Below are 72089 nucleotides of genomic sequence, written 5' to 3' on the forward strand. Positions count from 1 at the left end.
TAGGGTTTGAATCGTGCGCTCAGACTGTCCATCCGTCTGAGGGTGATATGCTGTGCTCATGTCTAGTCGAGAGCCAAAAGATTTGTGCATTACTTGCCACAGTTCTAAAGTAAATCGTGCATCACGATCCGAAATAATAGAGGTGGGCACCCCGTGCCTCGAGACCACTTCCTTCAAGTAGATGTCTGCTAATGTGGAGAACTTGTCCGTTTCTTTGATTGCCAAGAAATGAGCAGACTTTGTGAGTCGATCCACGATCACCCAAATAGTATCGTTCCCACGCTGGGATCTAGGCAGGCCAGTAACGAAGTCCATGGAAATTTCCTCCCATTTCCATTGTGGTATCTTGGGTTGCTGAAGTAGGCCTGATGGTTTCTGGTATTCCGCCTTGACTCTCGCACAAGTCAAGCACTTGCTAACGTAGGTTGCTATGTGGGCCTTCATGCTAGGCCACCAGTATGTAGTTCTGAGATCGTGGTACATTTTATCCGAACCTGGATGTACTGAGTAGCGAGACTTATGTGCTTCATCCATCACAAGCTCTCGTAAACCGCCATATAGTGGGACCCAAATACGCCCCGTTACATAGTAGACACCGTCTTCCTTCTGTTCTAATTGTTGCCTTGAGCTACGTAAGGCTTCAGCCCTTACGTTTTCTGGTTTCAATGCTTCTACCTGAGCATCGCGTATCTGTGCAGGAAGACCAAACTGAATAGTAAGCTGTAGTGCTCGCACGCGTCTAGGTAGAGTGTCCTTTCGACTGAGAGCGTCAGCCACAACGTTGGCTTTGCCTGGATGGTACTTGATGGCACATTCATAATCGTTAAGTAGTTCAACCCATCGACGTTGGCGCATGTTCAATTCCTTCTGCTTGAAGATATGCTCGAGACTCCTGTGATCGGTGTAGATGGTGCACTTGGTACCGTACAGGTAGTGTCGCCATATCTTAAGTGCAAAAACAACAGCTCCTAGCTCTAAATCATGCATCGTGTAGTTCCGTTCGTGAACCTTGAGTTGGCGCGAAGCGTATGCAATAACTTTATCCCGTTGCATCAATACACAACCAAGCCCCTGTATCGATGCGTCACAATAGACCACAAAATCGTCCGTGCCCTCTGGCAATGAGAGAATAGGTGCGCTGCAGAGCCTATCCTTTAGGTGTTGGAAAGCTGTTTCCTGAGTATTGCCCCAACGGTAGGTGACACCCTTCTGCGTCAGTAGCGTAAGCGGCTGTGCAATCTTTGAGAAATCTTTAATGAATCGTCTGTAATAACCTGCCAAACCCAAGAATTGGCGTATTTCCGTTGGTGTACGTGGTGCAGGCCAGTTCCTGATCGAATCTACTTTGGATGGATCAACATGGATCCCATCCTTGTTTACCAGATGGCCTAGAAAGTGGACTTCACGAAGCCAGAAGTCACATTTTGAAAACTTGGTGTACAGTTGTTCCTTTCGAAGGAGTTCCAAGATAAGTCGTAGATGCTGCTCGTGTTCCTCCTGACTCTTGGAGTAGATCAGGATATCGTCAATGAAAACAATCACATCAGGTAGGGTTTGCACACCCTGTTCATAAGATCCATAAAGACTGCCGGTGCGTTTGTCAACCCGAATGGCATGACAAGAAACTCGTAGTGGCCGTAACGGGTTCTGAAAGCTGTTTTGGAGACGTCCTCATCCCGGACTCTCAGCTGATGATAACCTGACCTCAGGTCTATCTTGGAGTAGTAGCTCGACCCTTGCAACTGGTCAAATAAATCATCGATACATGGAAGAGGGTAGCGGTTCTTCACTGTCACCTTGTTCAGTTCACGGTAATCAATGCACATCTTGAAGGTACCGTCCTTCTTTTTCACAAATAATACTAGAGCTCCCCAGGGCGAAGAGCTAGGTCGAATAAATCCCTTATCCAAGAGTTCTTGTAGCTGTCTCGATAGTTCTTCCAATTCTGATGGAGCTAAGCGATACGGTGCACGTGCTATTGGTGCTGCTCCTGGTGCTAGCTCGATTTGAAACTCGACCTAGCGATGAGGCGGTAGACCAGGTAAATCTTCAGGGAACACCTGAGGGAAGTCGCGTACATTGGAATATCTTCCAATTTCTTTTCTTTTGCTGATGCATCGGTAACAAATGCCAGAATGGCAGTGTGGCCCATACGCAAACACTTCAGGGCCTTTAGAAAGGAGATGATGCCAACCACTGCACCACTCTTGTCGCCTTGAACTTCGAGGGGTTCTTTACCAGAACGGGGAATACGAACTATCTTCTCCTTACATAGGATCTCCGCGTGCTGTTGGGATAACCAGTCCATTCCAATGACGATGTCGAAACTACCCAAATCTACGGGAATGAGATCGATCGAGAAGGTCTGACCAGCGTGGATAAGATTACAACCTTGAACTATGTGTGTGGCCTCTAGACTTTTACCGTTAGCTAACTCTACGACATGCTTGGTGTTTAAGGGAGTTGGTGCACGTTTTAACATTTGGCTAACTTTCAGTGACATATAACTTGTATCCGCACCCAAATCAAACAAAACAGTAACATAAAAGTCGTCAAGAAGAAACTTACCCATAACTACGTTGGGATCATTCCTGGCATCACCCTGCCCTAGCACAAATGCACGGCCCCTAGCGTCGTTGCCAATGTTGTTTCCACCATTGTGGTTACCATTGCCCTGATTGTTGTTGTTGTTGCGATTCTGGTTTAACTGGGGGCAATCCCGCTTGAAATGGCCTTCAGCACCACACTGAAAGCATCCCCTGTTGCCTCGTTGTTGCTGCTGCTGGTGGTTTTGAGGAGCTGGTGGTTGTTGTTGGTACTGATTCGCAGGTCATGGGCTCCTACAATCCTTGGCCTCATGACCCATCTTGAGACACCTCTGACAGCGTCCCTTATTGCACTGGCCGTTGTGGTGTCTGTTGCAATTGTTGCACCTTGGGTGATTTCCTTGATACCTTCTCTGCCCGCGACTACCAGAAGACTGCTGACTGGGACTCTGGTAGTGGTCAGTCTTTTGCTGCTGAACCTGAGACTGAACTGAAGCTGAACCTTTGCTGGAATCCCCATCCCATTTCCGCTTGTTGTCACTAGGAGTAGCAGGAGTAGTAGAAGTGGTAGCGGTAGTAGTTGCACTGATACGTTTTTGCAGTTTGTTCTGTTCCACTGCCTGATCTGTGAGGCAATGAGCAAGATGCTGAATGTCTTGGATATTGTCAAGGTTAGCCGATGTCACATGGCTCTGAATCTCTGATGCTAAACCCTTGAGGTACAACTCAATGCGCTTGATTGGAGGGTCCACCATGGTTGGACACAAGATGGCCAGTTCGTTTGACCGTTTCGTATAAGCTTCGATTTCCAACCCCGTCATTTTCAGATGATAAAGCTCCATCTCCAACTTGTGGATGTCATCACGCGTGCAGTATTCTCGCTTGATTAGTTCCTTAAAATCGTTCCAAGGGGTGGCGTTAGCAGCTGCCAGCCCTAGAATCTGAACTTGCGCGTTCCACCAAGTTAGCGCAATTCCTTCCAAAGTACCAGTGGCGTATTTCACCCTGCGAGCCTCAGGGCATTCACACATCTCAAATACTGACTCGAGCTTCTCAAACCAATGGAGGAGTCCCACTGCTCCTTCAGTGCCACTAAACGTGCTTGGACGACAGTCCATGAAGTTCTTGAAAGTGCAAACAGGTTGCTGTACAGGTTGACCTATTGTATACGAATAGGACAAAGTTAAACACAAGAGCTGGTTTAGGAGTGTAGGATCTAAAGATCCTAGTGTGAGTTATGACTACAGGATACACCTCCTGCTTGTGCGGCTGCAAGTGCCGCAGCAACTTGTTCGTTAGTGAGAGCCGTCAACTGTGCTTGCGTCATGTTAATACGTCCAGACATGATCTTCATAGCAAAAGTAACATAAGTGAGAGAGAGGTTCGCGAAAAGTGCGATGACAGAGGGGAGTAAGCACAAAAGGTTCTCAAGCAATAATGTTATGTGTATCTAAGCATACCCTAAGCAAAGTTCTATGTGATCTAGCAAGCAGGCAATATAAACATAAACCATATTACCTAGAATGTTGAGTCTTGCACGTGGAGCGAGGCGTCGTTGTGGATCGTTGAGCACTGTTCTGGTTATAGTCCGGTTTTAATAAAAACATTTTCCCCTTATTAAAACCAAGTTCTCTATAACCAATGGCTCTGATACCAATCTGTCACACCCCCAAAATCCACCCGCGGAGTACCACCGCCTGGAGGCGTGACATGACCAGGATCAAGCCACCAATCATATCGAACATAATAAGTAATAATAAACATAAGTGTATATCAACCCACAATATGAAAGGTGTTCAAGTGACATAGTTTAAGTAGTGGAAGCATAGCATAAAATCCAATGTAATTATTAAGTTTTCAACTGTCATAAGTGTTTAACAAAACATCCATGATCCTTGTCCACAATGACTGTGCCTCCCGTGCAAGCTCCATGTATACCTAAGGTCCTGCAAGGCATGTAACAGAGAGTCAACAACTAGTTGAGCGAGTTCACAGTAAGTAAGTTCGTAATAGTAAGTCCGTTGCATCACCATGTGTTATTAACTAAGTCAATTGTATGTTCATTTAGTGGGGGCTTCCCATGTATGCATGTACTACTAGTGGGGGCTTCCCATGCTTATTTTTACTAGACTATTTGTAACCATTAGTGTTCTTCTTAACCTGAGAACAGGGGTACGTACGAAGTTTACGTAGGCTTTACGTATGTGCCCTTCTTTACCCGAGGACAGTGGTACGCGTGGGGTTTACGTAGGTTTTACGTAAGTGTCCTTCCTAACCCAGAAGACAGTAGCATATGTGAGTTTACGTAGGTTTTATGTAAGTGCCCTTTCGTAACTTGAGGACAGTGGTAAGTACTTGTTTACGTAGGGTTTACGTAAGTGCCCTGCTTATCCCGAGGACGATGGTAGATAGTCTAGTAGCCGTGTAAGTACGAGTAACTGTTCAATCCCATTATTCAACCCATTCCCAACCCACCGGGAATCCCATGCCTTGGTAAGAGTGTGAACTCACCTTGGTTTGCTCGGCAGATACACAGAAAGGTCAAGTTTAGCTGCTAGTGGTCAACCACGTCCGATTGAAGGAGAGAGGGCAAGAATTGATCCGAACACCACAAACTTCGATGGAGAGGATGTTTGGCTGCCGTCGGGTTCGTGAGAGAGAGAGAGCACTAGGGTTTGTGTGTATGAAGTGTATTGGTAAAGTGTGAGATGGTTACTAACACCCTAGGTGTTATGCGTATATGGTGAGTGGGCCGAACCCTCACTTGGGCTGCCCTTGATACGTGTACAAGGAGTAAGGCCCGAATGGGCTTGTGCGATCGGGTTTATGTTGTGCGGTTGGGTTCGAATACATAATAACACATAACATAGCATACATTCATTAATCGTAATAGTTCACATAATCACATAGCGTTACACAAAGACAGGTTCGAAATACGAGTTGTCACATTAACGATATCTAAGCCTTCCGTGGCCCATATTGAGTATTCCCAAGCATGTGTTTAAATATTCTGACGCTCCTGTTCGCTTAAATGGTCACCCAAAGGCGTAGATTTAAAAGTTGACGCTTTTGGTCCCTCTAACACGCAAACTTGCGCGTATTATCATTTTATTGCGTCAAAGCCCTAGGTGGCCCATAATAGGCATTCTCAAGAGTATGATTGCACTTCATAATACTTCGGGTTCGTTAAAAGGTCATTCAGAGGTATAATTAAATATATTGACGCTTTTAACCCCTTTAACTTGCAAAGTTGCGTGTAACGTCACTTATTGGCATAAAAGCCTTAGACGGCCAATATTGCGCATTCCCGTGAGTATAATCACACATCATGAAGCTCTCGGTTTGTTAAAAGGTCACTCAGAGGTAAGAATTAACATGTTGACGCTTTTGACCCTTCGACGCGCAAACTTTCAAATAATTATGCAAACGGCTCCTCTCGACCAACAAGTGGCTCATTTGTAAATACGAATTCCGTGTAATGTCATTCAGAGGCTTAGTTTAAGCATGTTGACACTTTTAGTCATTTCGCATTCAAAGTTTTTGATTTTTCGCAAATTAGTCCCTCATAGTCAACGTTTGACTTTACTAGGGTTTAGTACACGTGTCAACACATCATTGGACGTGATTTTTACAAGGTGTTACAGTTTTGGAGTCTTATGAAGGTCTGATCGCCGGAAAGATAGGTAATCCAAACATGACAAAGGAAGACTACGATTAGGTCGACCCAGAGAGATAGAACTTATAGATATTCGCTGGTGCATGGCGAGTGTCATCAGGAGAGCACAACGGTTTATGGAGATTACATGTAGAAAATGTCTGGAAGGTCACGATATGAAGCTGGGATTTGATAAATTAAAAGTTACTTGTTTCAAGTGCAAGCAAAAGGGACACTTCAAGAGAGAATGCTCCAACCGTCAAGCATATGATAGTGTGAATCCTTTTCACGGTGACTACTACAAAAAGGCTATCTATCATTGCAATAACGAGCAACCGTCAAGAAAGCAGATTGAGGAAGGATCATCTAAAGAGAAGAAACAACAACAAGCAATGTTAACAATTCATGATGAGAGTAGTGGACTCAGTATGTTTCAAGATGAAAACAAATGGAAAATTCAAGAAGTTGAAGGTTTCAATTGGAACAATTATATTAAAGATGAGAGAAAAGAGAAATGGTCGTTGGTTGCTGAGATCAAAAGAAGCCGAGAGGAAGAAGAGGCACATTGTTATTTGAGTTATGTATATGATGCTTACAAAGAAGCAAGACAGGCAAATAGATGGGATGTTGATTTAGAGTGTTAAGTGGATCCTAGAGGAAACTCGACAGTTGATCCTGATGAGGTAGATTTTGACGCATTAGTTGCTGCAATTCCAACTATTGGGGTTTGATGTCGAGGGCTTAGAGAAATTCCACGTTATAGAGAAAAAGTCGAGGAACGAATAAACAAGGTGATCCATGCGAGCTTAGAGAAGAAGAAGAAGAAGAAGAAGAAGAAGAAGAAGACAGTGGAGGAAATTGTTGTTGAGAGTCAGAAATTGGTGAAGGAGGTAAAGAAAGAAAAAGTGGTTGATGAAAAGCTGGGGAAGCAGGTTGATGAAGCTGTTGTAGAGAAACAGCAAGTGATGGTAGATCAAGAAAAGACGGCAAAAGAAGCCAAGGTGCCAAACACTGAGGTAAAAACTCAATCTAAATCTTCTGAAACATTAAATCAATCTGATCATAAAACTGATGAACAGTGCAAGAAATGCATGGAAACGTGCAAGGCTTGTACTGAAAAGGATAACAATCTAAGATCCAGAGATATTGAATTTACTAAAATTTAAAAGATTTTCAAAGAAAAATGTAACGAAATGTTAGAAAATGAAAGGTTTTTGAAAGAAAAAGAAAAAGAGCTAACACAGAAATGTGAAAATCTTCAAAAGGGAAACGAAGTTTTAAAACAAAAGTGTTTAGCTGAGTGCAACGAATGTATTACAAAAGATAAAACTATTCAAGAGTTGCAAAAAAATATGATGGAATGAAATTGTCATATCATACAGTAAAGGAAGCTTATGAAATTTTGAAAAGTAAAGTCACAAGTCTGGATAATAGATTGTCAGCATGTCAAGAAACAACTAAGTTTCTTGAAGCCAGATATGAAGGAAAGCAAAAGGTTTTAAATAACTATATTGAGGAAGTGGCTAAACTTAAACAAGAACTGGCTGAAAAAGAAAAATTGGTTAACAAACTTCAAAATTATCATGCTTCTTCAAATATTCTGGAACGTATTTTCAACATCACACCGGATGGTAAAGAGTCTGAAAAGAACAAAAAGGGAATTGGGTCAGAATACCATCAGGTTTCACCACCGTTGGAGGATAATTACACATTCTATGGTGGCGAAAAGGTGGAAAAAGCTATAAACATGGTTGACCAATTACCTGACAACATCGATGTGACTTACACTAAATCTGATGATCTCAGTGATTCAGAGGTGGTAGGTAAGGTTGTTGAAAGCGTATTGTCAGAGGAGTCTACGAAACAGATAAGTCTGAGTCACATGATGAAAATGAGGGTAGTTTTCATGAAAGTTATCTTAAAAATTCAAAATCCGACAAAAATGCGAATGATGATCCGATAGGATTGGCTTATACCATGATTAGATCGGACAAGTTATTCTCAGATGTTGAAGTCCCGATCCAGATTGTGATTTCAGAAAAGATTGATAAAGTGTTTAAATTGGTAGAAATTGAAAAATCTGAAATTTCAAAATTTGTTGGAAAGAGCAATAAATCTTTTTATAACAAACCTAGTTACAAGAAAAAGAACATGAAGGCTGGGTTGGGTTATAAGAAGAAACATAATCAGAACATTTTGAAAAGAAAAATTATCAGAAAAAGACGAACTTTGTTCATGGAACAAGTTCTGTAGAAGAGAAAGAACTCCAATTTAGACGACAGTCTAATGAAGAGTTCTATGCTCAAAAGAAACAACAACAACAACAACAGGTCAAAGATGTTTCCAAGAGAACATGTTTTAAATGTGATCAAATTGGACATCTTAGTCGTAAGTGTCCAAATCTTAAACCTGTTGGTATTGAGAAAAAGAAGTCTGATAGTGTGAATCAGAAATCAACCAATTTTGAATCAAAACAAACTTGGAAGCCGAAAATATCAAAGACTAAATCACAGTAAACTTGGAAACAAGTGACACCCAGATTTAGAATAACACAAAGTTGGAAAACAACGGTTGATGCAACAAAACCAAACCAGTTTTGGAAACCAAAAGTTGTTCAAAATCAAAACAGTAAAATGAATCAAGATTTTATAAAAGGATTGTTTCAAAAGGTCAAATCTGGGTGGTCAAACAACAAAAAATTTCTGATGATGAAAAGATTAAAGAGAATGTTCTTGAGAACAATGAACGAAACTATCCAGTTCTACCTAGAAAGATTTATATCCAGTTACCTGAGTCCAAACAGACTTGGGTTGCCTTGTTCAAATGATCGAATTATTTGAATGTGCAGGTGCTTCCGAAGATGGATGAATGTCGGAATGAACATAGGAGCAGCCTGGCACGAGAGGAGGTTGCAGGTCCCTGCATCTGAAATCAGGGAGTTTGTTTGTTTCTGTACATAAATAAACCATATTAAAACCCCTAAAAATTTGAAAAATTTAAAAACCAACAATATGTTTTTATTTTGTCAAAATTTGAAAAATGAAAAAAAAAATATGTTTGTTTTTAAATTTCGTCAAAAATCCAAAATTTTACAAAAATATGTTGATTGAATATGCCAAAACCCTCACGGCTGAACAAACATGATTATTTCACAGTTGAAAATGGTTGTAACATTGTTAAAAATTAATGTTTTGTAAATCATGGGGGTACTCTCTGCTTTACATGTTATATGTAACATTTGTGCTTGTAATCATTATGAACAGTTCTATTATCAATAAAACAATGTTATTTGATCCCAATGTTTGTTTGGTTGTGTTTTACATTTTTTATGTTTTGACTTTTGTTCAATTTCAAACTCTACATCACTTTCTGGAGAATTATACGCAAACTGGTGCGTAAACGTACTCAGTTTAATGCGACAAATACTCCGGAACATCAACATATACTCAACATACCTTAAATAACCTTTACATAACTTAGAAATAAGTTTTGAAGGCTTTGGTATGGCAAAAACAAGTTAATTCGCTTACAGGGACTAAACTTGACAAACTGCGAAAGTATGTCAATTTGAACTATAACAAACATTCCGGAACATGTCCATAAGTTAAACATACCATAAATATCCTTTACATAGCTTAGAAATAGGCTTTGAGGGGTTTGGTATGCTAAAACAAACTTTTGGATCATTCAGGGGCTAAAAGTGTCAAAAAGTGCACAAGTTTGCACTTTCGCGCATAACTTACGTTCTGAATACATCCGGACATCCAAAAATTTATGTAAGCATCCTAATATTATGCCTTAGTGTTTGGCATGAGAAAAATCAATTCGTCGCGCAATTTGGATCATTTTTCGCGCTTATGCGCATTCCGTCGTAATTAACCGAACATCGCAATCGTACGGCCAACAAACCAGCATCTGACATATTTTTGAGCATGTTTCATGTCCACAATGTTTAGGCATCATTTTAGGGCCTTAAAATTGGCTTTACGGGCCTTAGAAGTGTCAGAAATGGCTTAAACATGCAACAGGGACCAAAACTGCCAATTCTGAAAGTTGGTGCAGATCAGACATAACCAGGCGGCCCGCCTGAGTTTTGTCTGATCCTGATGCGGGCCGCATGGCCCCTACAGTTGCAGAAACTTTGTTTTTCTTGCAAAACTTGGCCTTTCAAACACTCCAAAAGGCAATGCCCTTTCACAATCTATAGAGATAAGGTCACATTAAGCCACCACAACATCTTGACAAGTGTACGCTTAAGATCGTGGCACGATATTCAAGAAACGATCCTAACGGCTTTACTTTTCCTATAAATACCCCCCCCCCTTTTGGTTAAAACCCACAAAAATCTGATCTAAAGCTCTAAGTTGGAACCTTTGTTTCATACCTGAGCCATTTTGATCTAGATTAGCATTCGGGGACCCTTCGTAAGTGTTCTTTCGTTCTTTTAATCGTTTTCTAGTGCTAAAGTCAAATTTTGTTTGACTTTCTGCGTTGGCCAGCTTATGGTCAACACGAAGTTCATTGGAACTTCATAACGTGAGCGTGATCACGATGGTTATAGTCCATGGCGACTATACCTACTGATTACCACGTTAACTAGGCTCAGTGACGAGTCGTAGTTTCGGCCAAAATGCGCATTCTTGCGTATTTTGTAACCAAACTACTCGTGAGCATCAAAGCCGTTTGTTTTGATGCCAACCCTGTTTTCTAAACTTAGTTAAGCATGTCCTAACATGCTTAGCTCGTCACTTTTAGTTTAGTGCATATATAGGGTCGTAAGGTAAGCGATCTAAACAATCGCTTATACTTTCGAACCCGACCCATTTGGTCGATCATTAGGATCCAACCAAACACATTAGGTGACCATAGCTATAACCTTCCGAGGTTATACCTTGTGGTCACGATGTTAGGCGTTCCAAACGCGTTCTACGTGAACGACGCGTTAAGGTAGCATAAGCTATCTAAACGGGTCGTAATGGATCGTAAGCACTTAGGTTAGGTTTCATTTTAGTATGTAGGCTTTGTTAAACCATATTTCACGAGTCTCCATACTCGTTTGGTTTACGAACCCGCATACTATCCGATCCTTCCGATTTTGGTCCGGTATATTAACATAGCTACCTATTAGGTGCTGTTTGATATTCCGTGATCTCTAGCATTGTGTGTTTATTACACAAGAACTTCAAAGCAATCTCAGGTGAGTACATAGAACCCCATCTTTTACATGTTTTCGAGGAGTCAATGTGAGTACATTGAACCCCTCTTTTACTGTTTACCAAACTGTTTTGGGGTGAAACACATGTGCCTACTTGTTACTTTCATGTTTTCCATGTTTTCACATCATATACCGGCTATGTTCGTTAGTACATTATAGTACATGATTTCATTACATTTCATGGCCCATTGTGTGCGTACTTAGTACATTGCTTTTCATTACATTTCATGCTATGTATGCCCATTGTGTGCGTACTTAGTACATTGCTTTACATTACATTTCATGCTATGTATGCCCATTGTGTGTGTACTTAGTACATTGCTTTACATTACATTTCATGCTATGTATGCCCATTGTGTGCGTACTTAGTACATTGCTTTACATTACATTTCATGCTATGTATGCCCATTGTGTGCGTACTTAGTACATTGCTTTACATTACATTTCATGCTATGTATGCCCATTGTGTGCGTACTTAGTACATTGTTTCACATTGCATTTCATGCTATTTATGCCCATTGTGTGCATACTTAGCACAATTATTCATCACATGCCTACATTTTGGTATGACATTTGGTTTGTTTAACATGGAACAATACATTCATTAACATTGATTACGCCATTCGTTAGTAGGTAGTGGTACCATAGGAATTGACAACTCCCGTTCCTGAAATCCTGGGTTTGTTTGGATTGGAAGGAATGACCGAATTCGATATACATAACTTAGATAAACCTTTAATTTGTTTAAGGGTTTCTCGCCACAGTCTCAAGGCTTGGATGTATGCATTTTCACAATACCACATAAATGTTTATATCAGTAGAGCATGCATTGTTCCACAAAACATAACGTTGATTTAAACCATGTTTTACTTCAACACCTTGTTTTGTGCATTTTACATATGGTTTAGTTGATACATTTCACTTACCATACATGATATATTTTGGGTACACATTACATGATCTACGTTAAACAAAACATTTTGACATTGTTATACACATTTGGTGGTTTACATTGAACATAGACATTTTGATGTGGTTTACACAATGACACTTGACAATTAATTTATACATGAACAAATTACATGGTGGTTGGTTTGGGTAAATGGTTTGAGTAACGTGGCGTATGTAATATGATACAAACATGGTGGATACGCCGTTGGTACTTCCTATATATAAATGCTTGTATAATATTACATATCGTAGCGTTATCTAAATCATTTCAGTTTAGACATACTACGTTTTATACAAATAACATACTTTTTACAACACATTGCTCTACAAACAACTTATCTTATTCAACTCATTTTACTTGGTTACTCGTTTAACCTTACACTTATCTATACATATCATCTGATATTATCGTTTTTCAAATTGTTTACAAAGCAAGACAAATTACAAGGTTCATGACTGACTGTTATTAAACATTTCTTTAAACTCAAGTCATGAATCCCATTTTCACAAAACCTATGTATCTCACAGGCATTTTTATGCTGACGTACCTACTTTCACATGTGTTTTCTGGAGCTGTTCCATAGGATGATGATCATGACACTAGGGCGGACCTGTGCCTTAGAGACTAAAAAATGAAGATAGACTAGTTTAATTTTGTCGCGAACTCTTTGTTTTCCTGTTTAAGACAATGTATTACGCTTGTTAAATAAATAAAATGTGACTTTGGTTTCCATGGTTATGAAACAATTAATTCTGTCCCAACACTCCCCGGTGTTTCCGCCGCGGTTGCATGTTATACGCGGCCGGGGTGTGACATTATATGCTTTAACAGAGCATCAGATGCAGAAAATGGATGGCGAGACAAAGTTATCTACATCGGTTATCAAATTTTCTTAAATTTTTGAATTTTAGGGGGAGTAAGAATTTTGAAAATATAAAAACATTTGAAAATTTGAAAAAGATAAAAACATGAGAAAATTAAAAAAAATGAGTTTTTGTGTAAAAGGAGGAAATGATAGTACATCAGTAGACAATCACAGTACGCTAAAGAAATGGAAAGTCAAAATGTGATAAACGGTCTCACTGATGATATGCCAGTAGGTTTTTACACATTTAGTATATTGATTTCGAGATATAAACCTAAATATCAATAGCTTACTTATCTCGTGGGGAACATCTCTCAGATATATGGGTAACCCCTGAAATCTTGTTTGAGAGATTGCCTGATTCTGAGATACTAGGTTTTTATACTGTTTGATATCTGGGGTACTATACCCGGTCTTCTGATTTTGCGTCAACAATGGCCTAGACCTCGTATAATACTTTATGCGCTTTAAAAAGCTTTCCCTCTGCACAAAAAATATCGAAAGATATATATCAACTGCAGTTGTAAAGAAGATCCTAAGTGGGTCACACCTCAAAGTCGAGCCTCCAACTCTTTGATTGAACTGTAGTTCATACCTGAGCTCTCAAGGTCTCGCACTAACCCAAAGAACAGATATCAATATAGTATATTCACCTGTAAGACTGAATCTAGGGAATCTTGATACGGGAGTATATTCTGAGGTGGAACACACGAATAAGTTAGTTCTTAAGACACTAAATTTCGTATCTTGAATCAGTTGAACTTTGTGTGAAAATTTAAGTGGATCAGTATACTGACAATGTAAGTGAATCGTTTAGAACTTAAAGTGTTTAAAGTTCAACGGTGCCAGTGATTTGTCATAAACTGATATGATCCTCTGACACGAACTCAAACAAAAATATTGTCTGTAAATATTTCTTTACTGCTTGATATTTAAAAAAAAATTGGTTCTACTTTATTTTCAACAACTGATGTCTGAGAGCTGAGTTTCAAAGTCTAAGTATGCTGAACGTGTTTCTGAAAATAAACAAGTTCATTAATTTGAGACTTGAGTTTTTATTTGAAAATTTTCAAAAACAGTTTGTGAAGATCTCCCAGGTCATTAAGTTGGACTTTGATGACAAATTGTAAGGTTTTGGGTGCTTAAAATGTCAAATTTTTAAAGTCATTTGATAGGGGGAATAGAGTCGGGCAATTCTGGATAAATACATATTGTTACATTTGTGCAATAGAGCCAGGTTCTTAATCCTAGGATATATTGAACTTCAAATGTCATAATTTGACATTTTGAGCCAGGTCATTGATTCTAGAAAACCAAAATGCTTTCTCTGTTAAATATAAACTCCAGATTTCTGTGAACAAACGATGTCCTGTGCAATTACATATTTGAAATGCTCCAGCTTAAACTGTCAAATATCTTACAAATGGTTTGACATTTTTCAGTTGAAAGAGCCAGACTACGATCCTGATAGCTGAAGTTAAGGGGGGAGTCTGAAGATGAGCTCAAAGCAAGGGGGTGCTTGCATTCAAAGAGCCAGGTAACGATTCTAGAGGAGCTTGTAGAACCAGGTGTCGATCCTAAAGCACGGAAGCTTAATGAAAGGGGGAGCCTGAAGAAAGAATCAAACGATAGGAAGAGCTGACGTTGAAGTTATAAGCAGATCTAATGGGAGCCTGTTAGAGTTTGGGGAGTCTGTGGTTGCTGACAATGTTAACATTTCTAAAAGACTCAGAGAGAGATAAAAATCTATGAGAATGACTACAGCAATATCCAAGGGGGAGTCTGTGGGTGCATATGTCTATCGCTTACGACAATCGCGTATCGTAGCTGAAACAAATGAGACAAGAATGGTGTTGAATTGAAGAGTGCTTGAAATGAAGCTAAGGTAGCTTCGTACGAAGCCAACAGCTTCGTACGAAGGCACCACATCAGGCTTCGTAGGAAGCCATTTGCCTATATATAGTAGAGAGGTCTTGGTCATTTGTAACCTTTGGAGCAACTTTGAGGCGAAGCTCTGCTCGTTTGTTTTCGTGTTATTGTACAGTCAAATCAGTAATAGAAAACATATTATAATTACGTCTTCGTGTTTCAACCACACACGTGATTGGATTCTGCACATTTCAAGTGTTCGTACGCATTCAACGGAGAAGGAATCAATCAAGATCCTGAATTCACAGCCCCGGTGAAGTTTCGACGCAGGAGACGCAAATCAGTGAGTTCATGTCCCCACTTTTAAACATTTTCTTGTTTTCTAAACTTGGGGAAAATACATGTACTGTTATGTAGAACCAAAACTAAGGAATGACGTATAGATCATGTGACGAATAGGGTGAGACTTAAGCACCATTAATCAACTATATACCTAAACCGCGGAACAAAAGGTTAAATCTAATCGGTTTCAGGCAGCCACACTCTTGGCCACGTTTTACCTAGAGTGCTTTTGTGTCTCGAGTCGTAAATCGACGAAAAAATGCTTATGGTTTGGATGCTTCCTATGTCGTGACAAATGTTAATGTCCTCGCGAAACAGTTTGGTTAGATCTGTCAATGGCAGCTTGGTTTTCGTCGTTAAACAGTTTGGTTTTGGTCATTAAACAGTTTGGTTTTGGTCACTAAACAGTTTGGTTTTGGTTATTACCCACTGCTGCAAATGGGTCATTACAAACCACTGCTGCACATGAGTTTGGTTACCCACTGCTGCAAATGGGTCAATACAAACCACCATTGTACATGGGTCAACACAACAACTGTCAATGGCAAAAAACATGCTCAACACAAACAATTGTCAATGGCACACTGTCAATGCAACAATGGAATTCTGGTTTTCAATTGTAAGTTCAATATCATACAACCAAATTAAATCACTACTTCAACATGTACATCCATATGGCAATGACAAAAAAACATAGTAAACACAAATGGTTGCTTGGCAATGACAAAAAAAACATAGTAAACACAAATGGTTGCTTCCACATAGACTTTTTACCACAAATTTGTCTTTTCAGTCTTGTTCTCTTCTAGTAACAACTTGTTTTGCAATTGCAAATTCTCATTCTTCAACTCTTCGTAACTTTCTGGACTTGAACTACAGTTTGAATGAGCTTCGAAAAATTTGTCGAAATCTTGTTTCAACATAAAGAACTTGCAATGGGATAACTACAAACCAATATTCCCACTTCGGTTTCAAAAAGAAATTAAGTTCAATACATAATTAAACAACTTACAGGCCATTGAGGGCAACCATAAAATTGATCACCATGTCGAACACTTTTTGGACCAGCCATGCGAAGAACAGCCACAATTTCATGATAACAATACAAGTTTCCATCCAAATCGGCCTTGAATAATTTAGGGTTCGGTTCACACTCCATGACGAATTAGAAGAGGAACTTATGTCAATTAGAACCTATGCTTCAATTGGCCATGAATCGATTTGCACATATGCTTCAAAGGCCATGAATCGATGAGAACCCAGATGATTGTGAGGAAATTAGGGTTTTTATTGGACTTGATTGTGTTATAAAGAAGGAGATGAGGTTTACATACACATCATCGCCACGTAATCATCTCCAACTCAGCAAACCTGTGCCACGTCGGACAAAAAACAAACCCAGTTAGTGGAGATTTAATTGGGTGGTGCCATTGCAAACAAAAAGTCAAGTTGGGGGTGCCAGGTGTCAAAATGTTAGTTGCGAGTGGCAACGGCCAAAGGCCGATAGTTGGGGTGATAAAATCCAATAACCCAATAATTTAAGGGCTAAACATGTCATTAATAAAGTTGAGGGCTAAAAACGGGTGATGTTGGCAAAAAACATTAACAAAGCACAATGTACAATATGCCAATGCACAACCCATGTAATCAACATACCAGTGTAAAGCCCTCGCTCTCTCCCGGGTGGTTGCGACAGACGGTGTAGAACAACGAAAAAAGGAACGTTAAAACGTTTTATCGAACCCCTGTATTGAAGGAGCCGTTGGACCCTCGCTTTGTGGTGGCGCTCTAGTAGTAAAAATGTTCAATCACGCATGGCCGTTGCGGCGTGTTAACATTAAAAAATTAGACCAGAACGTAAAACATAGAAACAAATAACTAAGTCGACTTAGGACCCATGCATTGTGACACGGCTGTTAAACGGGGAACAAAAGATGTAAAAACATTAAAGCACACACGTACATTACAGTGTGTTAACTCGCAAAAATTAAACCAAATCGTTAAACATAAAATTTGTAAAAAGATGAAAAACATAGAAGACCAAAGTTGAAAGGAAAATAGTGTTCGGGTTATAAATGAAAAAAAAAATTGTGACAAATTTCTAAAATGTGAAAAGTATAGGGTTAAAAGGAAAAAAATAAATAAATATCAAAACATTTTCAATACATACGTGTTTGTCGACGGCAATAGTTGTCTTCATTGGTTGGCCAAAAGTGGCGGCCAAGTTTCCTTTTTTTTTTTGTTTTTTTTGCATAAAATAGTTTTTTTATAGGTCCTGCCAAATTACGATTTTATCCCCTGTTTAAAATAACGATTTTGCCCCCCTGCCAAATTACGATTTTATCCCCTGTTTAAAATTACGATCTTGCCCCCAGTTAGAAATTAAATTTATGCTTTGCCCCAGCTTAAATTTACGATTTTGCCTTGGTTAAAAAAAAAAATTATACTTTTACCCACCGCTACAATCCTGCCAAATTACAATTTGGCTTCCAGTTTAAAATTACAATTTCGCCACCAGTTAAAAATAAAATTTTTGTTTTGCCCCCAGCTAAAAATTACGATTTTGCCCTCAGTAAAAATATTACGATTTTGCCCCCAATTCAAAATAAAAAAATGTTTTTGCCCTCAGTTCAAAATATTATTTTACCTCCATTTTAAAATTACGATTTTACCCACGCTAAAAATTGCAATGTTGCCATTGTTTTTTGGGCAAAACTATAGTATTGTTTTATTTTACTTTGTTTACTCAATTTAGTTTTTATTCGTGTCAAACAGCTGCCTAGCACTCGCTAATTGGTCCTGACAAATTATTGTTTTGCCCCCAACTCTAAATTACTCGCCTGCCATCATTTTAGTTATTTTTGTGTCATAACTATGATAGTGTTTTTCTTTATTGGGTTAACTCGATGCATCTTTTTTATATCGTGTTATAAGTAGCATGTATAACTAACCCAAATAAATGTGTCGCGCCCCGCAACGCGGGCGGCGCATAACTCTAGTATAGTACAAACTCTAACACAAACAACAAAGTTGGTATTTAATATACAAAATATCTAACTTATAATAAAAGACTCCAAATAATGCCACATGACATTCTCTTTTTCAATCTCATAAATTTAATTTATATTTATTTAATAAATTTCTTTTAATATTAATATTAATCAATAACCAATATATAGATAACACTCATTTTTATCTTTATCTTTATCTAAAACTAATAAATAACTTCAATTTTGCAACTAAGACCTTTGTTTTTTTTTTACTTTTTAACCCAAAGTTTTTCATCTTTTGCAATTTAATCTCAACTCTTTTTTAATTTCAATTTTGGTCCACCATGCTTTTCATTTTCCCAATTTTTTCGTTTCGTTCTAAATTTTGTGAGTTAACGCACCGCAACGTGCGTGTGGGGTTCAACATTTTTTCGTATATCTTTTTCCCGTTTGACTGGCTCGTCACGTCACATCTATTTTTCTGCGTTTGACAAGTTCGTCCAACACGCGGGTCCTGGATGGACTTAGTTATTTTTTCTATGTTTTACGTTTCGGTTTAATTTCTCAGCAACGAGCGTGCGTGATTCAAAGATTTTACGTCTGCTTTTCGCTCGGCGTTATTTTTTCCCGTTTTTATTTATTTTGTATTTACGAGCTTTTCCGGTGTTAGTGGTCGCTGACAATGGTATAGGATTGCTACTACTTAACACAGTTTTATGACAACCGCTGTAACACAGGGACTTAATACTAGTAATATAATATAATTAATCAACCCATTTTGTATTAACTCTGATCACTTTAGTGGAACTTTCTCTGTCATAAAACCAAATTTTTTAATGGACGAAATATCAAATGGGGTTGTGCTCACCTTCATGCGCTTTTTAGAATTATTATTATTATTTTTTGTCGTTTAACAGGTAAACAAATTGTTAAAAATGCCTAAAAACCACTTTTAGTAATAGATATCTAATAAATAAAAATAAAAAAGTATTCCATTAGAGAAACTTGTTATAGACGTAATCGTCACTTGAAGTTCGTATACACAAAAAAGATACGTTTAATTTTTTTCCACAAATAATAGTTCCGACGGTAAAAGCATTCCCATCCATCCCATCATATTTTTACCCTAAATTACACTAAAAAATACTACATTTTCTCTCTTCTTTTCGATTAAATAATATTTTTATACCTTTATCATTACCTTTTCTCTTTCCTCCACTCAAAACCACTTTTAAATTTAAAATATATTAAAAAATTATAGGGGGTGAACAGTGTCCCCCCAAATATTCAAATAAACAATAACATTTTCTCTCACCTACACTCACAACCACTTTTTATAGTATTTATATTTTAACCATTGTCAAATCCCAAATCCCATCTGAATCTCCTAGACACCTCAGCTAGCACCATTACTTCCAAAGTGATCATGATCTCAACTATAAATATGGTTTCTTTCCTTGATAGAATTCACATCGATCCCACAGCCTAGCTTGTTTACACTTTGTATTCTGTGCTATATCTGAGTTATGGGTTTAACCCGAGATAGCTGCCATCTGTTTTTAGTTTTAATACTTGTGCCGTCAGTGTGCTATAGTCAAGACTCTTTTGTCTCCTCCAGAGCAACTTATTATGGCAGCCTTGAATATTTAGGGACTCCAAGTAAATAATATCTCCTTTCTACTGTAATATTTTTTAAACACTGTGTTTCTATTCTAACTCACGAATATCTATCAGCCGGTGCTTGTGGTTATAAAGAGTATGGAAGCATCATCAATGGTGGTGAGGTTACTGCCGTCTCTTATAAGCTCTTCAAAGATGGTGCTGGTTGTGGAGCATGTTATCAGGTATGTGTGTCACACTAAACTGGTCACCATACGATGTTTAACACAATCACGTGACGTGTATCCTCTTATTATCTACTGTGTATCACATCGATTGATGGCACTATTTAGGTTAGGTGCAAGTATCCTCCACACTGCAATGAAGACGGAACTAGAGTGGTGGCAACAGACCATGGTGAAGGAGACAACACAGACTTCATCTTGAGTACTCGTGCCTATAATAAACTTGCTCTTCCTGGACAAGCTGAAATACTATTTTCATATGGCGTAGTTGACGTGGAATACAAAAGGATTCCATGTCAGTATCCAGGGTATAATCTCGTGTTCAAAGTTCATGAACACAGTAATTACCCAAAGTACCTTGCACTCATCGCTATATATCAAGGAGGTGTAAGCGAAATCACAAGGGTCGAATTATGGCAAGTAAGGATCTTACCATCGCAAACATTAAACAAACATATATTCATGCATATTTTTCAATAATTATATATCACGAAACTCATAAATTTTATTTATCGTTTATACTTCTTTATTTCTATACCGCTTAATATCACAAAAAGTCCACCAACAATATTCTACAAAGTTACATATAAATGTCCCTGCGCAAGTAAATAAACATACCCTAAATTTGTAAAAATTACCCTTTTGTGTAGTTAGATTCCGATTATATAATCTAGAACAAATTCAAATTTATCAATGCAGGAAGATTGCAAGGAATGGAGGTGTATGAGAAGGGCGTATGGAGCAGTATGGGACATGCAAAACCCACCCGAGGGAGCTATAGACTTGCGATTCCAAGTGAGTGGTTCAAAGTGGATACAACTCAAGAGTTTGATTCCTAGTGACTGGAAGGTGGGAGCTACTTACAACACTGCTGTTCAGCTAGATTAAAACGTACTGAAGATCCATCATCATCAATATATCATCACACGTGTGTGTGTGTGTGTGTATATATATATATACATATGTGTAGCAAATCTAGCCAATAACATATGTTATGCTTTTGTTAAGTATATGGTTAATCTATGTTGTTTTCGAGTCCTGAATTGAATAAATAATAAAAGTTGTTATTTGGGAAGAGTATCGTTATAAAACACTCCAAGGGTTCATGTTTTTTCTTTTGGAGCTATATATATTGAAAAAGTATTACATACTATGCGAGATCATCCTGAACAACTAAAATCGTCCAGTTTCTTATTAATAATAATTTGAACTAAGAGTAATTACCCGCCGGTAATAATCGATAATGACAGTTTGATAAATTATACACCTAACTTTCACTTGAGCAATCCTACACGAATAATCATCATAGATTTGCATTTGAATTTTACTTCACTCATGTGGATGATTATGTGCGAAACAGCGAAACATACATTCCTTGTGAATAAGATCGAGTGAAAACCAAGTGTAAGCATATGATTATTATGTAAGTGAGATTAACTTTGCTAACAAAAATAAAATTTAAAATACCACCGATGGAAGTGCTAATATGAATTATTATCACCGAATAGATTATAATTTAAATTATCACAATCCAATTTGCCTAATTTTAAAACTAATATATACTTTTTAAATACATATGTGTAAGTTATCTAAATAAGAAATAATGGGACTGATTTTTTTTATATATGTTTTTGTTTGTTTAATATAAAAGTGAAGCATGATATTATTTTTAAGTTGTTTATTATTAAAGTTAAATGAGCTGGCATTCCACATATGAATTGATGATTCATAAAGTTAACCAATCCCATATTCCTTAATGCTAGGAAGGTGTAAACATTATGATAGAACACAAGAAAATGACATCCAAAAAGTAAGGAAACTTTCTTTAATACTCTCTTCAAAGTGACTCCTGATTTTTTTTTCTTACAAAATGTAGGTAACACTCACCTAGGCAATGCGCAACATTTACCCATGACCATCGTATTGAATCAATGAAAAGCACTCCTCTTATTCTATATTGAATCGTAAAAACTCCCATCCGACTCAATAATACGCCAACATACAGAAATAAAAATAAAATAAAAAACTACCCTATGATTCCAATATCTTACTCTGAAATCACAAACACTCCCACGCGACCCAGTAATCACCAACAACCTAGAATTGTATATATACCACCCCTAATATGCCAGAACTATGTAAGCATCCATGTACTTAAGTCATGCAAACTACATCACATATGAGTAAGTGGATGTTTCTTGATATTGATAACCAATGCTATACATGTAACACTACTAGCTTACTAAATGATCACCAAATAAGTTATATTATTTTAATGTAATTAATCGCCAAAGGAACCCAACCATATTCACCAAGTAGTTAACCTATATTAGTGAGGTGTTCTGAAAAGAACTCCTGATTCTAAAAGCCAAAACTCCAGGTGTTGACCAGCACTGTACAAGAAGAGTAAATCTTTGACTTAATAATAAGTACAAACTCCTGTTTCTCTCCAAGTATAGAAACAAGAGCTAGTGATAAGACAAGAGAAGAGAGCTGCTTAAAAATGTTGGATGGGAAACTGTTGGTAAGGTTACTTACGAGCAGTTCTCCCAAAACCAACAATTAGGTCACTAACTTTCAACTATTTTATTGTTCCAGTAGTTTTGTATATTCTCCTGTAGTTTTACTAACTGCTAGCTAGGAATCAATTCTGTTAGACTAGTTGAACGTTATTTTGATTAGGGTGACGTCACCCACTGTTTTCACTCATGTATAAATAGATTGTTCTCTGTTGAACAATCTACCACTTGTACAATCCCTAAGAAAATACATCACTTAGTGAGAGAGAGAAAGTATGAGTGAGAGCAATTGGTGAGGTATGTTGGGCCCTTAAAGGTTTATACATTAATTATCAATTAGTGATGTGGGCTAGTTGTTTAGTGGGGCGAATTGGGCTTAGGTTTAGGGGGAGTTGTGGGCTAAACCTCCCCCATAAATACTTGTTTACTTATTCAAGTTAAGGTTGTTGACTCTGATTATTTCTGTTGTAACTTGTATCTGACAATTTATTGACTATTTTATGCAAGTTAAGCTTTTGGTCAATTACTCTATTGCATCTTATTTCTTGTGATTGTTATTGAATCAGTTTGATTGTGTGATTCCGCCACCAATCAAACTTGTTGTGATATCATTGTTTGATCCGTTTTCGGGACAACTTAATAATTTAAAATTTATTAAGTTAGACCACGTGCTAAGTAATTCAATAATTAATAAACAACTACAACACTAAAAAAATACTAAAAAGGGCCCCTGCCATTTTATTGCAACTCCAAACATGGTATTAGGATTGATTTGGATGCAAAGATATTTTTATGGGCTGGATGTTGACTTTTAGTATAATATAACATAGCCGTTTGACTTCTTTTTCTAATTACCAATTAACCTGACCTATCACAGCAAGACATGTGTCCCTCACCCCACACTGCGCCACAACCTAATAGATGTGATCTCTTGCGCCAAGAAAATTTGTTACACTAAGGCCATCTCTTGAACTAAGGTGATATTCCAGTTAAAAATAATAATAACTATTTCGAAACAACAACTGTTTTCATACTTACCACAAAAACATATGATGTCATTATTGTTTGCCCTAAATACTAACTTCTGATAATCTGGTCTACCCTATCTTTGTTACTGCTCGCTCACTACCTAATGCCTTAATCTTAATCAAACATTCTTACTTACTGATTAGCTTAAGCATGTTTCCAAAATTCCACACTAACCCCATGAATATTTTTTGGCCATTGCAGTAAGCTAAGTAATTGTAGGCCTTTAAATTCATTTTCTTTCGGTACGCAAATAACACTAAAAAAGGACAAGAGTTATCTAAAAGCAAACTTTAACTTTGATGTTTCAAGTGCTAACATAAACATTGTACTCATCAAAGCAATCAACAATGTTGATAATACGAAAGTAATTATGTGCAAGACGGTATTGTTTTCATGTACCAGAAAATGCTTCAAATCATCTGTGACGTCTAAACCTCCAGCACAATCAGCAGATGCGGCAAGCTATAGAAACAAATCAACAAGAATTGTAAAGTCATTTAAAAGGCTCAAGCATAAAATTTCTAATGAATGATAAATAAATAAATAGGCAAAAAAGGAATAAATTTAACTATGTATCACAATTAAATCAACTTGCTTCAAGTTGCCACCAAACAAAATATTCTTTATGCCAATAACTAATTAGCCACCTCGCCAAATAATAGTTGTCAACAAAGACCTTCTACAAAAGTGGCAGAATATCAAAATGGATAAAAAGATTGGTGAAGGATTGAATACGTTGGTTACCAAATAGAGCGAGAAAGATCAAATGTTAATTACTTGTAGAATAATTGCAACTGAATAGAATTTAAGTCTCCTTCATCCCCAGAATCTAACCCAGGCCTGTTAAATCGTTCAAAATTGTATAAATACCCTATCCTATTGGCAACCGTAGACAAATTAAACCATCTTGTAACACAACAATTTAACTAATTAGCACAAAATAAGTACAAAACCCTAAGAACGCAAGTAAACAAATTACGTGCACAAATAAAAGAGTAAAAAATCCGTTATACAGAACTCGAAGTCTAATCATCAGCGAGGGGCGGTTCGGACTCCGGCGGTGACGGCGGATGAGGACACGCAGCATGCCACCGACGACGGTGTAATTCGGAAGTACGAGGCGGAAGTGGAGACCAATGTTGTGAAGATATGATTCTACTGGTGGAACAACTACAGTGGACCGACGTAACGAAAGGAGTGGTGGTGGTGAGAATCGACGGGTGTTGGTGGTGGTTGAAGACGACGCCGGAGAACACGAAGCAATTAGGGAGGAAGGGTTTTGGAAACAGAGCGTGAGAGATTTGGGAGAATATATTGTGGATTATATTTGGACAAAAATGCCCATGTTCCCCAGCTCCCCACTTTTTTGTTGTTCCCCAATGAACCCTCCCCTATGGGGAGAGTTATCTTGAGAACGCTAAAAATGAACCCTCACAAAATCGCATGGCTCACAAACTTGGACTCACAAAAAATGGTTGTCCGTATGTTATATCTCAAAGTCGCATGGTCATAAACTCGGACTCACAAACTCGAACAACCAAAATGTACAAAATCGCATGTTATACACTAATCGCGTACGCATCATACGTTAAGGGATATTGTACAATACACTTTCTCTCTATACATATATATAGGGGAGGGTTCATTGGGGAATACTAAAAACGTATATGCAGTCAATAGTGTGCTATAGCGGTGCTATAGCACCACTATAGCGCTTAGCGGACATACGAACCCATAGCGATCCAAATAGCGGTCCCGCTATTAGCGGTGTTAAATCCCGCTATTGGACCGCTATTTTGAAACCCGTATAGCGGTCGTAGCACTGCTTTTAGCGGTTTTTCTTATTTCAGCCCAAAAGTAGGTAAAGCCCGCATTAATTAACTTTTTGTTTATATACAAACCCAAAAGTAAAAGCCCAAACCCAAAATTAAACCTAAATCGAGACTAAAAGTCTTCATTCATTGGTTCTTCATCAGTTCATCATTCAACAAATTGATAGAATAGATTTAGCTCCAAAATCTTAAATATAAACATGCACATATGTATCTGTGTTGTAAAAATTAAGAAACTTTGAAATGACACTAAAGTCGCTCTTTTCCATCATGCTTTAATCTGCAGTCATCAAAGTGTACCTGAACATTTTTAGCTATTTTATCGTCTCACTCATTACCCTGAACTGTATGGAAAATTAACATAAAATGGGACCTAGTCTTTTGGTTCATGCGTCTACAAAACTGAATTAACTTAAACCAAACCAAACCAAACGGAACAGAACCGAACCACCAAATAACCGACCTCTTTTCAAGAAATCAACCATGTACCAGTATGGCATTCATGTGCTTCTGTAATTTCCCTTATCTAAATTTCAATTGTTTACATAACCTACAGTGCATATCTATCTATCTGTTCTGATAGAAATTGCAGTGCTTTGCAATTTCGTTTCATAAATCTTGTGGGATAGGTGATGAATCTAAACAAGTAGTGTATGCTTCATGGTTATCATGGTTGCAAGTTTATTATAATGAATTTGTATCATTATTCTTAATATATGTTTTTTATTTGAATGATTCATGAATTAACAAAAACTACAATGAAGTGTAATTAGACACAAATATGTACCATCTTGTCGAAACCTTGTACTTTTAAGACAACTTGGGCTGTAAATGGAGCGTATGGGGTTTGTTAAGACTTAAAATCTGATGTTATATGAGTTGAAAGTGGTATGGACTTTGTTTCAGGGATATCACCCTCTAGTGGTGTTATTTGATTGGATGGCATATTACGCCTTATACCAATCTATTCAAGAACTATACGCCCACATACTAGATGAAATGTGTCTGACCTCCGAGGAGTATATCTTCTTTTTTTTTAATGGCAAAGGTTATCTTGTTTTATTTGCAAAGGTTACATGTATGTATATCTTGTTTTATTTGCAGCAGCAATGTGTACACTCAGATGATGTGGAAATGTAATCAACAACTTCACCATATAGCAATCATTTAAGAAATATGAAGTGAAGACAAAACACAGGATGAAACCCTATGGCTGGCTGGAATATTACCTGAATTACTTTTTTGACCCTTTCTTTTTCTTTTTAGGAGCCACAGTTTTGTCGTCATCATCGGAATCACTGTCGTCGTCATCAGAGGGAGGAGAAGGATCAAGTCGAGCTGCGTCTACGGCCCAATTGATAATCTTCTGAACCTCATCTTCTTCATCTGCCTCTTCAATGTTGATGTGTTCAGTTGTAGATGTTGCGTTGGGACCTTTGAGAGCAGCGAATCGAGCAAACAGGTCATCTACATGAGCATGAGCGGCGGCGGTTTCAGGTTTAGGTTTAGGTTTGGATCTGAGAGCTTGAAATCGACGATCGAGATCTGGATCTATTATTGCGTTGGAGGATTCAGGGACGAAATCGAACTTGGAACTGGTGTGAGAATTGACGGTTAGCTTGAGAAGAAGGTCGTCTTGTGTTAATTTCAGTAACTCTTCGACTTCATCAATGGCGTCCGGTTGTTTCTTTTTTCCGCTCTTGCTCATCCTCGATGTTTTCTTTTGCTCCTTTCCCACCCTCAATTCAATTCTTCTATTTTTGTTTCTTTGATAAACACAAAAGTAGCTTTTTCTAAACCAAGGACATGTATCTAATGGAGTAATGACTAATCTCTGTCTCGTAATTTTAGGATTTTAGTGTTATCAACACCCTGCAAGGCCGGCCCAACACTATGTTCAAGCTAGGTTTAGGCTAGGGCCTACAAAATTTTAGGACCTCCATTTAAAAGAGCAATATATAAATTTTTATAATCTAGATATTAAGAATATTCTGGCTATTGTAAGACATAACTTACTTGTATATTAGTGGTAATGCTTCCATTTTATAGGCAGCTGACACGGGATCAATTTCCACTTAGATCGTTTTATTTGGTTTTTGTTAATTCTGTTTTCATGTCCACTTGAGAAACATGTAGTTTAAAAAATTACTAAAAAGGCTAGGCCCTCATATAGTTTATATTTATAACAACTATAGGTAGTTTTCTACTATAAAAAAATAAAGGCATATACAGGAGATTATAGGGTTTTCTTTACCTTCACAATCTAGGATTAAAAACACATAATGTTATTTTTTTTTTAATGAAAAAGGCCCCGATTTTTATTATCCGCTTTGGGCCTGCAAAAAGCTTGAGCCGGCCCTGCAATTATGTGGGGGTGAGGTTCATGTAAAAAGGACATTTTTCATGAGAAGTGTGAGAATGCATAGAAATTGACATGTAAGCATCATGTTTTGGACTTACTCATGATGTTTTGGGTTATTATGACAAGAAATACACCAAACATAACAATTTAAAACACAATGCAATATATTATGGGCATATAATTTAAACACAACAAAAATACACTGCTTAACACTTAAAAGACACTACTACTTACCGTTCTTGGCATGGTGTTTTAAGTTTTAAGCCTAGAATTCATTGCATTGTATCTTAAATTGTTATGTTTGGTGTTTTTCTTGCCAAAACAACCCAAAACATTATGCCCAGGTCCAAAATATGATGCGTACATGTCAATTCTTATGTCTTCTCACACTTCTTACGAAAAATGTCCTTTTTACAGGATCCTAAGAATGTGTATGTGTGTGTGTATATATATATATATATATATATATATATATATTATAAAGCATATATGAAGGACGACTTAATGTAATTTGCCATTCCCTTAAAACACCCTTAATGCATGATGTACAACCCTCTAAAGCACAATATTCATTACCTTTCCAACAATACCCTTTTCTTTAATTCTCGCTCACTGAAACCCTACAAACAAGCCCAAATCCAGATCCAACATTTCAAAATTCAAACACGCCTCTCCTCTCCCTTCTCTCTCTCTCAAATCCCATATGAATCAGATCTGGATTTACTCCCTCTCTCTCGATTCATCCGTAAATCATCGAAGAAAAACATCATTCCGCCTCACCCTGCATCGAAGAAAAACATCAGATCTGGAAATCAAACATCACCACCGTCCCTAGTCCTCACCAGCAAGATCAAATGTCGTAGTGAAATCCGTCGAAGATTAATACTCGGTGGCTACAACTCTAAATCAGATGGAAATAGCATGGCCAAGAAAAATGTCGATGGATTTTTAAGGCTTCGTGTTAAAATCCCCTGTCGTGCTAGGGTTTCGTCGCAAGCAACTGAGAATCTCGGTTGTTGTCACACCCCGGCCGCGTATAACGTGCAACCGCGGCGGAAACGCCGGGGAGTGTTGTGGACAGAATTAATTGTTTCATAACCATGGAAATCAAAGTTTCATTTTATTTATTAAACAAGCGTAATACATTGTCTTAAACAGGAAAACAAAGAGTTTATAACATAATTAACTAAGTCTATCTTCATTTTTAGTCTCTAAGGCACAGGTCCGCCCTAGTGTCATGATCATCATCCTATGGAACAGCTCCTGAAAACACATGTGAAAGTAGGTACGTTAGCATAAAAATGCCTGTGAGATACATAGGTTTTGTGAAAATGGGATTCATGACTTGAGTTTAAAGAAATGTTTAATAACAGTCAGTCATGAACCTTGTAATTTGTCTTGCTTTGTAAACCATTTAAAAAACGATAATATCAGATGTTATGTATAGATAAGTGTAAGGTTAAACGAGTAACCAAGTAAAATGAGTTGAATAAGATAAGTTGTTTGTAAAAATAATGTCTTGTGAAGAGTATGTTATTTGTGTAAAATGTAATGTGTCTAAACTGAAATGACTTAGATAACGCTACGATATGTAATATTATACAAGCATTTATATATAGGGAGTACCAGCGGCGTATCCACCATATTTGTATCATATTACATACGCCACGTTACTCTAACCATTTACCCAAACCAACCACCATGTAAATTGTTCATGTATAAATCAATTGTCAAGTGTTATTGTGTAAACCATATCGAAATGTCTATGTTCAATGTAAACCACCATGTATGTATATCAATGTCAAAATGTTCATGTGTAATGTGGATCATGTAATGTGTACCCAAAATATATCTTGTATAGTAAGTGAGATGTATCAACTAAACCATATGTAAAATGCACAAAACAAGGTGTTGAAGTAAAACATGGTTTAAATCAACGTTATGTTTTGTGGAATAATGCATGCTCTACTGATATAAACATTTATGCGGTATTGTGAAATATGCATACATCCAAGCCCTGAGACTGTGGGGATAAACCCTTAAACAAATTAAAGGTTTATCTCAGTTATGTATATCGAATTCGGTCATTCCTTCCAATCCAATCAACCCAGGATTTCAGGAACGGGAGTTGTCAATTCCTATGGTACCACTACTACTAACGAACGGCGTAGCTAATGTTAATGAATGTATTGTTCCATGTTAAACAAACCAAATGCTGTACCAAAATGAAGGCATGTGATGTAAACAATTGTACTAAGTATGCACACAATGGGCATAAATAGCATGAAATGCAATGTGAAACAATGTACTAAGTACGCACACAATGGGCATACATAGCATGAAATGTATTGTAAAGCAATGTACTAAGTACGCACACAATGGGCATACATAGCATGAAATGTATTGTAAAGCAATGTACTAAGTACGCACACAATGGGCATACATAGCATGAAATGTATTGTAAAGCAATGTACTAAGTACGCACACAATGGGCATACATAGCATGAAATGTAATGAAATCATGTACTATAATGTACTAACGAACATAGCAGGCATATGATGTGAAAACATGGAAAGCATGAAAGTAACAAGTAGGTACATGCGTTTCACCCCAAAACAGTTTGGAAAACAGTAAAAGAGGGGTTCAATGTACTCACCTGAGATTGCTTTGAATTCCTTGTGTAATAATCACACAATGCTAGAGATCACGGGATATCAAACGGCCCCTAATAGGTAGCTATATTAATATACTAGACCAAAATCGGAAGGATCGGATAGTATGCGGGTTCGTAAACCAAACGAGTATGGAGACTCGTGGAATATGGTTTAACAAAGCCTACATACTAAAATGAAACCTAACCTAAGTGCTTACGGCCCATTACGACCCGTTTAGGTAGCTTATGCTACCTTAACGCGTCGTTCGCGTAGAACGCGTTTGGAACACCTAACATCGTGGCCATAAGGTATAACCTCGGAAGGTTATAGCTATGGTCACCTAATGTGTTTGGTCGGATCCTAATGATCGACCAAATGGGTTGGGTTCGAAAGTATAAGCGATGGTTTAGATCGCTTACCTTACGACCCTATGTAAGCACTATACTAAAAGTGACGAGCTAAGCATGTTAGAACATGCTTAACTAAGTTTAGAAAACAGGTTTGGCATCAAAACAAACGGCTTTGATGCTCATGAGTAGTTTGGTTACAAAATACACAAGAATGCGCATTTTGGCCGAAACTACGACTCGTCACTGAGCCTAGATAACGTGGTAATCAGTAGGTATAGTCACTACGGACTATAACCATCGTGATCACGCTCACGTTATGAAGTTCTAATGAACTTCGCGTTGACCATAGGCTGGTCAATGCAGAAAGTCAACAAAACGTTGACTTTCGGACTCGAAAAGCGAATAAAAGAACGAAAGAATACTTACGGAGGGTCCCCGAATGCTAATCTAGATCAAAATGGCTCAGGTATGAAACAAAGGTTCCAACTTAGAGCTCTTGATCAGATTTTTGTGGGTTTTACTCAAAGGGGGGGGGGGTATTTATCGGAAAAGTAAAGCCGTTAGGATCGTTTCTTGAATTTCGTGCCACGATCTTAAGCGTACACTTGTCACAAAGTTGTGGTGGCTCAAAATGACCCTTAGCTCCTGAAATGGTGAAAGGGCATTGCCCTTTGGTGTGTTTGAAAGGCCAAATTTGCAAGAAAGACAAAATTTTTGTTACTGAAGGGGCCATGCGGCCCGCATCAGGATATGCACAAACTCAGGCGGGCCGCCTGGGCCTGTCTGATTTGCACATACTTTCTGAAATGGCAGTTTTGGTCCCTGTTGCGTATTTAAGCCATTTCCAACACTTCTAAGGCCCGTAAAGCCAACTTTAAGGCCCTAAAATGATGCCTAAACATTGTGGACATGAAACATGTTCAGAAATATGTCGGATGTTGGTTCGTTTGGCCGTACGATCGCGATGTTCGGTTAATTACGACGGAATGCGCATAAGCGCGAAAAATGATCCAAATGACGCGACGAATGGATTTTTCTCATGCCAAACACTAAGGCATAATATAAGGATGCTTACATAAATTTTTGGATGTCCGGATGTATTCAGAACGTAAGTTATGCGCGAAAGTGCAAACTTGTGCACTTTCTGACACTTTTAGCCCCTGAATGATCCAAAAGTTTATTTTAGCATACCAAACCCCTCAAAGCCTATTTCTAAGCTATGTAAAGGATATTTATGGTATGTTTAACTTATGGACATGTTCCGGAATGTTCGTTACAGTTGAAATTGGCATACTTTCGCAGTTTGTCAAGTTTTAGTCCCTGTAAGCGAATTAACTTGTTTTTGCCATACCAAGGCCTTCAAAACTTATTTCTAAGTTATGTAAAGGTTATTTAAGGTATGTTGAGTATATGTTGATGTTCCGGAGTATTTTTCGCATTAAACTGAGTACGTTTACGCACCAGTTTGCGTATAATTCTCCAGAAAGCGATGTAGAGTTTGAATTTGAACAAAAGTCAAAACATGAAAAATGTAAAACACAACTAAACAAACATTGGGATAAAATAACATTGTTTTATTGATAATTGAACGGTTCACAATGATTACAAGCACAAATGTTACAGTTGTTCAAGGGAACTATTCAGAAGACATCATCGAAGGATACCGGATACACCATTGTCGGCGTTTTCGAGGAAAACAAGGACAACAATTCGTTTGTGAGTGCGGTATGCCAAAGCACTTCCATCAAAAACATGTATATGGGCCTACTTCGTTATTCAAAGTCACAAACTTTTTGTACCAAAACACGTTATATCATGGTCATACATAATGATGCACATGTGCATTTTTAATATTGCCAATGTAAAAAGTAGTGTATTGCAGATGGTAGTTGGTGTAAATGAAAGTGCAATTGTATAATACTGGTACTGTATTACAATATTTGTCAAAGAAATGATACATATGGACATGTGCATCGATAATTGTTACTCGAATTTTTTTTTTTGTTAGTGACAAAATATAGCGATTTAAAAAAAAATTATGTGTTTTTTAGGTATTTTTTTGTGTTCACAATGTTCTTGCGGTTCTCGCAATAAAGGTGGTTCTCGCATAAACCCTACTATATATATATATATATAGTGATGGTGAGCATCTTTCGGGTTGCCCGAGAAGCCGATGAACCGACCCAGGACTAAACCAAAGGTGATCCCTTATAAATGGTAATCTTATCTCTTGATAAGAAAAATAAGTTAGCGTTTAGTGCGAAGGAATTGAAGACGAAATAGAATGGATCATCTAGAATGAAAAAAAAAACATGTTTAGTTGACATCGATAATGACATTGAGTATTGTGCAAAGAATGTAACTCCTTTCAAATATAAGATGGTATTTTTTTTCATTTCTTGGTAAGGTGGTATTTTTTTTTTTTTTCATTCCTTTAAAGAATGAAAAAAACATTATGTTGTATTTTTGTCGCTTTTGTTAAATTGTGTTTCGTTATTTATATTTTTTTGTGTATCAAACTATACAAAGTAATGATTCATTCTATTTACATATGAGTAACCAAACATCACAATAAATCCATTTTCTGTTGTCGATTCCATTACTTTTTATCTCGTTCATTCCATTATCTCATGCCAAACAGATCCTAATTGATTACAATGAGAATGTGATCTAGGTAAGGGCAGAACCGTCATAAACCAACAAATCAATAGTACACTATGAATGCGTAAGCTAATCAAAAGGAACCAAAAAAACACTTCAAAAGTTACAAATTACATGCTAAGAGATCTTAAAGACATCAATGGCAATATATTTGTCATAAAACACATATTTCTCCAGGAGAAGAAACCGGAAGGTCTTGGTTTTCATTTGAAAGTAGAGAGTCGAGGAAGCTTGTCGCGCAAGTAATACAACCGTGCTCTGCGGACTTTCCTGTGCTTCACCACTTTTATTTCCTTGATGTTTGGAGAATATCTGTACAAGGATGGCAAGACATTCATACATGCATACATCATACTATACATATACATATATGTATACAGGTCGGTTATTGTACAAATTGCCTTAACGTACGCTGCGCACGAGATGCAGTATCAACATGCGATTTTTTTTTTTTTTGAACATGCGAGATTTATTTTGGCATACACACTAAGATGAAACATGAAATTGCAAAGATCCCTTTTTGGCATTAAGATCAATTTATTTGCCTCAACTACCAATCATCCCAATAATCATCATTTCAAAAAAAACACTCGACCCACAAGTTTTATGCCAATTTAGAATTTAGAACTTATATCAGATAAAGGTGCTAATCTCGACCCGTTTACCTATAAACGAGTTAGATTTGGTATATATTTTATCTGTTATCTTAAAACAGTAAAATGTTTTAAGATATAAATTTGGTAGAAAGAAAATAGATCAAGCAAGCGAGTTTAAAGTCTTGTGAAGTGTATCCCAAGGCTTTAAAACCCTCTCTAGTTCAATTAACAAAAGTCGATTTCTTTTTGAGATAATATGGATTGGAACTTACATAGGGAACACAATTTCGACCCCAACTCCAGCAATGATCCTTCGAATACGAATTGTGGTGTGGATACCGGCATTTTGTTTTGAGATTACAATACCCTTATATATAGACAACCGACGCCTGTTCTCGGGCACTTCCTACAAAATGAAATTACATTCCCGTGTCACAAATTCACACCCTTTTTGTATTATATAAATCCAGAAAACATTCAACAGCAAAGTAACTTACCAATTTGATTTCAACAATGTCTCCGGTTCTAAGGTCAGGAACTGGCCTTGAAGTATCTGAAGCTTCAATGGCTTGCTTGTTTAGAATCTAAAAACAAAAATGGATAGCTTTCTATCAATTTTAGTATCAAAAATCCGAATGCAGTCTTAAAAATTCCAAATTTGAATAACCCGAAAACCCATCTGATGAACAACCCTGTTTCTAGGCCCTAAATGCATTTTGGAAAATATGCATCTCCAACAAGTAGTTATCAGTTTTCACATAATGCAGTGAAGAAATTGCAACCCATGTAGTAATTGCTATTAAACTAATCGTCAATTGAAAGTTCCCCAAAAAAACTGGAATCAGAAACCCTAGGTGAATGAATGATACCCCCATGATATCGCCAAGCTTTACAATAGGTTTCTTAGGTGGCTTCTCTTCAACAACCTCCTCTTCTTCCTTCAGCGCTTCATCTTCAGCAGCTTCTTCTGCTGCTGCGGCAACACTAGCGGCCTCAGCCTCAGGCTCCGCTCTAACCACAAAAGAATTGCGATTACGGATTCCAGAAGTGAAGCGACATCCTGATGAAGCAGAAGCTGAGTGGAATGGTGGTAGAAAGGAGGAAACCGCCGCGAGTCTCTTGGATTGAAATTTTGTGGGTATCATATACAGTGCCTGCAAATTTCAGTCTCAACAATTGAAAGAGAATAATGTATGAGTGAGACAGAAGAGGAGGATTTGGATTTACCTGAGGAACAGCGATGGAAGCCATGGTTGAAATCTGGGAGTACAGGCTTCAAGGAGGAGGAGGCGTCTTATCTGAAGATAGGATAGGATCCTGGAGCGGTTATATGGCGGGTTGGATCCGATTTGTTTTCTTTTTCATGTTTATCTTTTAAATTGGGTCGGTAATTCATGTATCGGCTTCGGATGTTCGTATACAACTTGCAACATTCTTATCTTCACACTAAATTAGGGCTCTAAACGAACCGAACGAACACGAACAAGGTCTTGTTCGTGTTCGTTCGTTAAGGAAATAAATGTGTTCACGAACGGTTCATGAATACTTACCGAACGGAATTTTATGTTCGTGTTCGTTCATTAAGGAAATGAGCGTGTTCGCGAACGGTTCACGAACACAAACAAACGCAAATAAATTTGGCGAACGCGACGAAGGATAAAGATAGATGGCCCAGAGAGTAGCACTCGAACTTGAAACTCGTATTGTGGAACGAAGGTCGATCGTATTCGCCGATGTAAATAATGAAAAATGAAAGAGAAATGATGCATAAACTGAAAGTGGGTTTCCTAGTTTAATTGTTAGAGTAATAAAATAAATAAAAGTTTAATAATATAAAAAGTACAAATACAATATAAGAAAGTACAAAGATCTTCAATTAAAACACAAACATACGAACATAAACGAACGCAAATCAACGAATGTTCACGAACACGTTCACGAACACCTTACCGAACGTTCACGAACACAATCTAACGAACGAGACCTCTGTTCATGTTCGTTCATTTAACTAATCGAACGAAATTTCTTATTTATATTCGTTCGTTTATTAAACGAACGAACATAAACGAACTTCCCGCCAAACGGTTCACGAATTGTTCGCTGAACGTTCGGTTCGTTTACAGCCCTACAGTCAATTGTTCTAAAGTTATATTAGTCATATTTAAGACTTTAATATTCGTAACAACCTAATATTTCTCCTGTTGTCACCTATGAGACTTGCATAAGAATAACACAACTAAACTAAGCAAATGAAACTTGTAATCTTTTATATACTTGACTGGTCACTAGTCACAATTAAAAGATTACCATATGCAAAAATAGAAAAGAGAAAAATATGAAGAACAATCTGTATTATGAGAGGAAGAGAGAGGGTTTTCACGCGTCAACGCATGTAGAAAAACCGAATGTTTATGAACTGTTTGTGAATTTGGTCATCATATTCAGAAAGCGACTGATATGACCGAAAAGACTTTCTCCACGAATTCCACCAAACATGTCGTATTCTTTTTGCACCATGTCTCTTTTGTTCTGAATCAGCTCTTCATTTCCCTCGTAGTAGTCAATCAAAGCTAGCCAGAGCTCGTTTGCAGTGGTGTATTCTTCAAACATGTTACAGTCATCAGTTGACAAAGCCATGGTTAAAGCAGCATGTGCACGACGGTCTCGTTGGATTAGGGCTTTGTCTTCTTCAGTGTAGGTTGTGGGGTCGGTGTTAGCAACTATCACATTTCCTCGAACCACCGTTGGTACGTGGGGTCCAACGGTGATGGAAATCCATTGATTGTAGTTAGTGTATTCGAAGAACGATTTGATGCGATTCTTCCAAGTACCAAAATCAGCCGATCCTTTCAGTTTTGGTGGTCTTGTAGCAGTTCCGGTCTCAAGTTCAACTTGAGCGATTGGGTTCAATTGATTCAAAGACATTTTGATTGGTTTTAGACTTAAATTTGCTGATCAGACAACAATTTCGCTGGCAGATGATTCTGAGTACAATTACGCCGGAAATACACACAATTTCGCCGAAGACTTGACTTGAAACACAAGGACCAAGACAACTTCGCCGGAAACATATCAGGTGCAAGAACAACTTCACTGATGAACCAACTTCGCTGATGAGATCGTTGAACCTGTACGAGCGAAATAAGCTAATTCCGCTGGACAAACAACAAACACGTTAGTTTGGCTAATTTCGTCGATCACCGTGATAAAAAAACGTTGTGGTTCTTTATCACTGTCCTAGAAGTCGCCTTCGATAAATTCTCAAATTCTCTGATGGGTCAAAAACACTATTTCGCCGGTAATCAACCAACTACGCTTGTACGTAATCGGCGTAGTTGTTAATTATGCGATATTCAAAATAATTTCGCTACTTTCAAAATTATCTACGCTAACCAGGGTTTTAACATGTAACATCCAAAATTTTTACTAACCTATATTTTTTTATGGGAATTAACGGGATTTGCGAGCTACAAGACGATGCATGATTTTAGACGCGACGGTCCTGTTATGTTAGAACCTGAAGTGGTGTTGTGTGAAAAAAAAATGAAACTATAAATGTTAGTTTGGGAACAAGATTATTTGTTATGATAAATGGAGGGTCGTAGAGTAACTATGGTATTAATTCTCCCATATAAAACCCTATGATCGCTATAACTTCTGATGATCACAATCAAAACCCTAGAGTCGCACACATGCGCCATTGACGAGGCTTCCTTGCTCGTCAAACACAACCATGTAAGATCTGAAGGATTTAAAGCGTATTCTTCATACTCACGGGCTACTTCCACCATCGATGCTTGCATGTTCAACCGTAGTGCCGTTCCGGGGGCTCGGTAATGATTTTGTGGCGACTTTCGGTTTAGACGCGGTGGCAAGCGGAGTCTACAACGGCAACTCAGGGTTCCTGGTCCTTCCACTGGTCACTTTTGAAACTCGGTTTCGAGGCGTTAGTTCACACACCCAAGGTATACCTTCGTTCATGTATGTACGTTTAGATGGGGCTTGGATCAGTTGAAAACTTCTCCAATCACGATCATTGTTGGGTTCAGTTTAATGTGTGTAATAAGATGGTCATCAAATCAGGTTGTGTGGGTACATGTATGGTTAAATAATGGGTGAGTTTTGCATGGGAAGTTGACTAGTCCGTGAACCTTATATGTCTCCCATAATCGACCAGTAGATGTCATAGGTATGATTGGTTGTTTTTCTCTATGGTTAATTTTTACTAGTGATCTTAATGTGTTTCGCATGGGATACCAAGAAGGGTGCGGTTCCGAGACGGGTATGGATACGGATGGGTGATGATAATGTTTTGGTTTGGGACCTATGAAAGGAGGGTTTGGGGATGACAAGATTGTAAACCGTACTGTGAATGATGTTGGGCATTTTAATTTTATGCAAAGGGTGTTTGCTCTAGTGGTTCGAATTTCGATAGAGAATTTGCAAGTGATATTGATGCTTGGTTATGAGGATTTGATAACTTAATTAGGAGGCTTTGATTGGTAGAATTTATTGATATGGATATATGTGTGCATGAACGGGGAATGTAAATTCTGTTGGGTGTAACGGAGAATTAAACAAAGTGGATTTGGATAGTAGAGTGTTAGGGTATTGGTTTGATGAGGAATATGAAACAATATTGGTGCATGAGATATGGAGTTTTAATTTGAGTTTGACTTGAGTAAACGGAACTGCCTTGGTTGTGCATGTGTGTGTTTCATTTATGAAAATCAAATTAGAGTAGGTTAGAGGTTTGCATGTCAATATTCGGCTAGGTTGTGATGAAACAGTAATGGTTATGCATGCATGGTTATGGATGGAAGTTAGTGTGGTTGAGCTATGTGTGTGTCTGTGTGTGTGCTTGTAACGTACAGATGTGTGAATTGGTTATAGTAACCAAGTAAGCACACACCTTAATTAATTAAACACACACATACACCTTAATTCTCTCACCTAAACTTTTTAAGAATTTAGTTTGCGAGCACCGATCGGGCTGTACTATGTTATCTTGTGTGAGTATCTGTAAGGTTTTAGTGACCTTATCCGCATGGCGACATGTTCGTATCGAGTACACATTTGCGGGACTCCGGCTACGGATGGAAAGCTTCGCAACCAGTGAGTTCTTGAGCCCACTCTTTTAAATGCTTTTAAATCTTTCGGGCTAATGTGCATGCTAAACTGGTATGATTTTTTTTTCATGAAGCAAGTTGTGAAGTTCTTTTTACATATTTATAAAGTTCATTTTTACTCGTATGCCTTTTAAGCATGAATTGTGAGTAGGGTTATATGTTTTTATATACATATTCGTGTGAAGAAAATTATTGATCAGAATAATATATATACTCATATTTATATATGGTTACATATATATATAAGAAAAAATTTATATAGATATATTGTTATATAAATACTCGAGTTTATGAGGCAATATATATATATATATATATATATATATATATATAGATAAAGTATAATGTACATCAGGGCTTAACCTACATTAACATACATGACAAAAAATATAACGTGCGTTATTATCATAGAACGTGCGTGATTATAGTCCCATGCGTGATTATGTGGTCCCATGCGTGATTATGTGGTCCCATGTGTGATTATGTGGTCCCATGCGTGATTATACCCCTGATCCAACGGTTACCATTGTCTCCTACGTGATGTATGATAAGGCTTTTTGTATGTTAACCTTACTATATATATATATATATATATATATATATATATATATATATATATATATATTTATGAGGTGTGTAGGTACGAAGGTACATGTATGATGGTTGAAGTATATATACACACGTATGTATTTAAGTGTAAGTTCATGATGCCTTTATTTAATGTCTTAAAGTTTAAGGGCATATAGGCATGCTGGATGTATTAAATTGTTGATAAACTTCTAAGATGTTTGTATAGTTACTTTGAATCTGCATATTAACTATACATGAGGATTATTTGCTTGCTCAATTTATGTGCTAGCGTGTGATGTGTTGGGTCATGCCACAGCCAGGTCGAACAGAGGAAGTCCCCTAGCAGTTAACCTGTCCTTGGGGCAAGAGGAAGTCCCTTAGCGGTTTACCCACTCTTGGGCAAGAGGAGAAGAAAAATTCCTTTATCCCTTACTTTGTGTTTGGGATTTAAGGTGAGATCTGAGTTTTGTGTTTGACCCATTAAAGATGAATTTGTAGATAAAATAAATACATTTATTTATGATCATGATGTAATTTGTTATATTGCATTAATCGGTATGGGAATATGAATGTGTAGGTTTTGGGTCTTGCCATGACTGGGTCGAAAAGTCCCCTAACTGTTTAGTTGACTTATGTGGGCAGAAGTAGTCCTCACAGCTTAAGAGTCCTTGGGGCAGAGGAAGTCCCCTAACCGTATCTATCTGTCTTGGTGGGAAGACCCCTCACAGTTTAGAGGTCCTTAGGGCAAAAAGGGTCCTTTTTCCTTACTTTGTGTTTGGCTTTAAAGGTCGAGGAGACCCATTGTTACGTGCTTAACCCATTCGAACGGATGTTTAAAGTTATCTTAAAGAATGTTCTTAGGAAGTTGATGTTTATTTAAGACGATGTGATGAAAATGTTTTACAACTATTTTATTGTATTACAATATTAAAAACTTGAATTCACTCAGACTAGCTGACTTTTGCATGCATGTTAGATTGATTTCAGGAGGAGCTGGATGAAAGATGACCTCTTGGATGTTGCATGAAGTTACCCGACATTTGAAGATGGCATTTCTAGTTGAAGACCATGTTTTAAATAAATAATTTTTAAACATTAAAAAATTTGTATTTTTAGTTTGGATATTTCCCATGTTTTAGGAATTTGACTTAAACGTTTTCCGCTGCGTATTCTTCAAATTAAGAAGATAATTATAATGATAAGACTTAAATTTTTCCAAGTGTTTGAACTTTTTATGCAACGATGTCCCAACTGTGAGACACCCGGATTTTGGGGTCTTACATAACACGAACAAAAACCCTCTAATCACCCAAAAACCATGTTTCTTTGTATCAAAATGTCCAAAATGATTACTTAATCACCGATTAACAAAAACCTATCGATTAAACACACCAAATCAAGCCATTTTAATCCCAAAAATTTGAAAACCTTGAAACTTCTGAAAAACCTTCAAAACTTGAAGAATCTTAACAAAAACACAACAATCAAGAGCATTAAGGCTCTGATACCAAATTGTAGATCCCAATATCAATCCGGATCACAGTGGTTGATTGTTTTAATCCAAAACACCTATTGATTAGGTGTTTGAACTTGAGAAAGTTAAGAGAAATCAAAAGATGAAGATGAAGCTAATGGTTTGATGATTAACAACAAGTGTTGTATGATTCCAATCAAGTAAGAACACAATTAGGCACCTGGAAATCTGATGAGCACAATCACAATATTCAAAGAGTAACAACATAAGGTTTCACCAAAAACTAGCCAAAAGCTTGGGCTAGGGTTTCATTGCATACATATATATAGTTACTGACCTGCCAGCGTATTTATAAATACGATGGCATATTAAATACGCCATGTCAGAACTTCAATTACAAAATATTACAACTTTGACCCCTAGACTTCTAGAAAGCTACAATAACATATCAAAACCAATCCAGAACAAGTATCAACGATCTCAAATGGTCTAACAAAATGTTAATGTCCTCGCGAAACATTAACGATTTAAATTTCCTTCAATTTACAGAATACATTTTCAAGTACATTTTACAATTACATACCATGATTCTTACAACTATTACTCATATGTTTTACACAAAACTGCATGAATTCACACCAACTTTTGTTGACGATTTTCAAAATTTACATGTATTTCAGGAAACTAAGTGGATGCGCGCACGGTCTCTTTGCTCAAGAATGTTGTTTATGTTTCAAGTTATCATGTGTTTATGCTCCGTTACCACTTTTGATGAATTTGTTCATTATATCCCGCCTCCTTACGGTGATGTAGTGAACAAAACCTTGATCTTTGTTTTAAAATGAATTTGTAAACTTTTCAAACAATTATCTCATGTTGTGATGTAAACTTAAACTTAACTTTTGTTTAGAATGTTAAACTATGAATGACAATATGGAGTTATTTTATATTCAAGTAGAATGTTTACTTATCGTATGCAATGAGAACCTTTCAGGATCACACCTCGTGCTTCCGCCTTAAAAAGGGGTATGACACAAGATTAGTAGTCAACATGTGTTTATTTTTTACTGATTCTTGGTTTTTCTAATTTTTGTGACAAGATCATTTAGCTCCTAAAACAAATTAACTTAATAACTTAATATGACTAAACTAATCTAATCTAATCTAACTTAACTTGTCCGAGTGTGCATACGATTTCTAGTACCTTTGATCAGATCTGGTGTAAGTTTCTGTATTGAACCAAATCTTACTAGGGGTTTTCTTGTATAGAACCAAATTCGTGTGACAAGTTTTTGGTATTGAACCAGATCTTGGGGTGACAAAAAGCTTATGATATTACATCAATATCATTAGGGAGGCTTATTGTAATGTACCAGATCCAATTGAGGGGTAAAAGTTAATACAATTGAGGGGTAAAAGTTAATACAGGTTAATTAAGGGGGTTGGGTAATCCCACAACATAGTGAAACCGACGAGATTGTTACTAAGTACGTATATCTGTTGGACCCAAACAGAAACCATGACTATAGTGATGCATGAGGTAACAAAATCAAAGGAAGATCTATTTTGTTTATTCGGTAACTTAATTAATTTGGAAGTTAATCGCCTCAGTCATTAAAAGATCCTAACCGGAGACCTTTGTATAGCTTGGAATAACACAAACTAATAAAGTTATAATAAAGATAATAAAACCAAGAGGGCCTTAAAACCAATTTTATTGTGACATATTGTGGTAAAATTAAGAATTAATTGAGTTAAAGATAAATAAAAAGATTTAGATATTTTCCACACTAGTAAAATTAACTAAACTAAATAAAAGACTTATCGAAAAGTCCATCTATTACTATTTAGTCTATTCCATTTATAAATAAAATTGGTCAAAATAATAATGGAAGGTTGAGTAGGGGAAGCGTATTCTTGGACGATACTTGGCTCTTATGTAACACCCCAAAATATGCTATTCATTTACTTATTTTACTAAAGGTGTATAAATTGTAATAATTAACCAAGTCAAAAGATTTTGGTAATTAGTTAACTAGAAAGAAAACTAGTGTGATAACTATCCACACTTATAACCCTAGGGACTAAAGTTGTGATTGTGACAAAGTTTTAATAATAATAATAATGTAACAAAAACCAACACACTGGTGTGTTGGTGGGGATCGATCGAACAAGCAGGAGAGGGGGAGAAACCCTAGCTCAAGCAAAAACAAGCAATTGGATCTAAATTCTCAAGATAATCCAGTGCATGAGTCCATAAATCTGAATAACTAACCTCAATTTCGTAAGTGGTAAGCTTGATTTTCTGAATCTATGATTTTTAGAATGAGGGGTTAGACCCAATCTCGATTCCTTGTAACAATTGTAATAAATCCGAGTTAAGATTGCTTTTTAGAACAGGAATCATGCTTGAAATTATGTTCTATGAAAAGTGTAGTTAAAACCCACTTTGTAAAGATTATGTTACTAATAGGAAATTCATAAGGATTATGATCATGTGTTATTTGATATGTGAAATTGTTGTGATGCTCGAATGTTAGATAAACTGATTTTAGGATGGAAATTACATGAATTTAGGGGAAGGTGATCCTTGTGTTGTGATGAGCTAGTAGGAACATGCTTAGTAAACTTGTACCTTGTGCCTTATGTATGATGCTTACCAAGTGTTCGATGAAATGCCTAAAAGAAGAATGTATGTGGAAATAGTATAGTGAAACCACAAACTAAATGAAGTGAATGAATGTTCTAATGTAGGCATAAAGGAAGAAGGTACAAGCGCCAAGAAAACGGAAGGAGCACAAGATCGAGGTATGTTTCGTTTTATACGAATCTTTATTATATTTCCCATTTATATCAAATTTAATGTAAAAGCTATCCTTGTATAACGAACGTGATAAAGTAGTAAGTAAGCGACAAATCCCTTGTGGATTTGGGAATGCTATTGAATGTGGTATTAAGCTATGCGTTTGATCGATTGAGATTCAATCGTGTCAAGCAAAGATGAATGCTATTCGTTCTAACGGATAGCTTGAATGCTATATTAAGGATGAAAGTCATAATCCGTTTTACGGATAGAAGAAAGAATGTGTATGCTTAACTCTCTATGAGAGTGTTTATGCTAAGCCCAATCAAACGGGTTGAATGTGTATGCTTAACTCTCTACGAGAGTGTTTATGCCAAACCCAATTACACGGGTCGAATGAGTATGTCAAACTCTCTATGAGAGTGGTTATGCCTAACCCAATTATTGGGTTGTCGTATGCTTAAGAGTAAAAAGAAATAATTGTTTTATATGGAAAAAGCTAAGACGTAAGGTTATGATTTTCTATGGCGATTACTAACTTTTTAAATTGTGGATGTCAATGTAGGTAAAGCACCTCTATAGGCGATATGGAGATATGGAACGAGCACATGTTCAAACCTTATAATACCAAGCGCTTCCGCAACTTATATGCATGCTTTTGGGTTCTTGTTTTGTTACTTGGTTAAACTTTGTTGAATTGTTTTAGGTTTAAAAACTAGTTATTTTCGTTGGAATGGTTTTATGTAAAATAGGTCGTAGGTAAACGTTGTATGTTATGTCAAAACAGGGGGTATGTCCGCTTTACAAACGGGTCATGCCCAATTTTTGTAAAAATTTCTTTAAGTGTCAAAGTGGCATTTTAATTGTCCGAAAAATCTTGTTTATATAAGTAAACTATTATTCTGGAAAAAGCGGTCCTTACATCTTATCTAAACTATACTACATGTGATGTGTACACTGCTCGTTGTGTGTATTTAGTCAAAATAAAAATCATTTTCTATAAATTTAAAACTCTGGTAAAAATGTTCAAAATACGGATTAAAAATCACTACCTAAACATACACATCAATGACATCACAGTTATCAAAATTATCAACATAGAATTGCAACACTTACACAACACAAGAATCGTCGACTAGGATTTACACCCGTCTTTGAAATCCGATAGCAAGTAGCTACGCCACAAAAGCAAATGACATCTGATACATCGTACCTCTGTGAGCTTGATTTTGAAGATGATGATGATTGTTGAGACACTGTGAATACAATTATCAATTCGTGCAGTTGTTGATCTCAAATTTACGATTTGATAGAATGGAAATGAAAGTAGATCAATCGTCTGGAGGATGAAATGGAATGAAACATCGAAGAAATTAGGGCTCCAAATGGTTGTTATGTATAACCGGGGTAAAAAAAGACTTCTTACACATTTTCCAACCGCAACACTATCTGAAAGATGACAGAAGGAATTATAGTGTAGCAAAAAATAATCACAAGAACTTAGGTTACGATATTTTAAAAATAAAGAACAAATTGATCCTGCCATGCCATCGTACCTTAACGACACGAATGACACTTTACATATAAAACGCTACGCATGAAAGATGAAACCAATGTTTTAAAAACCGGTAAATACCGGCCGGTTATACCGGTATTACCGTTTCCAGATGTAAATCCGGTACGAAACACACCGGTAAATAAGTGAAATGGCATAAGGTTTGTAACGGCGGTAAAATCCGGTATACCGGTTTGAAACTTAATATCGGTACCGGCCCAGCGTTATTTTAGTTTGGGTTGTTACTTGCTTTTATTATATATGTTACTTATCTTACGTAATTTTTATATTTTATGGTTATTCGTAACTAAAAGTTCTTATTTAATATTGTATGAAATGAAAATAGTTATCCTCTAGTTGATGAGGATGGTGATAATAGTGAATTTCATCTTTTATGCGACCGTACTTGATGTAATCAACACTCAAATGGCTTAAACATATCGTACACTATCATTTAAAAGAGCTTATTGGAAAATTGAATGATTTTCAATTATCTTTTGGATTATTTTTTATTGTGGATTACTTGTGGATCATCTTTTAATATGTAATCATGCATTTTTTGATTAACTTTTGAGTTGATATTGTAATTTATGAAATTATAGAGTTAGCTAGTCAACCCGGTTGAACCGCTCGTTACTGTTGGGATTCAGTTGTGTCAATTTCATTTTAATCAAAACGGGTTTGATATATATTTTTATTAACTAAATATATAATTAATAAAACGCAGCGGAATAAATATAAATAATCAACACCAAAAGTGAACCGAACAGGATCATGGTTACAAACATGCAAATACAATAAGCAATATATATTAATCTACCGATGAGAAAAATTATACCCTTTTGGTTAATAATAACCGTGTGAGACACCGAGGTACAACAAACGAGTGCTAGAATACGAACACGATAACCGGGTGTGGCTCGCGAAACAAGAATCACAAGAAAAAAAAGGGGGCGACACTTCTCTTGAAGTGGCGGCTGTTCTCTTATGTGATTGTATCACCAAAAACATAAAAAAGGAATTACACCTCTTTTCAATTTTTGACGACAACTTTTTGCTGTGTATTCTTTTCAAAAGATGTTAGTATATTATATATAATATAATTATAAGTAGGTAATTAGGCTTTATCTCATAAACCCTAACAACCATCACTAATGATCTTTCGGCCCTACAAAGTCCAATACGACTAGTACAAGCCCAAACATGATACAAAGCCCGCAAAGACAACGTTTAATTAAATAAGTAATTAAACGTTATATTATTTATAACCCGTATAAATAATAAATTCTGTTTCTCGTGGATATATAATTATTCTAGATAATTATATATTTCGTTCCGTTAATTGTTCGTGGTCACCAGTTAATCAAGTTAAGTGGATTTAATGTTCGTTGCCCAAGGTGTAACTCTTACGGGTCATAGCTCGGTCAGCAGCGTTGACTTATCGAACCCGTACATATAATTCCAACAATCTCCCACTTGGACGACCTTCGATAAAATGCTCAACACAGACAGTCAGCGGTGCTCTAGCTGCACATGGCTGCCCCCAACAAGGTATGACATTTTAAAGTCATTAACCAAAACAACTTGCCATTTGTAACAACTTACTATTGCAAGACAATAGACTTATGGTAATTATTGTCATTTATCCTTTCTATAAAAGACATAAATTGAATCAATGAGACATGGATTAAGTTCATTCTCATATGGTGTTCAATTATTATTGTTCTCGATCAAGAGTCAAAGTGGTCCGAACAAACACACAGTAAGTTTGGGTAAGGCCTTACACTTCACCAGTTTGAATCAACGAGGGCGCCACAATGTCTAACTGTTACATATCATGTAAGAGTACAGAATCCCATATCGACTACATACAACTTCTACTGAACTTTAGAACTATTCCCAATTAAAGCCTTTATGACTGGCAGTTACGCGACAGCGGTTGACAGTAATCAAAGAATAATCCTTGGTAAACATCGAGGTCGGTTATGAATTTCTTCATCCAAGCAGCCTCCTTTGCAGCATCTGATGCGGCTATATATTCAGATTCGGTGGTTGAATCCACCACCACACTCTGCTTGGAGCTCTTCCATGAGATAGCTCCTCCATTTAGAGTGAATACGAAACCTGATTGTGAGCGAGAATCATCTCGGTCAGTTTGAAAACTAGCATCAGTGTAACATCTTACAGTGATCTCTTCTTCTACTCCTCCAAATACTAAGAACATATCTTTAGTTCTTCTCAGATACTTTAGAATGTTCTTGACAGCAGTCCAATGGGCGATGCCAGGAGCTTACTGATAACGACTAGTCATGCTTAAAGCATGCGAGACGTCGGGTCTAGTACATAACATAGCATACATGATAGAACCAATCGCTGAAGCATATGGAACTGCTTCCATTCGCTTAATTTCAATGTCCGTTGAAGGAGATTGCGATTTGTTCAACACAGTACCTTTAGTCATAGGAACACCCCCTTTCTTGGAGTTTTCCATCTTAAAGCGTGTCATCATTTTGTCTATGTATGTACTTTGACTTAGCCCAAGAAGCCGCTTAGATCTATCCCTATAGATCTTGATTCCTAGAATATAAGCTGCTTCTCCAAGATCTTTCATTGCGAAAAAAGTTCCCAAATAGTGTTTAACTTCGTTAAGCATAGGGACACTGTTTCCAATAATTAGTATATCATCCACATACAGGATGAGGAATGATATAGTGCTCCCACTAGCCTTTCTGTAAACACAAGGCTCATCTTCATTTTTGACAAAACCAAACTCTTTGATCTTTTGGTCAAAACAAAGATTCCAGCTACGAGACGCCTGCTTGAGTCCATAAATGGACTTATTCAGCTTGCACACCCTATTAGGATATTTTGGATCAACAAAACCGTCTGGCTGAACCATATAGACATCTTCAGAGAGATGCTCATTAAGAAAAGCGGTTTTGACATCCATTTGCCATATCTCGTAGTCATAGTACGTGGCTATGGCAAGCAATATCCTGATCGATTTGATCATAGCAACAGGCGAGAAGGTTTCATCATAGTCAATACCTTGAGTTTGAGTGAAACCCTTTGCAACTAGTTGTGCTTTAAAGGTGTGTACATTTCCATGCATATCGGTTTTTCTCTTGAAAACCCATTTGCTCCCTATTGCCCGAGATTCGGGGGGTAGCTCAACCAAGTCCCAGACTTGATTATCACGCATAGATTGCATCTCAGCGTTCATGGCTTCCAGCCATTTCGCAGATTCAGGATCTGAGATAGCAGATTTGTAGTTAGTAGGTTCGTCGTTAGACTCATCTACTACCAAGACTTCAGCACCTTCGAGATGCCAAAGGTATCTGTCAGGTTCTTTACGAGTCCTGCTACTTCTGCGAACGCCTGTGTTCATGTCTGATTCATCAGCAACAATTTCTTGTTGTTCAGACGTTCCGACTTCATCAGCGGTTGTTGTTGGTTCTCGAATTTCTTCAAGATCAACTACATTATTTCCAGTTCCTCGATTAAGAAGTTCTTCCTCGAGAAAGTGCCCCTTCCTTTTGATGGAAATAACATTTGCATCAGGATGGTAGAAGTAATATCCGCTTCTTTTATAGTATCCGATGAAAACAACCTTTTCGCCTCGAGGATCGAGCTTATCATCAGCATCACTTGTGATGTATGCATCACATCCCCATACTTTTAGGTATTCCAAATCGGGTTTACGCCCATGCCATATCTCATATGGGGTTTTGTTTACCTTTTTAGTCGGAGCCAGATTGACAATGCGGGCGGCAGTCATAAGAGCATGACCCCAAAAGGAGTGAGGCAAGTTAGTTCTACACATCATCGATCGAACCATATTAAGTAGGGTTCGATTTCTCCTCTCGCTCACGCCATTAAGTTGGGGTGTGCCAGGTGGAGTGGGTTCTGAAATTATTCCACACTCTTTGAGATGATTGAGGAACTCTAAGCTGAGGTATTCGCCACCTCGATCTGATCGAAGTATTTTTATCTTTCTAGTAAGTTAGTTTTCTACTTCGTTTTGAAACTCTTTGAACTTTTCAAAAGTTTCATGCTTATGCTTCATAAGATAGACATAAGCATATCGACTATAATCGTCGATGAAAGTAACGAAGTATCTTTCATGGTTTCTTGTCATGGTTCTGAAAGGGCCACATACATCAGTGTGAATGAGTCCTAGCAGACCATTGGCCCGTTCACCAACACTAGTGAAGGGACGCTTTGTGAGTTTGCCAGCTAAGCAAGATTCGCAATCATTAAAGGAGTCCTGTCCAGTGGATTCAAGAATCCCCCTGGATTGGAGCCATTTTATGCGTGCCTTACTTATGTGGCCAAGTCTACAATGCCATAGAAATGTTTCATTAATACCAACTTTATTACGCTTAGAAAGATGATATATGTTATTACATGTTTGAACATCAATCTCATAAATACCATTTCGAGGTTTAGCCTCAAAATAAAAGACATCATTTAAGTAGGCAGAAATAGAAATACCATTAAAAACGTACTTGAAACCTTGTTCAAACAAAAGGGAAACTGAAATAATGTTTCTGGTTATACCAGGTGCAAACAAACAATTGTTTAAATTAACTACAAGGCCAGAAGGACATGAAAAATGAAATGTGCCAGTTGCAAGAACGGGTACTCTTTTCCCATCACCCACGATGAGTTCCATGTCGCCTTGTTTCAGCTTCCTCCACTTTTCAGGCTCCTGCAAGACATTAGTGATGTGGTAACCACACCCGGTATCAAATACCCATGTGTTGCTGGAGACAGTAAAAAGTTCAATAACATAAATGAGAATACCTGAAGAAGTGCCAATGTTATTGGCCTTGTTCGCCTTCAGCTTGGCTAGATACTGTGGGCAGTTCCTTTTCCAATGCCCCATTTGGTTGCATTCAAAGCACTGACGCTCCTGAGGAGGGGGTGGTTTAGCAACCTGCTTGTTGTTCGTGGCAGATTTGGCAGCAACAACAGCCATTTTCTTGCCTTTGCTGTTATGAGCCCTTTTCTTGTTGTTGGGCTTCTTAACACCACCAGACTTAACCATCAGAACTTGGTTGGTTTTATGTGGAATGTTCATCTCGGCCGTTTTGAGCATACCATGTAGCTCAGGCACAGTCTTCACCCAAGCATTCATATTATAGTTCATAATGAACTGGTCATACGAGCTAGGGAAAGAGTTCAAGATGAAGTCCACTGCCATTTCATCTTGCAGGGGATAACCAAGTTTGTTCATCTGGTCAATGTACCCTTTCATCTTAAGCACATGAGTACTGACACACGATCCTTCTTGCATTTTACAACTTATGAGCTGCTTCATGGTGTCATATCGCTCCTATCGGGCTTGTTTCTGAAACATGCCTTTCAGTTGCTGGATCATGTCATAAGCATATTTATCTTCCATGTTCTTCTGAAGTTCAGGAGACATGGTGGCTTGCATAAGGCAGGCTACCTCAATGGCATCCTCGTTATGCTTTTCCAGTGCCTTACGAGCAGCAGTAGTGTTACTTTCAGGCTCGGTAGGGACTGGGCCATCTAAGATATATAGCTTTTTCACCATCTTGAGAACTATTCTCAGATTGCGGTGCCATTCGAGAAAGTTAGTGTTATTCAGCTTTTCCTTTTCAAGTATAGACTTGAGAACGAAGGAGTTGTTTTCATTAGACATCTGTTACATAAGCAAAGAGATTTTAATTAGTATTTTCGATGTATATTTCCTTATTTAATTAATGACCCATTACAGTAATTAGAACAAGGAATGAGAATCTGGCTATGTCAGTAGTAAAGGCAGCTGTGGCATGCACTTTAGTAAGTGACCAGGCAGACTGACAACGAGGGTCAATTGTGAGAATTGCACAACTCTCGAGTATGAGGCCGCTAAGACAACTCTTGTCTATGCATTGATACGTTTAGCCTCATCTATGTCGACTTTCTACTTTCGAGACAGCTGGAGCATGTGGTGAGAAAAGAAAAAGTAATAGTCGTCCTAAAAGAGGTACTTGTGGAAGGGCCGGATGTATCAACGAAACCCTTGCACCATGGAAGGATATGCTAGACATCAAGTGTGGTGCTGTGGCTCCAAACACTGATGGTTCGCTTTTACGTTCCAAGTGTAACTTGTGATAGGATGGCATAGACTATTGATTTTAATTATGGGTTAATTTAATATTTACCAAATAGGGTCGTAAGAGCCAATTTTAGTACATATTTAGTCGTGACATCTTGATGAACCCTTTCATCTCTCAGGACACTTAATTTTAAATAACCTATTAAAACTAAGTTTGTCGCGACTTGTATAACCATTTAAAAGTTAATAGTTTTAAAACTATTAAGTTATGAGTTTTAGAAAGTTAAAACTTGTTAAATTTCAAAAACTATAATGGTTATTATTTATTTTAAAATAAACTATTTGTTTTATAACAAATATTTACAAGTTATAAAAATCAATTTAGAACTTGTTATAATTGATTGTGAACATTTTAAAACACCTTTTAAAAGTTTGGTATTAGGTTGATATGTTATATAACAACTTATATGATAAAAGCAACCATAATAGCAAAAATAGATATGTAAATCTTTAGGCCATTTTGTTTGATCTTGCTAGAGCCAAATAGCAAGACCAAACTGGGTCACGGGGTAACAAACAACCACAAGGATGGACCTAGTGCATCTAGTTGCTTTTAGCACCTCCTTGATTCCTGTAATGTCTTCAGTTTTGTCTTTGGGTCTTCAACATTATAATATGAAAATATAATAAAATTGAAACCCTAATCTATTACAACTTTGAGCCACAAAGTGGGCCAAAAACCATAAAACAAAAAACAAAACAAGAACAATAATACAAGTACAAGGTCGACCAGATTTACATATTCAACACAATCATATTAAAGTGGACAGTCTTTTGGTCAAATAAAATAAATAAAACTTTTGACCAAATAACTTTTTTCCCAAGAAATATTTAGATCTGAAACTTTAAACAAGTTAAAGTTTGAGATCTATAACCGGTTAAAAGGACCGGTTCCGATTTGCATGTTGTAAGCGTGGCTCTGATACCACTGTTGGGATTCAGTTGTGTCAATTTCATTTTAATCAAAACGGGTTTGATATATATTTTTGTTAACTAAATATATAATTAATAAAACGCAGCGGAATAAATATAAATAATCAACACCAAAAGTGAACCGAACAGGATCATGGTTACAAACATGCAAATACAATAAGCAATATATATTAATCTACCGATGAGAAAAATTATACCCTTTTGGTTAATAATAACCGTGTGAGACACCGAGGTACAACGAATGAGTGCTAGAATACGAACACGATAACCGGGTGTGGCTCGCGGAACAAGAATCACAAGAAAAAGAAAAAGGGGGCGACACTTCTCTTGAAGTGGCGGCTGTTCTCTTATGTGATTGTATCACCAAAAACAAAAAAAAAGGAATTACACCTCTTTTCAATTTTTGACGGCAACTTTTTGCCGTGTATTCTTTTCAAAAGATGTTAGTATATTATATATAATATAATTATAAGTAGGTAATTAGGCTTTATCTTATAAACCCTAACAACCATCACTAATGATTTTTCGGCCCTACAAAGTCCAATACGATTAGTACAAGCCCAAACATGATACAAAGCCCGCAAAGACAACGTTTAATTAAATAAGTAATTAAACGTTATATTATTTATAACCCGTATAAATAATAAATTCCGTTTCTCGTGGATATATAATTATTCTAGATAATTATATATTTCGTTCCGTTAATTGTTCGTGGTCACCAGTTAATCAAGTTAAGTGGATTTAATGTTTGTTGCCCAAGGTGTAACTCTTACGGGTCATAGCTCGGTCAGCAGCGTTGACTTATCGAACCCGTACATATAATTCCAACAGTTACAACTTGGTTCAACCGGTTAAACCATTTTTTAGCCTAATCCGGTATGATTTAAAAACCGGTTTTTAAAACATTGGACGAAACAAATTTGATAAGGATTGCGAAACTTTATTTCGAAATATATCTATGTTTTTTATAAAAGTAAAGGATACATGATTTTCATTGAAAAATGGTGAAAGTAGTTACAAAATGTGGCGCCACGTTATCACCCAGTCACGCTGGCAACACGCCACGTTCTCCTCCTCACATCCTCCCGCCAACTTCGCGCTTTCTTTCCACCAAAACCGAACATAAGATTCTTCACATGCACGTTTGTTTTTTTTGCACAAACAAACAGATTGATTGTCTTTGGCATCGAGTTAGGGTTTATTTACGGTGAAATATGAGCAGATTAAGAGGAATTCCCCCAGGTATTTTAATCATAAGAAGCATCAGGGGTAAAGATTGGAGCTTAAAAACGTATAGATATCTAATTCTGTTAGTTACATTCATCGCGTACACTGCCTATCACGCTTCCAGAAAACCTAGCAGCATCGTCAAAAGCGTCTTGGATCCCCTCCCACTCAAGGACTCCTCCTCCTCCAATCATGTCCTCCCGTGGCCGATTGGCGACGTTTTCATTAAATCCAACCTGAATGATACTACTAATTCCGAGGATCCGGGGTGGGCTCCCTTCAACGGCAAGGACGGTACCTCGAAATTGGGGGAAATAGATGTTGCATTTCTGGCTGTTTATTCCTTAGGGATGTATGTTGCCGGTCATTTAGGGGATACCTTGGATCTCCGGTTGTTTCTAACAACTGGGATGATTGCCAGTGGGATATTCGTTGGGTTGTTCGGGATGGGTTACTTTTGGAATGTTCATAAGTTTTGGTACTTTTTAGCTATGCAAATGTTGGCTGGCTTGTTTCAGGCAACCGGATGGCCCTCCGTGGTTGCCGTCATTGGTAACTGGTTTGGTAAACGAAGGAGAGGCTTGATAATGGGGGTATGGAATGCCCACACCTCTGTAGGTAATATTAGTGGTTCGCTTCTTGCGGCTAGTGTCTTGGATTACGGTTGGGGTTGGTCCTTTATTCTTCCTGGGGCCTTTATTGTGGTTGCTGGAGTTATGGTGTATCTCTTCCTGGCTGCTTATCCCGAAGACGTGGGCTTTCCTTATCCCAGTGATTCTTCTCCGAATGCAAGAGGAACCATCCGCGATGATACTATGTGGGAAGAAGGTACTTCCAATGATGAAGAAGCGCCTGTCCCCAGAATTTCCTCTGTCAACCGAAAAGGGGTTGGATTTGTTGGAGCTTGTTTTATACCTGGAGTTATTCCCTTTGCATTATGCCTCTTCTTTTCCAAACTTGTAGCATACACATTTCTCTTTTGGTTGCCCTTCTATCTTAGCCAAACAGGTACACATTTTCAATGCATATCCGCCCAGATACTACTAATAACCCAGAGAGCTGCATTGTTGCCTCCCACTGCTTATGATTATCTCTTATGCACTATGTACAACTGTATCATATGGGTCTCTTGACATATTATTATTATTATTATTATTGCTTCTCAATCTCAAATGAATGTGTCCTTGTTATAATGTTTGTCAAACACCAACTTTCACTCTCTATCTTTAGAATGAAAACATATTTTATAAGGTCTGTGATTATATGAATATTCGTAATCAGACCAACTAAAGTTAAACAGGGTATAGAAGATGGTAACAAATGTATTTCTACATAAACTATTTGGTGTATCTTATGATTTAAGGAACCTATAGGTAAAGTGACTAATTAGGAAATTATTGTGAAAAAGAGACATTTTGTTAAATGTTAGTAAACCTCTTATCAATTAGACTATGTTTGTTCCTGAGATGATCAAAATTAAACACTAAAAACTGATTATACTGAGTTCATGTTTCGATAATCAGACAATTGTTCCCAAACATATTCTAAATTATTCTAAGATTATCCGACTATTCTTGGTTTTAAACAACAGAATCTGATTTATTACATAAGGGTAATGCCATTTTTTTTACTTCAACAATGAACACCGGGAGGGTGTTGCAAACATTGCACCTTTAACTCTTCTGAGTAGGGGTATCAATTGTGTATGGTTTCGAGTTGATTGGTTACCTAGTTGAATCCTTGACCCAACCCGTATATTTATTCATGTTAAAGACATCAACCCTAACCCAGACAAACGTAAAATCGTGTAACCCGAACACGACCCATTTAACCTATTTATTTAAACCAGATGACGGGTTTTAAAGCAAGTTGCAAACATGTTAAACGGGTTGTAATAAGTAGGCTAAACTAGTCGTAGCAGGGTTAAGGAGTTAACCTCTTCGATTAAACGGGTTAAACAGGTCAACCTAAACACGACCCGTACTTAAATGAATCTTATATACGACAATCACCCCTACTTATGAGTTCATTGCAACTATTTTAAATCTTAATTGTAACCTTTGTTTTTGTAATTCTGCAGAAATTGGCGGAGAGCGTATGTCCGTAAAATCTGCAGGAAACCTGTCTACTCTGTTTGATGTAGGTGGGATTGTGGGTGGAATTTTAGCCGGATATATATCTGATAAACTTAGGGCCCGAGCCACAACAGCAGCCAGTTTTATGTATGCAGCCATTCCATCAATGCTTTTATATCGTTCATATGGAAACATCTCGAAAACCACCAACATCATACTCATGATTATTGCGGGTTTATTTGTTAACGGTCCATACGCACTTATAACAACAGCAGTCTCTGCAGATCTTGGTACACACAGTTCCCTAAAAGGTGATTCTCGGGCCTTGGCAACCGTAACTGCTATTATTGACGGTACTGGTTCCATTGGGGCTGCTTTGGGCCCGCTTTTGACTGGTTTCCTTTCAACAAAAGGGTGGGATGCGGTATTTGCTATGTTGATGATTGGTGCATGTATTGCGGGTTTACTTTTAAGTCGTTTGGTGTGTACTGAACTCACTGATAGAACCGCTTCAAATAGTCCTCGTGGACTGAGCAATGTCCAAGTCCAAGGTACAAAAATTATGTCCATTCAAATAATGAAATACCTTTTTCAGCAAAACGATTTCAAACGCTCACAGAGGCTATTTCCAACCCATTTGATTAGTTCCATTTACTGTTCATTTTACTTTCTAAACTGCTTGAGCTGTTACAAAGAAAAACTGATCCAAATTGGCGTGTGTGTTTCCATGTAACTCGGTTAGATTTGCCTCAATTACTTTTAGGTGTTGTATACATAGATAAAGATTCACTGTTAAGTAAAAGAACCGCGAGAATCGCATATGCACTTGTACAAATATAAGTGGGAGAGAGAGAGAAATACATGCGGTCGCATTATGTCTCATGGTTAGAGCAATAGGTACAAGTGTTTATGCAGTTTTCTACTTAAAATTGGTTATGTACATCCCCCTCTCTATATGATATAAATATTGGGATGCTTATGTGAAATAGGTAGGGGATATTTAGTACTAGTATAACTTATTCAGGGCATTTCGTCTTATGCAGCTCCTTTATCGCAATCACTTTTACGCGACGGGAGGAGGTAGTCAGTCCTTGGTGAGCAATGCTGACACCTTTTAGGCCGTCAAGCACAAGTACAAGAAGAAGAAGAAGAAGATACCCTATCTGAATTCATAAAATGAACCTTTTGGACATATATTACATGGGTTTGTTTTGTATAACATAGATTTTTTGTATCTTTTTCATGTGTTTTCAATCACCAAGCATTATAATTATAAACTGTATTTATTTGATAATGAATTTACGAAACTTAACTGCTGAAGTAACTTGAATCATGTTGTTCGTGTTCGTAGTTGAACGTTTACAGGCCTATTGAAGTTAGACTGATGTGATTGCGAGCGTTATGAAGCCAATCCCTAGTTTGTAAGTAGTTATATGGGACATCCCTAATCCGCACTTGTTAAGGTGAGCTTGTGACACAAGCCCGGACCATCTGACTAGACCATCACACGCCAGAGGGAGAGAGCATAAGTCACAACAGTTTCCTATTGATCCAGCACATGGGCGAGCAGGTAATAGCTCGAACCATTGGGTAGTACCTCAGACCAATGTGTGCCCCCGACAGTTTTGTATCTAACTTGCGCACACAGCAGTTTGAACATGGTCGTTATTAATCACATAATGGTTTGATATGATTCACGCTATAAATTCCTCTTTCAAAAGGGAGAATGGGCACATTGAGAACGTGCATTTACTCCGATTTTAGTGCCGAATTTCTTGCTCCTTACGAGACTTGAACCCAAGACCTATTAAAAAGGTTTTGCCTTGCTGTTGCCACTGATGATAGTTTCTCTATATTAAAGGAAGAATTTGAAAGTTCATTTCATTACAGAGAACTTACTAAATACATAAAATCTGTTATTTACAAGATGCTTAACAATTATACAATGAAGACTAGTAAACAGTTAAAGTTTTTGAGTTTGGATAACTGTTAAAACTTCTTTGCAACACTTCATTTGCTATGCAGTACTCAAAAGAATATGTTACGTCAAAAATTTAAATTATATACCGTTAATATTGTAAGACCATGTGTAGTGGTACACATGAATAATGCCCCCATCATTGGGCATTATGCGACACGTGGCAGTCCAGTCATCCAAGAGGCATTATTGGGCGTTTTTCATAAATGATTTAGTGGGATAATGTCCCCACCCTTGGGTATTATGTGACACGTGGCAGTTCAATAATTATCCAATTATTTTTTTTAAATTTAAAACTAATAATATTTTGTTAATTAAATAAAAATTACATAAATAATAAAACACACACATAATACTACTCGTCTTAATTTTTGTCTTCACTTTCGCCATTCTCGTCATCTTCGTCTTCCTCGTCATCCGATTCTTGCTCTCCCTCATTTGGAAGATGCTGAACCGACCACACATGTTCAACCAAATCAACCGCTAATGCATTATGCGCGGGTTCAGACCGCATTTCATGTGCATTCTTTACTCTTTCTTCCATTGTTGCTTGGGGATACTCCTGAACGTCTTCCGGTACATAGTTCTCGCATATTGCTCTTCCTTAGTGTCACACACCGACTATCAGCGAAAACGATGAAAAGGGATGCAACAGACACTTCTAGTTTGAGTCACTGTTATAAAGATACTCTATTAAACATTAATTAAACAATATGAGACATCATTGTTTTACGTATCGCTATTACACATTACTACTACATATTTTAAATAGATACTACGCGAGTTTCCATGAATCGTTTTATTTAGCTAAGTAGCATGCCTCTATCCACATAGTATCGCACATAAACTTCACAAGCAGCTAACACAAAGGGGGTCGTCACGTAGTATCCTGGTTACCTGAAAAATTAATTTTTAAAAGAAAAAATCAACATAAAGTTGGCGAGTTCCACAAGTTTGTTTGTTTTCAAAATATATTTGAAAATGTTTTGTTGCAAATGTAATAAAATCTCTCTGAGTTACAAATTAAGCCGAGACCAGTATCCAATCACCGTGGCCAACACCAACCACAACTAATAACCAAGTACCCCATGTGGCTAAGCCTAACACATCATAGCTCGTTATGAATATATGCGACCGCGTGTTTGCGCAACCGGCATACAGCTTTGTATTTAGTGCGGTCTAGGCTTGTCGGACCAAATAATACTATCCACAATATTCACTGGCATTGGACAACTTGCTTGTGGGGATTTAAGCATGTTAGGGGTCTACTCAGATAAATAGCATCAAACAGTTTGCATGTTGTAACACCCCGTGTTTTCAAATGTCAAAGTCAAAGTCCAAGTCAACTTTGACTTTCCTTGACTGTAGTTAGTCTATTTTATGTTTTAGTTGTATTATGTGGAGTAAGTGTTGTAATCAGCAAGAATCGAGGTAATCGAATGTGTTTTAAAGCGAACCGACCTACGACTATGAATGATAGGAAGTAACAATGCGATAAAGTTGACTAATCAGTAACCAAACCGATCTAACAATCAATCGAACTCGAGACTCGAATTATGCGAATTTTGGAATTGTTATACGTGTGTGTGCCTTAGGTGTTACTTGTGCGTGTTTACTTTATGTTTGGTGTGGTATTCAAGTAAATCAATCGAAAATTGAATCGAAACTCAAAAGGCAATCGAACTCAATCGAAACCGACATAGAAACATGACTTGTAGAAGATTGTATGTTAGATATAGTGGTGGGGATTAAAAGTAATTTGATTAGGAACCCTATCGTATTCGTATCAGTGTCTATCGAAATCGAAACGTCGAAAACCGTCGCAAAATACTCAAAGTGTGTCGCGGATCGAATAGGAAGCATCCTGATCGAACAGGCCAGCCGATCGGCTAGCATCTTGCCAGCCGATCGAGCAGCCCACTCGATCGGAGCTCCTGGCTGATCGGCTGCCACTTTCCTCTTTTGGAAGCCTATAAATAGGGCTGTCCTTGTCTTCATTTCCACTTTTGGAAAGTTCTGACCGGCCAGCTCCTATTCTTCACCTTTTCTCAGATTTCTCTCAATCCCGGTAAGTTTTCACTCTAATTCTTGTACGTTTTTGATCATTACTTGATTCTACACCTTTCTATCTTTAAAAACTTGGATTCTAACCGTGAAATCACCAAGATCTAAGTGTTCTTGGGTGATGTCATCATGGTGTTCTTGAAGAACATCATGTTTTGGCCTCATTCAACTGTGATTAGCTTAGATCTAACTGATTTCCACATAAACAAGCTAAGATCTATCAAGGATCTAAACATCCACAAGTTGTGAAGGATTGAAAGAAGGAATCCCAACTTTCTTTCAACTCTTTTACACTCAATGCCTTCAAACCGATAGAAACGGAGCTTGAACCGGCTAGCTAATCATTCAAACAGCTAAAAGGGTTAAGATTCGGGATCTATGAACAACGTTCATCAATTTCGGGTTAAACTCTAAACCGACATTCCGAACCGTTCACCGGCCGGACTTGGGTGATTCCTGTCCGAGCCAAAGAAACAAGTAGGAACAGAGGTTTTCATAGTTCAACACGTCGTCAAGATACCTTGAAAGAATGACAAACAATCAAACAGCCAGGTGTTAGACGAAAGGCCGACCAGGTCAGACTTGCTGGCCGAGTGGCTAGGCTGTTCGAGCAGCCCAGCCGATCGGACATGCCAGCCGATCGACCGGGCCAGCCGATCAGCTAGCATATGGTCCCACACTTTTAAAGTTTCAGGAAGCATAGTATTGAGGAAGAGATGTTCGATCGAACTGTGTTTGGTAAACATTACTCTTCAGATCATGAGATACTACTCTTCAACACTTAATCGTTTTCACAACTCGTTCGTAGTAGGGAATGCCAGCCGATCGAACAGACTGTTCGATCGAGTGACATTCAGTTGAGGACTAATTCTGAAGTTCCTAGCCGATCGAGTGAGCTAGCCGATCGAGTGAGCTAGCCGATCGAGCGAACCGCTCGATCGATCGACTTGAAAGGTAAGAACACTTCAGTGTTCTCAAATGCTGCAACGAAAACTTCAAAAGTTCAAATCCTCAAACACAAACACACCAGAAGAAGAAACAATCCACTCGAATGGCCCAGCCGATCGAGCCTACCGGCCGATCGAACAGGACTGTCCAACCGGACATACCAGCTGACCGAACAGCCCATTCGATCGAACCTGCCGTTCGATCGACCAGTCCATTCGATCCATCCACACTTGTTTACTTTTCTGCGTTACTTATCGTTATGCTATCGAACTATTCAGGCTAATCTTACTCTCAGCGCTCCCTTCAATCCATAATCAATCACTGTGAGTATACTCGATCCCTTTTTGCTTTTAGCACTTTTGGGTGTTACATATGTTACCTATCAAATCACAATCAAACACAAACTATTTGAACGCTAACCATTTGCATGTGCTACTTGACTAAATGAATGCTGTTTATTATGTTTACACGTGGAGTGTTATCTACCTGCCTTAGCAACATAGTACTATAGTTTGGACTCAGCACCCGTTCACACGGGGGTTGTTAAGGACAATTTACTTGCATGGATTACGGTGGTAATCATGTATTGCAAACCGTCTCGGACGGTCATCCCGCAGTCATTGGTATCGATGGTCCCATGTCGATAATTAACATGCATCGTTTTCCTCTGTGTACGTGCCTGGTTATGCGTAAACTATTCGAACTCTATATGCTATTATTAAACTTGTGTGCTCACCTTTACATTTTATGTATTGACTTTATTTTAACGTATGTGACAGGTGCTTAAGTTGCTAGGATGCTTAGGCGCATGGTGACGAAATCGAGGCTAGGGAGTCTAGAAATAATAAACAGTTGTCTGTAATAATTGAATCTGAGTTGTCGGAACGGAATTACTTGCCTAGTCGCTTTCTATGATAACTTGTTTATTTATTTGGGATACGGTATGGGACGTATCATTTAACTGAATTTGTAATAATAGTTGTTGTGGAAACTTCTGGACAATCTGTTTCGCTCAGTGCCGCGCCCCGATGATTCCGCCATCGGTTGGGGTGTGACACATGTGCACACGTATATCAATCAATTGTACCCTCTATAAAAACAATAAAACATGTATTAAAAAGAGAGGGATAGTAGAACTCACAGATTGCACAGGTACTAGGCTGTTAAAGTATGCTAATCCACACCTAATACTAGTATCATAGTGTTAATGTATGTAGGCTAGGTTATACTAGGTCTAAATGTCTAGGAAAAATAAGGGTAATTAGAACATGGGGTTGGACATGGTCGGCGTTTTGAAATTAGGTTTGGAGGTTGGACACCATTTACCGTGCCAGACAAAGTTGTTTGTTCGAGGTGTTCGGGAAATGATATGTTTAAACAAAGTATACCATATTGTAGTATATGAAAAATGATTAGTTTTATATTAAGGGAGTTCGGGTGTTTGGAGGGTCTAGGTCGCCCAAATAAGCGTTTTCGTATTTAAAGTCGGTTAATTACCGGATAAGCGTGTAATATACCCGTTTTAACCCAATTTAGTCTGGAAGGGTCGAGATTTATTCCCGACCTTCCAATTATTGCCAAATAACACCTGAGTAGTAAAAAACTTTGGCGGGGTTGTTACACGTTTAAATTTGTCGATTATTATTTAAAAACAATAATTAAACACGTAATTTTATAAATATAAACCCGTAATTTATAAAATTCCAAAAATTTTTGTAGAAATTATTTCTAATATAAATTCCCAGATAAATTATTTTTATAATTTTTAAACATTATTTATTAATTTAAATAAATATATTTTATATCGTATATAAACCGTTTAATTTGGCGAAGCGACCATCCGAACTCTAAAAATTCCAAAAATTTTACTGAACACTCTATATATCAATACTATATTATAAAGCATATAGGAAGGACTACTTAAGGTAATTTGTCATTCCCTTAAAACACCCTTAATGCATAATGTACAACCCTCTAAAGCACAATATTCATTACCTTTCCAACAATACCCTTTTCTTTTTCGGCAGCCAAATCTCAATCAAATTTTGAATTCCCGCTCACTGTACCGCATTCCTATCTATACTATCATCAAAACCTAAAAGCAGATACACTCTTTCCATCTTCACATTCCTGCTCTCATTTCTCTCACCTCCGAGTTCTCTTTCATCTTGTGATAAACCCTAAACTGCAAAATCGTGTCATTGTATGAAAATTAGATGCTAGATCTGGAACAGATTTAGGTTTGCAGAGAGAGAGAGAGAACGAGCAAATGTTAGAAAGAGGAAGAGAGCCAGTGGATTCCGGCCACTGGCGGCGGCGATGGTGGATTTACAAATTCTTTTTTTCACCTCCTTTCTCTTCGCCTCATACCATCACAGGTGCGTATATGTTTTTTATAACTGATTATGCTTTTGTATTTCATATTGTTATTTTGTTTCAGTTCATGTTCTTGTTCAAAGACGCTAGCTTTGAGTCAGACATCACAACAGAGAAGGTTCGTGGTCTAAAGCAGGTAATATTTGAGGCAGTTTCATTTTTGTTCTATAATGATGTTAGATTTTGATTTTTTTTTGTAGCAGATTAAGTGGTGTAGGTTTGTGTGTTTCTGTTCTTATGATTCTTCCTATGATTTTTGAACGTAGGCATTTGGTTTTGCCAGTTATGTACCACAAGTTGAGGCTTATGAAGTGAAGTTCTTCATCACAAATCAAATAATCACCTTTGTTGGTTAATTCATGCACAAATCCTTGATAAGATTATTTATTCATGATTAGGTTAACAAGCCTTACTGTACAACTAAATTGAAATTTGGGTTTTGATGTTCTTAAGTAAAATTGGGGGTTTTATGTTTTGATATCGTATCATCAGTTTTATATAAGGAAAATTGTTAGAATGATAATTTGAAACATGAATGAATTAATGGAATTAAGTTTTTTTGGATTATTTTTACAAAGGCTCATAATAATGATTGAAGGTACTAATTTACACATTTGGGTGAACAATATGTTAATAACCGTTTGACTTTACAGGAAATCAATCAACGGAACGGAACGAAAAGAATATCATATAGGAGCATCCAATAATCGAGGTAAGTACGAAACCATTAGTTTGATGAAGCATACATGTTGAATTAATTGGATAACAATAGCTATTGAAGGATGGATATGATATTCTTAAAATATTTTAATTTGTTAAGTTTACTAAATTATGTGCAATTTATTAGCTATAAAAATGTAAAATTTGTTGCCACAGCTATATATATTCATAGCAACATTTTTGAACTTGAAATTGCTGGAATAAAAGGTTGTACTTTAGGCTGTTTAGGGGATGTTATACTGCTGCATAAAGCTGAGAAATTGTAAATGGCAGTAAAAAATGTTGGTATAGGGGTGGGAATTACATCTGTGCAGGTCTAGAATATCTTTTGTTATACTGGGGCTGTTAAAAAGTCATATAAGGTTGTGAAATACTCTCTTATGGGGCTGGAAGTACGCCCACAATGAAGTGTGTGTGTGTGTGTGTATATATGACTCACTTGACCCATTTCTTTTTCAGGAAAGATTTTGCGTTTTCTAATTACGGAAAAGGAAGTGTACACGATAGGTGAGGACTACCAATTTATATTACATCTCTTGAATTTTAAAAGGAACAATATATATTCACCATCTCTTTTCATGCCAGGGTGTCACAGAAATCTTCTTTGAGAGTTCTAAAACCCTTAAATTGCCTACTTGGCTACTCATTTGCATGAAAGATGGAGTGCAATTCGAAGCGCCAACGCCAAACTAGAGAAAATGGAATAACTCCATAAGTTGATGTAAGTTGATCACTACAATACCTTTAAAGTCATTAAAATTAGTGTATTAATCTTATTCGATGTTTTAAAAACCGGTTCAAACTGGTCGGTTGTGCTGGTTGTACCAGTTGAACCGTCTGGTAGAACCGGTTAAACCGTCAGGTACACCCAGTTAAACGACTGAGCCAAATCTGGTACGGTATAAAAAACGGATTTTAAAACATTGATCTTATTTGTTAAAGATAAAGAAATAATTATGAAAGTCTATCTTTGGGTCTTTCTTTCTTGTGTTATGGTTCTTAGCAATTTTACACCCACATCGCTAATTTGAACATGATTATATTCCTGCTGCTCTTGTAAATAGAACACACCTTTACAGTTGACTTTAGATCGTCGAACATGAAACTTTTTAGTTTTTTTTCACATTCTAGGCTGATCTAATTATTGGCATATACTCAGGTTTGTGAATCGAATGAATGTGAATCCTACAGCTGAGAAACTCAGAAACTGGTAAATGAATAATTATGTGTGTGCTTGGACATTTTCTTGATTTTTAAAACTAATAATCTAACCATATAGTTTTTATAATCTTATTTAATATGTTAATTGTTTAAAAAGTTTTTAAAAAACTGGAAGACAAAGTGTGTTGACTGGCCAACTTGACCTGGCTCGACTAGTTTGGAGCCAAGTAAAAAGTTATTTACTTAGACAAGTTTTGTTTCAAGTATTTTTTTTTATAAAAAAAAAATACTAGAAGTACATTTTTGGAGACTTTTAATTCACATGAACTGTTTTTGTAAGTCCCTTTAAGGATCTTTCGATGATATCAAACACTAATCTTATGGTAGTACGGAATCCTAACACAAGATGATTCAAGAAATAATAACCAAAGCAATAAACAATCAAAAACAATCTTGCATTCACCGTAGAAAGATGACTGATACAAGACTCCTAGTTTCGGCTGGCTCTCCACAGTCCTCAATGGTAGCAATAGTCCTCAAAAGGCTCGTAAATTGAAAAATGCTTTTGTTAAGCCAGTCAGTAATGGCAAATGTGAGAAATATGCTTTTGACTATGCCAACAAAGCTTTCGGAAAGACTAAACAAAACAAGACTTGCAGTCTAAACAAAACAAGAAAAATGAAAAGAAATCTCCACCACATAAGGCCCCTGCAAACGACAAGTATAGACATCTGAATTCATTCTCGTTTGCAAGAAATGTGCAACAAAAACAAGCACAGAAAGGACCAGTTCATCCTTCAGGGCCTGCAAGAGCAAATCCAGCTGATCAAAATGTTTTCTACATGAAGAGACAAACATGCTTCAATTGCGGCATTGCTGGTCACATTGCTCAGAACTGCACATATCATCCTTATGAACCGTATTATGCTCAAAATCAGAAGGTTACACCTAAGGATAACTACCATTCTAAGCCGATAAAGGTATCATCACCTAAGGCAATAAAGAATGTGAATCCAAAGATTAAACCATCTGATGGGGATTGGAATGTTGCTATAAACAAATACAAGGCTGTTCAGGAACAAAAACGTGTTTCTAAAACTAACAAACCTGAAACAGTTACAGTTTCTCAACTGAAGGCAACAAACGCGTTTGCTAAGCCAAAACAAATTTGGAAACCCAAATGCAAAGCGACGACATCTCTAATTCTTGAGACAAAAGGGGATATTTGCTTGAAAGAAGTGTCTTATTTTGATGCTTTAGGAAATCCCAGGACCACGATGGCCTGGGTACCAATGTCTTACTAATCTTCTTACATTTCAGGAACAACCAAGGAGGAGCTGTTGACAATCTCTAGAATGTTGATAGCGGTTGTTCCGGAGATAAAAACGGGTAACATTTCACTGTTGCAAAAAGTTCAAATTTTTTTACAGATGATATGTTTCCTTTGGAGGAGATAAGAGAAGTAAGAAATGTTCAGCAAAAGGCACAGTTTAAATTCAGTATTTTGATTTGAAATGATTAGTGTTCAATCTGATGACAGAACGGTTAAGCAAAAATATATTTTTTTAGTTCATTACTTTGTACATAAAGCGTCCTTTCTCTGGTAAAATGGTATATTTGCGCATAAGATTTATGCACAAATTTAGGGGGAGAGAGAGACAGATATATATTTTAGGGGGAGAAAACTGTCACACCCCGAACGCGTATAACATGCAACCGCGGCAGAAACGTCGGGGAGTGTTGAGACAGAATTATTTGTTTCACAACCATGGCATACAAAGTTATATTTTATTTATTAAACAAGCGTGTTACATTGTCTTTAAACAGGAAATAAGAGTTTATAACATAATTAAACTACGTCTATCTTCGTTTTATGTCTCTAAGGCACAAGTCCGCCCTAGTATCACAATCATCATCCTAAGCGGCGGCTCCTGAAAACACATGCGAAAGTAGGTTCGTCAGCATAAAAATGCCTGTGAGATACATAGGTTTTGTGAAAATAGAATTCATGACTTATGTTTGTGAAAATGTTTAGTCATGAACCTTGTAATTTGTTTTGTCTTATAAATTATATGAAAAACGATAAGATCAGATGATATGTATAAATAAAATGTAAGGTTAAATGAGAGTAAAAATGAGTTTGTATAAGATAAGTTGTTTGTAAATCAATGTCTTGTGAAGAATATGTTATTTGTGTAAAATGTAATATGTCTATACTGAAATGATTTAAATAATGCTACGATAGGTAATATTATACAAACATTTATATATAGGAAGTACCAGCGGCGTATCCACCATGTTTGTATCATATTACATACGCCACGTTACTCAAACCATTTACCCAAACCAACCACCATATAAATTGTTCATGTATAAATCAATTGTCAAGTGTTATTGTGTAAACCATATCAAAATGTCCATGTCTAATGTAAACCACCAAATATGTATATCAATGTCAATTTGTTTATGTTTAATGTAAATCATATGATGTGTATCCAAAATATCATGTATGGCATGTGAAATATATCAACTAGGCCATAGGTAAAAATGCACAAAAACAGGGTATTGAATTAAACATAGTTTAAGTCAAAGTTATGTTTTGTGGAAAAATTGCATGCTATACTAATACATACATTTATGCGGTTTTGTGAAAATGCATACATTCAAGCCTTTGTGACTGTGGTGATAGACCTTTAAACAAATTAAAGGTCTATATGTGTTATTGTTTATCGAATTCGGTCATTCCTTCCAATCCAAACAAACCCGAGATTTCAGGAATGGGAGTTGTCAAGTCCTATGGTACCATTACCTACTAACGAGTGGCGTAGCTAATGTTAATGAATGTACATTGTATCATTTGAACAAACCAAATGTCATACCAAAATGTGAGCATGTGATGAATAATTGTACTAAGTATGCACACAATGGGCATACATAGCATAAAATGTAATGTAAAATAATGTACTAAGTACGCACACAATGGGCATACATAGCATAAAATGTAATGTAAAATAATGTACTAAGTACGCACACAATGGGCATACATAGCATAAAATGTAATGTAAAACAATGTACTAAGTACGCACACAATGGGCATACATAGCATAGAATGTAATGAAATTGTGTACTATAAATGTACTAATGAACATAGCAAGAATGTGATGTGAGAACGGGAAGGCATGAAAGTAACAAGTAGGCACATGTGTTTCACCCCAAAACAGTTTGGAAAAACAGTAAAAGAGGGGTTTATGTACTCACCTGAGATTGCTTTGAAGTTCTTGTATAACAACCAAATAATGCTAGAGATCACGGATATCAAACGGCACCTAATATAGGAAACTATGTTAATATACCGGACCTAAATCGGAGGATCGGATAGTATGCGGGTTTGTAAACCAAACGAGTATGGAGACTCGTGTAATATGGTTTAACAAAGCCTTTTTACTAAAATGAAACCTAACCTAAGTGCTTACGACCCATTACGACCCGTTTAGGTAGCTTATGCTACCTTAACGCGTCGTTCGCGTAAAACGCGTTTGGAACGCCTAACGTCGTGACCATCAGGTATAATGTCACACCCCCAAAATCCACACGCGGAGTATCACCGCTTGGGAGCGTGACTGACCAGGATCAAGCCACCAATCATATTGAACATGTAATTAATAAGTAAAAGTAAATGCCATTCAACCACCAATATGAAAGGTGTTCAAAACATAAATATGTTATCACTGTTTAGCGGAAGCGTATAAGTAAAACCCAACACAATAAAGTATGAAATGTCATAAAGTGTTTAACGAAACATCACGATCCAAGCCCACAACGACTAGCTCCTCCCTGTGCAAGCTCCATGTATCTAACGACCTGCAAGGCATGTAACAGAGGATCAACAACTAGTTGAGCGAGTTCACAGTTTATAGTTCAGTAATTGTAGTAGTATAGTAAGCCTTGTGTTCGTTCATTATGTCATGTATCGTATTAGTTCGTATCGCGGCCCTCTAGGCATGTATGCGAAGATTAGGGAAAGTTTCCAAGTATTCTAGACTAGGTATATTTGTATCGCGGCCACCCGGCACATGTGCGAAGTTTAGTGTATAGTTCGCAACCTTCCTAGGAATGTGTGCGAAGATTAGTCATAATATCGCGGCCAACCCCGGCGTGTGTGCGAAGATCAGTTCCATAAGTATCACTAGTCTAGTCGTATCTTATCAATAACCCATTCTCACCCGAGGACCATATAACTAAGTTCCATAAGCTAGGTAAGTACAAGTAAATAATCCAAACCCATTCCCACCCTGGGAACCCCATGCCTTGGCTGTGTGAACTCACCTTGATTTGCTCGGTGTGCTAAAGTATGTGCTCACAAGAAATCAGTCAAGTCCTATAGTTATGCGCGTATACGCGATCAGTTCAAGTTCGTAAAGTTTCACATGAAATCATTGCCACAAAGTGTTTAGTAATTAACATCATACATCACATAAATAACTAATCGTGTTCACATAATTCACGCGTCACATCTTTGATTTCACAGTTTAGTCTGACATGGATATTAACATAATTGACACAGTTAACAGACTTAACAGAACCATCATACTAAACAGAGTTTACAACTTAACAGAGTTGCATAATTAATTTAACAGAGTTAACATATCAATGGGATACTAACAGAGTTAACATATCAACGGGATACTAACAGAGTTAACATATATAACTTAATGGACATAATGGGGTTAACATATAAACATAATTAGTAAACTAAATGAGGTTACTGAAGTAACAGAGTCAACAGGTTATTGGACCAAAAACATTTAGTGGCCGAAAACTCTTGAGCCGGAATCCCTTTAAAACTCGGACCACATATATGGAATATCAAACATCGGACCAACAACCCTAGCATAAAACTCGGACATAACATCACCCACAAAGTCGGACCATGGGCTCCCCATTACAAAACTCGGACAGTGTGAACACCCCTCAAAAAGCTCGGACATGGGGCCACACCTTAAAACTCGGACAGGGGTAAACCCTTCACAAATTCGGACAAGGGGAGGGGGTTTTAAAACTTGGACAGGGGGGTAGGGGCCTTCACAAGATCGGACAAGCATTGCATGTAAAAACTTCGGACATCGGCAAACCTTATAAACTCGGACCCCTTATGTTTGTTCAAAGTTCGGACTATGATCGCTCAAAGGTCGGACTCCCCCTTTCCTCTTCAAAAGTCGGACTACCACCTCCTTAGCATAAAGGTCGGACATGTGGTATGCATAAAGAAACTCGGACATCATGCATCTATTAAAAGTCGGACATACATAATCCACTAAAAGTCGGACTAGGGTAAAACTCAGAGTATCAATTCAAGCTATCATAAACTCAAACTCAATGTAACAATTACGTATCGTTTATACGATCGTGAAACCCTCTTTTCACATATTCACAGTGCAGTAATCTAATCAAAATCAACGATTTTAACATATGATGTATCTAATCATCAGGCAATCGATTATACAACTAGTCAATCATCATTATCACAATAATCAGAATGAATCGATAAGCAGAGAATATCATATGAAGAACTAGGGTTTAGCATGAATCAATCAATCAACAACTAACAATAAACAATGATTACACAGTTACCTTGGATTAATTCTAGACAGAAAGAGGAAATCAAGAGTGATGAAGAACTTGTGCCAATGATGAGGGTGATGATTGCCAGAGAAGATCAGAGAAGTGGAAGTACGTGTTTTGTTTCTTGAGTGATGATTAGTGAAAAGGGATTAGGGTTAAGAATGATTTAAGTTTCACTGTTAGCACTAAGCACCCCTAAGAGTTATTTATCACAGTTTCATCACCACATTCCATTATTTGTCAAATCTTTCACAAGTAACACATAACCACGCACAATCATAATACACTTTATTGTATCAAAACGTATACAGTTTCATAGCAACCAATTGTGTAAATAAATAGCTAAACAAATAATGAACGTGCAATAAATGTGAAAAATAGAATCTTGGAAACTCGAGTTGTCACATTATCCCCAACTTGAAAGAAATTTCGTCCTGAAATTTAGCATGCGGTTACAGATGGAGCTAGGTAAATTATGTCGTTTACTGGTTTTCCTGGGGTGTCACATCATCCCCCCGTTGATTTGGAATTTCGTCCCAAAATTCTGCAGTAGTAGCTTCAGCCTCAGTAGTGGTTGCACGGTTTTCGAATAACTGGGGATACTTGAGTTCCATTTGATCTTCTCGTTCCCAGGTATACCCTGGGCCACGACGGGAGTTCCAACGAACTCGTACAAGAGGTATTCTTGTGTTCTTGAGGACCTTGACATCCCGGTCCGTGATTTCAACTGGTTCCTCGACGAACTGCAACCGCTCGTCGATAGTGAGTTCCTTCAAAGGAACTATGAGGGTCTCATCTGACAGGCACTTCTTCAGATTCGACACGTGAAAAACATTGTGAACTGCACCGAGTTCCGCTGGTAAGTTTAGTCTGTAGGCCACTTTGCCTATTCTTTCTGCGATTTCGAACGGTCCGACATACCGCGGATTGAGTTTTCCCCGTTTCCCAAAACGAACCACACCCTTCCAGGGTGAGACTTTAAGTAAGACCCGGTCCCCGACCTGAAATTCCAATGGCTTCCTACGCTTATCCGCATAGCTTT

General features: G+C 37.3%; 4 protein-coding genes and 2 long non-coding RNA genes across 6 annotated transcripts; 3 read left to right on the forward strand and 3 right to left on the reverse strand.

Annotated features, from left to right (window-relative positions):
* The first annotated feature begins 19878 nt into the window (after positions 1 to 19878).
* On the forward strand, positions 19879 to 21353 carry LOC110889953 (expansin-like B1). The gene is made up of 4 exons (XM_022137521.2): positions 19879 to 20093; positions 20169 to 20278; positions 20387 to 20698; positions 20978 to 21353. The coding sequence occupies exons 1-4, from the start codon at positions 19961 to 19963 to the stop codon at positions 21164 to 21166; spliced, it is 744 nt and encodes a 247-aa protein (XP_021993213.1). The 5' UTR covers positions 19879 to 19960; the 3' UTR covers positions 21167 to 21353.
* A 2676-nt stretch (positions 21354 to 24029) lies between these two features.
* LOC110889954 lies at positions 24030 to 27498 on the reverse strand. The gene is made up of 2 exons (XM_022137522.2): positions 26888 to 27498; positions 24030 to 24288 (listed from the first exon to the last, which is right to left on the reverse strand). Exon 1 carries the CDS (start codon positions 27364 to 27366, stop codon positions 26893 to 26895), a length of 474 nt encoding a protein of 157 aa, XP_021993214.1. The 5' UTR covers positions 27367 to 27498; the 3' UTR covers positions 24030 to 24288; positions 26888 to 26892.
* A 6101-nt stretch (positions 27499 to 33599) lies between these two features.
* On the reverse strand, positions 33600 to 35676 carry LOC110889955 (50S ribosomal protein L19-2, chloroplastic). The gene is made up of 5 exons (XM_022137523.2): positions 35510 to 35676; positions 35152 to 35436; positions 34780 to 34866; positions 34555 to 34688; positions 33600 to 33998 (listed from the first exon to the last, which is right to left on the reverse strand). The coding sequence occupies exons 1-5, from the start codon at positions 35531 to 35533 to the stop codon at positions 33890 to 33892; spliced, it is 639 nt and encodes a 212-aa protein (XP_021993215.1). The 5' UTR covers positions 35534 to 35676; the 3' UTR covers positions 33600 to 33889.
* Positions 35677 to 43649: 7973 nt separating this feature from the next.
* On the forward strand, positions 43650 to 45096 carry LOC110891902. Its single transcript, XR_002565653.2, has 3 exons — positions 43650 to 43746; positions 44210 to 44263; positions 44824 to 45096. It is a non-coding gene; the product is annotated as an uncharacterized LOC110891902 (long non-coding RNA).
* A 5222-nt stretch (positions 45097 to 50318) lies between these two features.
* Positions 50319 to 50692, reverse strand: LOC110891903. The gene is made up of 2 exons (XR_002565654.1): positions 50620 to 50692; positions 50319 to 50524 (listed from the first exon to the last, which is right to left on the reverse strand). It is a non-coding gene; the product is annotated as an uncharacterized LOC110891903 (long non-coding RNA).
* A 3185-nt stretch (positions 50693 to 53877) lies between these two features.
* LOC110889956 (putative glycerol-3-phosphate transporter 4) lies at positions 53878 to 57336 on the forward strand. Its single transcript, XM_022137524.2, has 3 exons — positions 53878 to 55111; positions 56184 to 56729; positions 57222 to 57336. Exons 1-3 carry the CDS (start codon positions 54091 to 54093, stop codon positions 57260 to 57262), a joined length of 1608 nt encoding a protein of 535 aa, XP_021993216.1. The 5' UTR covers positions 53878 to 54090; the 3' UTR covers positions 57263 to 57336.
* Positions 57337 to 72089: the final 14753 nt, after the last annotated feature.

The sequence above is a fragment of the Helianthus annuus genome, chromosome 16, assembly GCF_002127325.2.
Source record: "Helianthus annuus cultivar XRQ/B chromosome 16, HanXRQr2.0-SUNRISE, whole genome shotgun sequence".
Lineage (NCBI taxonomy): Eukaryota > Viridiplantae > Streptophyta > Magnoliopsida > Asterales > Asteraceae > Helianthus > Helianthus annuus.

Excerpts from the sequence above, each read along its gene's own strand:
- LOC110889953 (XM_022137521.2), top strand. The coding sequence starts at position 19,961 with ATGGGTTTAACCCGAGATAGCTGCCATCTGTTTTTAGTTTTAATACTT. Across the intron at positions 20,094-20,168 it reads TGAATATTTAGGGACTCCAA|CCGGTGCTTGTGGTTATAAA; the intron begins GTAAATAATATC and ends AATATCTATCAG. Across the intron at positions 20,699-20,977 it reads CAAGGGTCGAATTATGGCAA|GAAGATTGCAAGGAATGGAG; the intron begins GTAAGGATCTTA and ends TTATCAATGCAG.
- LOC110889954 (XM_022137522.2), bottom strand. The coding sequence starts at position 27,366 with ATGAGCAAGAGCGGAAAAAAGAAACAACCGGACGCCATTGATGAAGTC.
- LOC110889955 (XM_022137523.2), bottom strand. The coding sequence starts at position 35,533 with ATGGCTTCCATCGCTGTTCCTCAG. Across the intron at positions 35,437-35,509 it reads CTTCCATCGCTGTTCCTCAG|GCACTGTATATGATACCCAC; the intron begins GTAAATCCAAAT and ends TGAAATTTGCAG. Across the intron at positions 34,867-35,151 it reads AGCTTGGCGATATCATGGGG|ATTCTAAACAAGCAAGCCAT; the intron begins GTATCATTCATT and ends TTTTGTTTTTAG.
- LOC110889956 (XM_022137524.2), top strand. The coding sequence starts at position 54,091 with ATGAGCAGATTAAGAGGAATTCCCCCAGGTATTTTAATCATAAGAAGC. Across the intron at positions 55,112-56,183 it reads CTTCTATCTTAGCCAAACAG|AAATTGGCGGAGAGCGTATG; the intron begins GTACACATTTTC and ends GTAATTCTGCAG. Across the intron at positions 56,730-57,221 it reads GAGCAATGTCCAAGTCCAAG|CTCCTTTATCGCAATCACTT; the intron begins GTACAAAAATTA and ends CGTCTTATGCAG.